The 60,952-nt window shown below is 43.9% G+C and overlaps 3 protein-coding genes across 7 annotated transcripts in view; all 3 read left to right on the top strand.

The window, feature by feature from the left end:
* Positions 1–15,788: 15,788 nt before the first annotated feature.
* LOC112238877 (E3 ubiquitin-protein ligase TRIM39) lies at positions 15,789–30,822 on the top strand. Of its 2 annotated transcripts, XM_024407413.2 has the most exons (6): positions 15,789–16,404; positions 23,571–23,666; positions 27,833–27,991; positions 28,132–28,154; positions 28,714–28,832; positions 29,026–30,820. In XM_024407413.2, exons 1-6 carry the CDS (start codon positions 16,018–16,020, stop codon positions 29,568–29,570), a joined length of 1,329 nt encoding a protein of 442 aa, XP_024263181.1. In that variant the 5' UTR covers positions 15,789–16,017; the 3' UTR covers positions 29,571–30,820. The 2 variants fall into 2 exon arrangements, with proteins under 2 accessions (XP_024263181.1, XP_024263182.1); XM_024407414.2 differs by lacking the exon at positions 23,571–23,666 and having other exon boundaries at positions 29,026–30,822.
* A 1,920-nt stretch (positions 30,823–32,742) lies between these two features.
* On the top strand, positions 32,743–51,032 carry LOC112238875 (activin receptor type-2B-like). Its single transcript, XM_042329169.1, has 11 exons — positions 32,743–33,173; positions 40,605–40,812; positions 42,417–42,532; positions 42,765–42,916; positions 43,725–43,868; positions 44,311–44,454; positions 44,626–44,774; positions 44,871–44,985; positions 45,151–45,289; positions 46,497–46,627; positions 47,151–51,032. The coding sequence occupies exons 1-11, from the start codon at positions 33,122–33,124 to the stop codon at positions 47,379–47,381; spliced, it is 1,581 nt and encodes a 526-aa protein (XP_042185103.1). The 5' UTR covers positions 32,743–33,121; the 3' UTR covers positions 47,382–51,032.
* Positions 51,033–60,244: 9,212 nt separating this feature from the next.
* The window catches only part of LOC112219908 (rho GTPase-activating protein 29-like), an 88,721-nt gene continuing 88,013 nt past the window's right edge, over positions 60,245–60,952 (top strand). For 2 of the 4 annotated variants that reach the window (XM_042329165.1, XM_042329166.1), the window contains exon 1: positions 60,245–60,952. This exon is cut by the window's right edge and continues 335 nt beyond it. The gene's annotated coding sequence lies outside the window, so the exon portion shown is untranslated. The other 2 variants (XM_042329163.1, XM_042329164.1) reach the window with 2 other exon arrangements.

Genomic DNA, 60,952 nt, shown 5'->3' with positions numbered 1-60,952 from the left:
CAACATAGAACAAGCAAGACATAGCATACAGACAGAGCAACATAGGACAAGCAAGACATAGCATACAGACAGAGCAACATAGGACAAGCAAGACATAGCATACAGACAGAGCAACATAGACAAGCAAGACATAGCATATAGGACAAGCAAGACATAGCATACAGACAGAGCAACAGACAAGAGCAACATACAGACAGAGCAACAAGACAAGCAAGACGTAGCATACAGACAGAGCAACATAGAACAAGCAAGACATAGCATACAGACAGAGCAACATAGAACAAGCAAGACATAGCATACAGACAGAGCAACATAGGACAAGCAAGACATAGCATACAGACAGAGCAACATAGGACAAGCAAGACATAGCATACAGACAGAGCAACATACAAGACAGCATACAGACAGAGCAATAGGACAAGCAAGACATAGCATACAGACAGAGCAACATAGACAAGCAAGACATAGCATACAGACAGAGCAACATAGGACAAGCAAGACAGACAGATAGCATACAGACAGAGCAACATAGAACAACAATAGAGACAGAGCAACATAGACAAGCAATAGCATACAGACAGAGCAACATAGACAACAAGCAGACAGAGCAACATAGGACAAGCAAGACATAGCATACATAGCAACATAGGACAAGCAAGACATAGCATACAGACAGAGCAACATAGCAAGAACATACAGACAGAGCAACATAGGACAAGCAAGACATAGCATACAGACAGAGCAACATAGAACAAGCAAGACAGAGCAACATAGCATACAGACAGAGCAACATAGAGCACAGAAAGCAACATAGACAAAATACAGACAGAGCAACATAGAACAAGCAAGACATAGCATGCAGACAGAGCAACATAGAACAAAAAGCAACAAGACAAAATTCATAAAAGCAACAAAGTGTTTCCACACCTCACAAGCTACAGACAACATGGAAAGCGGCAACACACAGCGAAGGATTATGTTCACAAATCTGATCCACCTTTAGCCATGTCTTCATGTTCACTCTCTCATATGCAGTTTTGAGGAATGTAAACACTGGTCAGGTACAAGTGTCCTCTATATTTAATTTGTTAGTATTTTTACCCTGTCTGAATCAGCTACAGTGGGTTGAGTCCTGTCTGAATCTGCTACAGTGGGTTGAGCCCTGTCTGAATCTGCTACAGTGGGTTGAGCCCTGTCTGAATCAAACTTTTTTTACTGGTACTGTTTAATGTTGATGTTGTTATTGTTTATCTGTAATACTACTAGCCACCTAGCAATTTTATGAAGTTGGCTTTAGCTAGCCCAGATTTGAGGTCGGGAGGTTGGGCACCTAACTAGCTACCATTTCAGTCTATCAATCAAGTTAGAGTAGCTATCTCAGCTGGCATTCCTGCCAAGGTTGGTAGACTTTCGAAAAGCAAGGAATTACTAAAGGCTTTCTCACAGTGAATTGTGGGCCAGTGTTCCCACAAACATTTGTTAACCCTGGGCTTTAACTTTTCTGGAACAGGAGAAATCATGCAACAACTATTATCGTGGATATATCCAATTAAATATCAATAGCAAAGTTTATGAAAACATAGGCCTTCCAACTGCAGAGCTTGTAGCTTGGCTAAGTGATAAGATATTACTAGGTAGTGTGACTGATGTGAAATGGACGAGAAGCAATACTGTTACATTGATGCCGTGACCCGGACCACTGGTTGCTGCGGAAAAGGAGGAGGTCAAAAGGGGGGTGAGTGTAACCGATGTGAAATGGCTAGTTAGTTAGCGGTGGTGCGCACTAATAGCGTTTTAATCGGGTGACGTCACTCCCTCTGAGACCTTGAAGTAGTGGTTCCCTTTGCTCTGCAAGGGCTGCAGCTTTTGTGGAGCGATGGGTAACGATGCTTAGAGGGTGGCTGTTGTTGATGTGTGCAGAGGGTCCCTGGTTTGAGCCCAGGTAGGGGCGAGGAGAGGGATGGAAGCTATACTTTTACAGTAGCGTGCATAGCAACTATTATTGTTAGGCATAGTAACCAATGTTTTTGTACAGATGATGTATTCAGGTTTTTGTCTTCAGATGGAGTTCCCTCAAACTTCCCTCAAACTTCCCTCAAACTTCTCTCAAACTTCCCTCAAACTTCCCTCAACTGTGCGAACGTGGCAAAAGTATTATTGATGTAAACCTCTGAAATAGTTGTAATGCCCTTTCTCTTCCCGAATAGAATACAGTATATACAGTATATACACCCTGATCTGTTTCCCCTGTCTTTGTGCTTCTCTCCACCCCCCCTTCCAGGTGTCGCTCATCTTCTCCATCATCCCCTGTGTATTTATACCTGTGTTCTCTGTTTTTCTATTGCCAGTTTGTCAAGTCAAGCACCGGGTTTTTTCTCAGCTCCTGCTCCCCCCCAGTTTCTCTTTTCTCACCCCCAGTCTCTCTTTTCTCCCCCTCCTGGTTTTGACCCTTGCCTGTCCTGACTGCAAGCCTGCCTGCCTGACCACTCTGCCTGCCCCTGACCCTGAGACTGCCTACCGATCTGTACCTTTGCCCGCAGCTGGATTTTTGACCTTTGCTGACCCTGAGCCTGCCTGCCGTCCGGTACCGTTGTCTCACCTCTGGTTTATTGACCCATGCCTGTCTTGACCTGTCTATTCCCTGCCCCTGTTGGAACATTAAAACTATTGTTATTTTGACGTGGTCTGCATCTGGGTCTTACCTTCCCATCTGATAGAGATGGGTAAAGCAGTATGTAAACACTATTAAAGTGACCAGTGTTCCATTATTAAAGTGGCCAGTGTTCCATTATTAAAGTGGCCAGTGTTCCATTATTAAAGTGACCAGTGTTCCATTATTAAAGTGACCAGTGTTCCATTATTAAAGTGACCAGTGTTCCATTATTAAAGTGACCAGTGTTCCATTATTAAAGTGACCAGTGTTCCATTATTAAAGTGACCAGTGTTCCATTATTAAAGTGACCAGTGTTCCATTATTAAAGTGACCAGTGTTCCATTATTAAAGTGACCAGTGTTCCATTATTAAAGTGACCAGTGTTCCATTATTAAAGTGACCAGTGTTCCATTATTAAAGTGACCAGTGTTCCATTATTAAAGTGACCAGTGTTCCATTATTAAAGTGACCAGTGATTCCCTGTCTATGTATATGGGGCAGCGTTGCGTAACCGGGTTGCGTAACTGGGTGGAGGCCGGCTAGTGAGGGATGTTTAACAGTCTAATGGCCTTGAGATAGAATCTGTTTTTCTGTCTAACCTCTGGGTGAGCAGATCACATAACAAGCGTCACAATTAAAGGGAAGATTCACTCATTTTGAATGTTATCATTGTTTTTGTGCATCTCTGAGGGATTGTTCTGTTGATTCCCTGGGTTTTCATGTTTCGTGTTTTCATGTGTATCTGTGTTATTGGCGTTCAAGCAGAAATCCGTCCGGTAGAAGGTTGCAAGTTCAAATCCCCAAACTGACAAGGTACAAATCTGTCGTTCTGTCCCTGAACAGGCAGTTAACCCACTGTTTCTAGGCCGTCATTGAAAATAAGAATTTGTTCTTAACTGACTTGCCTGGTTAAATAAAAGGTAAAATAAAAATAATAAATTAAATTATGTAGTATTGTGATAAAGTCACTCCCACTACACTGGAAGTTTACGACTTCTAAAAACGTCATTCAGCGCATTCGGAAAGTATTCAGACCCCTTAACTTTTTCCACATTTTGTTACGTTACAGCCTTATTCTAAAATTGATTAAATCATTGTTTTCCCTTCTCAATCTACACACAATACCCCCATAATGACAAAGCAAAAACAGGTTTTTAGACATTTTTTGCAAATGTATAATTTAAAAAAAATCAAATACCTTATTGACATAAGTATTCAGACCAGTTGCTATGAGACTCGAAATTGAGCTCAGGTGCATCCTGTTTCCATTGATCATCCTTGAGACGGTTCTACAACTTGATTGGAGTCCACCTGGGGTAAATTCAATTGATTGGACATGATTTGGAAAGGGACACACCTGTCTATATAAGGTCCCACAGTTGACAGTGCATGTCAGAGCAAAAACCAAGCCATGAGGTTGAAGGAATTGTCCGTAGAGCTGAGACAGGATTGTGTCGAGGCACAGATCTGGAGAAGGCTACCAAAAAATGTCTGCAGCATTGAATGTCCTGGAGAAGGCTACCAAAAAATGTCTGCAGCATTGAATGTCCCCAAGAACACAATGGCCTCCATTCTTATATGGAAGAAGTTTGGAACCACCAAGACTCTTCCTAGAGCTGGCTGCCTGGCCAAATTGAGCAATCGGGGGAGAAGGGCCTTGGTCAGGGAGGTGACCAAGAACTCGATGGTCACTCTAACAGAGCTCTAGAGTTCCTCTCGGGAGATGGGAGAACCTTCCAGAAGGACAACCATCTCTGCAGCACTCCACCATCAGGCCTTTATGGAAGAGTGGCCAGACGGAAGCCACTCCTCAGTAAAAGGCAAATGACAGCCTGCTTGTGGTTTGCCAAAAGGCAAATGTTTTTTCAGCGGCAGGGACTGGTAGACTAGTCAGGATCGAGGCAAAGATGAACGGAGCATATTTGTAAACTGGGGCCAAGGTTTACCTTCCAACAGGACAACGACCCTAAGCAAGCCTAGACAAAGCAGGAGTGGCTTCGGGACACGTCTATGAATGTCCTTGAGTGGCCCAGCCTGAGCCCGGACTTGAACCCGATCGAATATCTCTGGAGAGACCTGAAAATAGCGTCTTGTTTAGTAGACAGGGATTGCAGAGAAAAGTTCCGACATGGAAATGTCGTCTTTTACTTTTTTCACCGGTGGGTCTGAGGTAAAGAGGTTGCAAGGATTTCATCCTGGTCAGCTTTTGTTCTTTCGCTCGCTTGAGTTCGTGGCTTCTTGTGTATCCATGCTGCTCTGGTTTTCGTTGTGACTAGCTAGCATGTCTGCTGTCTTCTGTGAGACTTGGATATTTCGTCTACTCTTGTCTTTCTGTCGTGTTCCTCCCATTCAACTTGACAAAAACTAACTCTAAACTTATCCCATGTCCATAAAACAATATTTGACTGTTAACCACCTAACCCTCAATGTTGTTTTGAAGAGCGAGAAAACACTCCCTCTCACAGCGACGCCATCTTGGCTCCCTCTCACAGCGACGCCATCTTGGCTCCCTCTCACAGCGACGCCATCTTGGCTCCCTCTCACAGCGACGCCATCTTGGCTCCCTCTCACAGCGACGCCATCTTGGCTCCCTCTCACTTGATTTCCCTGAATTTACAAGCTAGTAAAAAAATCAAAAGGTACTTGAGGATATTGGAAAATAAACAACACACTTCTTAAAGATACTACTCTCATTGAAAACATCAAATCATTAACTAAAGATATTTTTGCAAGAAAAGACGTGGGTCATGGAAGTAAGATGGGAATGTTTCATATATAAAGTCAGAGTGGTAGCCATTAAACGCGCCAAAGAGCTGATGCAATTAAAGAACCTTAGAGAAAAGGGAGATGATGAGCAAGCTTGGCAGTTTTCTAAAGAAAGATAATCTATCTGAAGAAGAGGAGTCTGTGTTCAAGTCTTTACAACTAGAATCTGAACAGCTTTACACAGATCTGGCAAAGGGCGCCTTTGTAAGGTCAAGAGCAAAATGGATTGAAGGGGGAGGGGGGAGTGATGCCATCTGTTGGTAAATGTTCATTACTGCAACTCATGTGTTTTACAGGTGTGCATGGGATACCCGGATGTAATTGCAATATACTGAATAAGACTGGGTTACTCGCCTCTGTCTCGTCATTTAACATTCAAAAAGATGTCTTCACTCGAATGAGCCATTTAATCCTATTTTTTTTGCCATATTCCTAGCTCGAGAAATGTGTCATTTAACAAGAGGGTCTAGCAACATTTTCCTATCTGTCTGCCTCTTTAGTCCAGGGTGAAATGCCCGGTGCCGTTGCCAGAGACATAGAAAGCAGAAAGGAATCCCAATGAACGAATTAACGTATAACAAGACTGTCGACCAATCCGGTTCACATTGTCATGCAGCGTCACGCGGTTGCTAAGCTAATCGTCACGCAATCCCTTCTAAAAAAAAAGTAAAGTGTTTTATGTCGAGAAACGTGCCTATTTTCCTCGAAATTACCCAATGCCACAATTCCAAAGCTACATGACACTACAGATAGTAAGTAAATTATCTCACATCTTGGAAAAGATTTGTAATGTTTGTACTAATTCGTTTTTTTTTTGTTGAGCTAGCGCCCAATAGAATCCCATTCAACCCTTGAAGGCGAAACGCTCCTTTTCCCAGAATCACCCAGAATGAACGACGGGGCCCATTGACATAACATGTTTAATCTTTAACATCTCAAAACTATATATGCCTTTGCGAATGTTAAACTCCACCCTGTGGCCTATCGATCTGCAGGTATAACAGTGAGATTGTACAGTATTACTGAGATAACAACTATCTAATGTCTCTGTCCTGTGCCTCGTTATAGTGGCGGTATTACTGAGATAACACCTATCTAATGTTTCTGTCCTGTGCCCTGTTATAGGTACAGTATTACAGAGATAACAACTATCTAATGTCTCTGTCCTGTGCCTCGTTATAGTGGCAGTATTACTGAGATAACACCTAATGTCTCTGTCCTGTGCCTCGTTATAGGTACAGTATTACTGAGATAACACCTAATGTCTCTGTCCTGTGCCTCGTTATAGGTACAGTATTACCGAGATAACAACTATCTAATGTCTCTGTCATGTGCCCCGTTATAGGTACAGTATTACAGAGATAACAACTATCTAATGTCTCTGTCCTGTGCCCCGTTATAGGTACAGTATTACTGAGATAACACCTAATGTCTCTGTCCTGTGCCTCGTTATAGGTACAGTATTACAGAGATAACAACTATCTAATGTCTCTGTCCTGTGCCCCGTTATAGGTACAGTATTACTGAGATAACACCTAATGTCTCTGTCCTGTGCCTCGTTATAGGTACAGTATTACTGAGATAACACCTAATGTCTCTGTCCTGTGCCTCGTTATAGGTACAGTATTACCGAGATAACAACTATCTAATGTCTCTGTCCTGTGCCCCGTTATAGGTACAGTATTACAGAGATAACAACTATCTAATGTCTCTGTCCTGTGCCCCGTTATAGGTACAGTATTACAGAGATAACAACTATCTAATGTCTCTGTCCTGTGCCTCGTTATAGGTACAGTATTACCGAGATAACAACTATCTAATGTCTCTGTCCTGTGCCTCGTTATAGTGGCAGTATTACCGAGATAACACCTACAGGTAACTGCCAAAGTAAAGAAAACACCAACATAAAGTGTCTTAACAGGACGTTGGACAACCAGGAGCTGACAGAACAACTTCAATGCACCTTGTCATAGATTCTACAGGGGTCTGGAACTCTATTGGAGGGATGCGACACCATTCTATAGATTCTACAGGGGTCTGGAACTCTATTGGAGGGATGCGACACCATTCTATAGATTCTACAGGTGTCTGGAACTCTATTGGAGGGATTGACACCATTCTATAGATTCTACAGGGGTCTGGAACTCTATTGGAGGGATTGCGACACCATTCTATAGATTCTACAGGTGTCTGGAACTCTATTGGAGGGATTGCGACACCATTCTATAGATTCTACAGGTGTCTGGAACTCTATTGGAGGGATTGCGACACCATTCTATAGATTCTACAGGTGTCTGGAACTCTATTGGAGGGATGCGACACCATTCTATAGATTCTACAGGTGTCTGGAACTCTATTGGAGGATGCGACACCATTCTATAGATTCTACAGGGGTCTGGAACTCTATTGGATGCGACACCATTCTATAGGGTGTCTGGAACTCTATTGGAGGGATGCAACACCATTCTATAGATTCTACAGGGGTCTGGAACTCTATTGGAGGGATGCGACACCATTCTATAGATTCTACAGGTGTCTGGAACTCTATTGGAGGGATTGCGACACCATTCTATAGATTCTACAGGGGTCTGGAACTCTATTGGAGGGATTGCGACACCATTCTATAGATTCTACAGGGGTCTGGAACTCTATTGGAGGGATTGCGACACATTCATTCTATAGACACCATTCTACAGGGGTCTGGAACTCTATTGGAGGGATTGCGACACCATTCTATAGATTCTACAGGGTCTGGAACTCTATTGGAGGGATTGCGACACCATTCTATAGATTCTACAGGGGTCTGGAACTCTATTGGAGGGATTGCGACACCATTCTATAGATTCTACAGGGGTCTGGTCTGGAGGGGAACTCTGGAATTGGAGGGATTGCGACACCATTCTATAGATTCTACAGGGGTCTGGAACTCTATTGGAGGGATTGCGACACCATTCTATAGATTCTACAGGGTCTGGAACTCTATTGGAGGGATTGCGACACCATTCTATAGATTCTACAGGGGTCTGGAACTCTATTGGAGGGATTGCGACACCATTCTATAGATTCTACAGGGGTCTGGAACTCTATTGGAGGGATTGCGACACCATTCTATAGATTCTACAGGGGTCTGGAACTCTATTGGAGGGATTGCGACACCATTCTATAGATTCTACAGGGTCTGGAACTCTATTGGAGGGATTGCGACACCATTCTATAGATTCTACAGGGGTCTGGAACTCTATTGGAGGGATGCGACACCATTCTATAGATTCTACAGGGGTCTGGAACTCTATTGGAGGGATGCGACACCATTCTATAGATTCTACAGGGGTCTGGAACTCTATTGGAGGGATGCGACACCATTCTATAGATTCTACAGGTGTCTGGAACTCTATTGGAGGGATTGCGACACCATTCTATAGATTCTACAGGGGTCTGGAACTCTATTGGAGGATGCGACACCATTCTATAGATTCTACAGGTGTCTGGAACTCTATTGGAGGGATGCGACACCATTCTATAGATTCTACAGGTGTCTGGAACTCTATTGGAGGGATTGCGACACCATTCTATAGATTCTACAGGTGTCTGGAACTCCATTGGAGGAATGCGACACCATTCTATAGATTCTACAGGTGTCTGGAACTCTATTGGAGGGATGCGACACCATTCTTCCACGAGAAATTCCATAATTTGGTGTTTTTTTATGGTGGTTTTACCCTGTGTCTGTAACGGCATTCTTCCTCCTCTTCTGAGGAGGAGTAGCGAGAAGGATCGGAGGACCAATGCGCAGCGTGGTAAGTGTCCATAACGTTTATTTTAAGATATAAACTGAACACTATGAAATACAAAACAATAAACGTGACCATGAACGAAAACCGAAACAGTGTGGCAACAAACACTCACACGGAAACAAACACCCACCACTCAAAAGTGAAACCCAGGCTACCTAAGTATGATTCTCAATCAGAGACAACTAACGACACCTGCCTCTGATTGAGAACCACACTAGGCTGAACTCAAAACCCCAACATAGAAAAACACACATAGACTGCCCACCCCAACTCACGCCCTGACCAAACTAAATAATGACAAAACAAAGGAAATAAAGGTCAGAACGTGACAGTGTCTATATGTTTACTCAGACCACGCACGCACACACACACACACACACACGCACACTCACACACACACACCTGCTCTGTAAGACTTGACACCATGCATGACAACATCTTACTACATCCTGAAGACACAGCAACTACTGAAGAGCAATATAATATCAACGCTGAGATTTAAGTACCTCTGATTAGATAACAAGTCACTGTCTGCTCTCTTTACAGAGAAGTGGCAGTGATTTCATTACAAAATGGTTTCTGGTTCATCTTTCCAAGAGGAGGATTTCTTCTGTCCCTGTGTGCCGTGACATCTTCAAGGATCCTGTCATCCTGCCGTTTTGCCACAGGGGTTTCCTGTAAACCTGTCTGTGGGAATACTGGAAACAAAGGGGATATCGGGAACAGAAGAAGTGTTTCCAAAAATGTCAATATTAAGATGTCAGAGAGCTTCATAAACAGATATGGGAAGATCTGAGGTGCTAAGTACTCTGTACAGTGACAAACACAAGCTCTAACAAAACCTATTAATTATACATGTGTAAATTAAATAGATTAATAATCAGATTATTTTTGTTTCAACAAGACAAACTCAAGCTCTTCTGTCTGGTGGATAAACAGCCCACCTGTTGGGTGTGTCGAGATTAAAGAAACATAAAAAATCATGACTGCAAACCACTATTTATATATTTATACTGAAAGAAAAGTGATAGGGAAAACAATATGTTGGAACTCCAGGGGCTGATATGAAGACCACACAAAACAAAATACATAACTACAGAGATAAATAAGGTTAAAACTGATAACAAAACCTACTAATTATACATGTATAAATGAATAGATCAACAATCAGGATTAAAATATACATACAATACACACATATGTTGTGGCAGACAAGGGGGTTGGGGTCAAAACGTTGACACAGATCAGACACGGACAGAGTAGCTCAGTTTCAAAGGTGTTTATTCAAATAATAGTCCAATAGAAAAGAATTAGGTCTCCCCCCAAGAGACCCTCTCCAGGAGACCGTCTACTGGGCTCTGGGTCTTACTGTATCCCCCAAGAGACCCTCTCCAGGATACCGTCTACTGGGCTCTGGGTCTTACTGTATCCCCCAAGAGACCCTCTCCAGGATACCGTCTACTGGGCTCTGGGTCTTACTGTATCCCCCAAGAGACCCTCTCCAGGATACCGTCTACTGGGCTCTGGGTCTTACTGTATCCCCCAAGAGACCCTCTCCAGGATACCGTCTTCTGGGCTCCGGGTCTTACTCTATCCCCCAAGAGACCCTCTCCAGGATCCCGTCTACTGGGCTCCGGATCTTACTGTAATCCCCCAGGAGAGCCTCTCCAGGATCCCGTCTACTGGGCTCCGCGTCTTACTGTATCCCCCAGGAGACCCTCTCCAGGATCCCGTCTTCTGGGCTCCGGATCCTACTCTATCCCCCAAGAGACCCTCTCCAGGATCCCTTCTTCTGGGCTCCGGGTCTTACTGTATCCCCCAGGAGACCCTTTCCGGGATACCGTCTTCTGGGCTCCGGGTCTTACTATATCCCCCAGGAGACCCTCTCCGGGATCCCGTCTTCTGGGCTCCGGGTCTTACTATATCCCCCAGGAGACCCTCTCCGGGATCCCGTCTTCTGGGCTCCGGGTCTTACTGTATCCCCCAGGAGACCCTCTCCGGGATCCCATCTTCTGGGCTCCGGGTCTTACTGTATCCCCCAGGACACCCTCTCTGGGATCGGGTCTTGCTGTATCCTGTGAGGATCAAACACTGAACTTCCTCTGGTACCATCCCCAACTATACAGGAGTCCTTTCCTCCCCCAGTCTCTCCCCAGTGTGCTGCCCTTCTGGCAGCTCTATGGGACTACTACAGCTGGTGAGCAATCAGCCCTTGATTACTCACCAATCCCCAATCAGCCCCAATTAGTCCTGGCCAGAGAGCCCGTCGTGACCTGGCACGTCCAGCAGATGGAGCCATCGCCTCGTGATGTATACTCCTTCTGTCACCAGTCACCAGGCCTCGACGAGTCTCCCCCTGGTGGCTGACCTGCTGTACGCCACAATGTGATTTGTTTAAATGTGTGTGTGCATGCGTGCGAGTGAGAGTTAGGCTATATGGAGGAGATTACTGAGTAGTTTGGTTCATCAGGCTGAGGAGATTTCCGAGTAGTTTGGTTCATCAGTCTGACCCCCAGTCTTCATGGAGGAGGTTACTGAGTAATTTGATTCATCAGACTGACCCCCAGTCTTGATGGAGGAGATTACTGAGTAGTTTGGTTCATCAGGCTGACCTCCAGTCTTCATGGAGGAGATTACTGAGTAGTTTGGTTCATCATGCTGACCCCCAGTCTTCTCTTGAAGTTATTGAGGGATGATGATGTTTTGGCAATGTGAAGATATAGATGTCTAGAGTACTATACCTCTGTGTCTGAACTCTTTATGACAGAATGTTAAAATGAGGTGAAATTAAAGTTTTCACTTCGCTCCAGAATTGAAATGATATCAATGATTACCTCAATTGATCAATACTTAAACAGTAATTTAAGAAGCAGAATTATGACCTCTTTGGCCACCATGTAGACTAGAGGTCCTTTCTGGAATATTGTCAGGAATACTATCCACTTTAACAAATGTACATACATGAATTTGAAGTACATTTTACGTGACATGGCGCAGTGGTTAAGGGCGCTGTACTGCAGCGCTAGCTGTGCCATCAGAGACTCTGGGTTCGCGCCCAGGCTCTGTCGTAACCGTCCGCGACCGGGAGGTCCGTGGGGCGACGCACAATTGGCCTAGCGTCGTCTGGGTTAGAGAGGGGTTGGCCGGTAGGGATGTCAAATCAAATCAAATCAAATTTTATTTGTCACACACACATGGTTAGCAGATGTTAATGCGAGTGTAGCGAAATGCTTGTGCTTCTAGTTCCGACAATGCAGTAATAACCAACAAGTAATCTAACTAACAATTCCAAAACTACTGTCTTATACACAGTGTAAGGGGATAAAGAATATGTACATAAGGATATATGAATGAGTGATGGTACAGAGCAGCATAGGCAAGATACAGTAGATGGTATCGAGTACAGTATATACATATGAGATGAGTATGTAAACAAAGTGGCATAGTTAAAGTGGCTAGTGATACATGTATTACATAAGGATGCAGTCGATGATATAGAGTACAGTATATACGTATGCATATGAGATGAATAATGTAGGGTAAGTAACATTATATAGGGTAGCATTGTTTAAAGTGGCTAGTGATATATTTACATCATTTCCCATCAATTCCCATTATTAAAGTGGCTGGAGTTGAGTCAGTGTCAGTGTCAGTGTGTTGGCAGCAGCCACTCAATGTTAGTGGTGGCTGTTTAACAGTCTGATGGCCTTGAGATAGAAACTGTTTTTCAGTCTCTCGGTCCCAGCTTTGATGCACCTGTACTGACCTCGCCTTCTGGATGATAGCGGGGTGAACAGGCAGTGGCTCGGGTGGTTGATGTCCTTGATGATCTTTATGGCCTTCCTGTAACATCGGGTGGTGTAGGTGTCCTGGAGGGCAGGTAGTTTGCCCCCGGTGATGCGTTGTGCAGACCTCACTACCCTCTGGAGAGCCTTACGGTTGAGGGCGGAGCAGTTGCCGTATCAGGCGGTGATACAGCCCACCAGGATGCTCTCGATTGTGCATCTTTAGAAGTTTGTGAGTGCTTTTGGTGACAAGCCGAATTTCTTCAGCCTCCTGAGGTTGAAGAGGCGCTGCTGCGCCTTCTTCACGATGCTGTCTGTGTGAGTGGACCAATTCAGTTTGTCTGTGATGTGTATGCCGAGGAACTTAAAACTTGCTACCCTCTCCACTACTGTTCCATCGATGTGGATAGGGGGTGTTCCCTCTGCTGTTTCCTGAAGTCCTTGTCTCATCGCGCACGAGCGACTCCTGTGGCGGCCCGGGTGCTGTGCGCGCTAACCAAGGTTGCCAGGTGCACGGTGTTTCCTCCGACACATTGGTGCGGCTGGCTTCCGGGTTGGATGCGCGCTGTGTTAAGAAGCAGTGCGGCTTGGTTGGGTTTTGTATTGGAGGACGCATGACGTTCAACCTTCGTCTCTCCCGAGCCCGTACGGGAGTTGTAGTGATGAGACAAGATAGTAGCTACTAAAAACAATTGGATACCACGAAAATGGGGAGAAAAAGGGGTCAAATAACGATTTCCTCGTTAGTCCCCCTATACATTTAATTGGTTAATTGTGTTCACCTGTATTGTAATTAACCTCCTGTTCGTTCTGTTTGAGAGAGAGAGAGAGAGAGAGAGAGAGAGAGAGATCCCACAGACCCACAAAGAATTCGAAAACAAATCCGTTTTTGATAAACTCCCATATCTACTGTGCCATCACAGCAGGGAGATTTGTGACCTGTTGCCACAAGAAAAAGGCAACCAGTGAAGAACAAACACCATTGTAAATACAACCCATATTTATGTTCATTTATTTTCCCTTTCTGTACTATTTGCACATCATTACAACACTGTATATATACATGATATGACATTGTGTGTGTAATGTTTACTGTTAATTTTGTATTGTTTATTTAACTTGTATTGTATATTATCTACTTCACTTGCTTTGGCAATGTTAGCATATGTTTCTCAAGCCAATGAAGCCCTTAAAATGTATTGAATTGAATTGAGAAAGAGAGAAAGAGAAAGAGAGAGAGAGAGAGAGAGATTGTAACTCATTGCTGTCATTCATCTTTGTCAAAGTGATTTCATTCACTATATTAGAAATTGTACTGACAGAGATCGAAGTTTTACTTAGAGTTGCATACTGTATATACCTGTCATAGCAGGCAGGGACACCGTAGGGGATGTGTCCCAAATGCCACCCTATTCCCTATACAGTGGCTTGCGAAAATATTCACCCCCTTTGGCATTTTTCCTATTTTGTTGCCTTACAACCTGGAATTAAAATAGATTTTTGAGGGTTTGTATCATTTGATTTACACAACATGCCTACCACTTTGAAGATGCAAAATATGTTTTATTGTGAAACAAACAAGAGATAAGACAAAAAACAGTAAACTTGAGAGTGCATAAGTATTCACCCCCCCAAAAGTCAATACTTTGTAGAACCATCTTTTATAGAAATTACAGCTGCAAGTCTCTTGGGGTATGTCTCTATAAGGTTGACACATCTAGCCACTGAGATTTTTGCCCATTCTTCAAGGCAAAACTGCTCCAGCTCCTTCATGTTGGATGGGTTCCGCTGGTGTACAGCTATCTTTAAGTCATACCACAGATTCTCAATTGGATTGAGTCTGGGCTTTGACTAAGACATTTAAATGTTTCCCCTTAAACCACTCGAGTGTTGCTTTAGCAGTATGCTTAGGGTCATTGTCCTGCTGGAAGGTGAACCTCCATCACAGTCTCAAATCTCTGGAAGGCTGAAACAGGTTTCCCTCAAGAATTTCCCTGTATTTAGCGCCATCCATCATTCCTTAAATTCTGACCAGTTTCCCAGTCCCTGCCGATGAAAACCATCCCCACAGCATGATGCTGCCACCATCATGCTTCACTGTGGGGATGATATTCTCGGGGTGATGAGAGGTTTTGGGTTTACGCCAGACATGGCGTTTTCCTTGATGGACAAAAAGCTAAATTTAGTCTCATCTGACCAGAGTACCTTCTTTCATATGTTTGGGGAGTCTCCCACATGCCTTTTGGCGAACACCAAACGTGTTTGCTTATTTTTTTATTGAAGCATGGCTTTTTTTCTGGCTACTCTTCCGTAAAGCCCAGCTCTGTGGAGTGTATGGCTTAAAGTGGTCCTATGGACAGATACTCCAATCTCCGCTGTGGAGCTTTGCAGCTCCTTCAGGGTTAACTTTGGTCTCTTTGTTGCCTCTCTATTTGAATGCCCTCCTTGCCTGGTCCGTGAGTTTTGGTCGGTGCCATATTCTTTCCATTTTTTTAAATAATGGAGTTAATGGTGCTCCGTGGGACGTTCAAAGTTTCTGATATTTTTTTATAACCCAACTCTGATCTGTACTTCTCCACAACTTTGTCCCTGACCTGTTTGGAGAGCTAATTTGTCTTCATGCTGTCGCTTGGTGGTGTTCCAGACCCTGGGGCCTTTCAGAACAGGTGTATATATACTATATATACTCATGATGTAAGAGATCACAAGACACTTAGATTCCACACAGGTTACACACACACACACACACACACACACACACACACTCCTGAGCCCCACCCCTATGCCACCTGTACAGCAGAGAGTCAAAAGTTCAGAAGGGTAAAGTCCCAGCTACGGTAGCATAGAAGTCACTATAAAGGACTCTAACTCACTACAACTAACTTACTACAACTTCAAGACTCACAGCATCTACTGAAGAGCAAGACAATATCATCAACACTAAGATTTAAACAACACTGAAGTCAATGTCTGCTTCCTTCAGAGGCTATTAGAAGGAAGTGACTGATTTCATTACAAAATGGCTTCTGGTTCATCTTTCCGAGAGGAGGATCTCTCTTGTCCTGTGTGCCGTGACATCTTCAAGGATCCCGTTCTAGTGCCGTGTGGCCACAGTTTCTGTGAAACCTGTCTGCTGGAAACTTGGAAACAAAGGGAATGTCCGGTCTGCAGGAGAAAATGTTCCAAAGACTGGTATCCTCCTAACCTTTCTCTAGAGAGCCTGTGTGAGACCTTCTCACAGTCACATACAGGTAGTCAGAAATCAACAAGCAAGATAAGCTCTGCACTCTGCGGTCTGCATGGAGAGACACTGGAGCTGGAGGACAAACAGCCTGTCTGTTTGGTGTGGCAGGATACAAGACAACGTAACCACAAACCGCTAGCTGAGGCTGTACAGGACCATAAGGTATCCATATGTTCTTGTGAATTTTCAGCTGTCTAAAATGGTGTGTGTGTGTGAATGCCTAAAAAAAAATAGCTTATTCCTGTAATGATTGTGATTTGATTATTGACAATAAAGCGTAAAGCTAGAACAAAGAGACTCTGTCCATAGTAACACTAGAACACAGAGACTCTGTCCATAGTAACACTAGAACACAGAGACTCTGTCCATAGTAACACTAGAACACAGAGAATCTGTCCATAGTAACACTAGAACACAGAGACTCTGTCCATAGTAACACTAGAACACAGAGACTCTGTCCATAGTAACACTAGAACACAGAGAATCTGTCCATAGTAACACTAGAACACAGAGACTCTGTCCATAGTAACACTAGAACACAGAGAATCTGTCCATATTAACACTAGAACACAGATGCTCTGTCCATAGTAACACTAGAACAGACGCTCTGTCCATAGTAACACTAGAACACAGAGACTCTGTCCATAGTAACACTAGAACACAGAGACTCTGTCCATAGTAACACTAGAACACAGAGGCTCTGTCCATAGTAACACTAGAACACAGAGACTCTGTCCATTGTAACACTAGAACACAGAGACTCTGTCCATTGTAACACTAGAACACAGAGACTCTGTCCATTGTAACACTAGAACACAGAGACTCTGTCCATAGTAACACTAGAACACAGAGGCTCTGTCCATAGTAACACTAGAACACAGAGACTCTGTCCATAGTAACACTAGAACACAGAGACTGTCCATAGTAACACTAGAACACAGAGACTGTCCATAGTAACACTAGAACAGAGGCTCTGTCTATAGTAACACTAGAACACAGAGACTCTGTCCATAGTAACACTAGAACACAGATGCTCTGTCCATAGTAACACTAGAACACAGAGGCTCTGTCCATAGTAACACTAGAACACAGAAACTCTGTCCATTGTAACACTAGAACACAGAGACTCTGTCCATAGTAACACTAGAACACAGAGACTCTGTCATAGTAACACTAGAACACAGATGCTCTGTCCATAGTAACACTATAACACAGAGACTGTCCATAGTAACACTAGAACACAGAGACTCTGTCCATAGTAACACTAGAACACAGAGACTCTGTCCATAGTAACACTAGAACACAGAGACTCTGTCTATAGTAACACTAGAACACAGATGCTCTGTCCATAGTAACACTAGAACACAGAGACTGTCCATAGTAACACTAGAACACAGAGGCTCTGTCCATAGTAACACTAGAACACAGAGGCTCTGTCCATAGTAACACTAGAACACAGAGACTGTCCATAGTAACACTAGAACACAGATGCTCTGTCCATAGTAACACTAGAACACAGAGGCTCTGTCCATAGTAACACTAGAACACCGAAACTCTGTCCATTGTAACACTAGAACACAGAGACTCTGTCCATAGTAACACTAGAACACAGAGAATCTGTCCATATTAACACTAGAACACAGATGCTCTGTCCATAGTAACACTAGAACAGACGCTCTGTCCATAGTAACACTAGAACACAGAGACTCTGTCCATAGTAACACTAGAACACAGAGGCTCTGTCCATAGTAACACTAGAACACAGAGACTCTGTCCATAGTAACACTAGAACACAGATGCTCTGTCCATGAGTAACACTATAACACAGATGCTCTGTCCATAGTAACACTAGAACACAGAGGCTCTGTCCATAGTAACACTAGAACACAGAGACTCTGTCCATAGTAACACTAGAACACAGAGACTGTCCATAGTAACACTAGAACACAGAGACTGTCCATAGTAACACTAGAACACAGATGCTCTGTCCATAGTAACACTATAACACAGAGACTGTCCATAGTAACACTAGAACACAGAGACTGTCCATAGTAACACTAGAACACAGATGCTCTGTCCATAGTAACACTAGAACACAGAGGCTCTGTCCATAGTAACACTAGAACACCGAAACTCTGTCCATTGTAACACTAGAACACAGAGACTCTGTCCATAGTAAGGAGGCTGTAGAACACAGAGACTCTGTCCATAGTAACACTAGTAACACAGAGACTCTGTCCATAGTAACACTAGAACACAGAGGCTCTGTCCACAGTAACACTAGAACACAGATGCTCTGTCCATAGTAACACTAGAACACAGATGCTCTGTCCATAGTAACACTAGAACACAGAGGCTCTGTCCATAGTAACACTAGAACACAGAGGCTCTGTCCATAGTAACACTAGAACACAGAGACTGTCCATAGTAACACTAGAACACAGAGACTGTCCATAGTAACACTAGAACAGAGGCTCTGTCTATAGTAACACAGAACACAGAGACTCTGTCCATAGTAACACTAGAACACAGAGACTGTCCATAGTAACACTAGAACACAGATGCTCTGTCCATAGTAACACTATAACACAGAGACTGTCCATAGTAACACTAGAACACAGATGCTCTGTCCATAGTAACACTAGAACACAGAGACTCTGTCCATAGTAACACTAGAACACAGAGACTGTCCATAGTAACACTAGAACACAGATGCTCTGTCCATAGTAACACTAGAACACAGAGGCTCTGTCCATAGTAACACTAGAACACCGAAACTCTGTCCAGAGGAACACTAGAACACAGAGACTCTGTCCATAGTAACACTAGAACACAGAGAATCTGTCCATATTAACACTAGAACACAGATGCTCTGTCCATAGTAACACTAGAACAGACGCTCTGTCCATAGTAACACTAGAACACAGAGACTCTGTGTAGTCCATAGAACACAGAGACACTGTCCATAGTAACACTAGAACACAGAGCTCTGTCCATAGTAACACTAGAACACAGAACTCTGTCCATAGTAACACTAGAACACAGAGACGTCCTCCATAGTAACACTAGTAACACAGATTCAGTCCATAGTAACACTATAACACAGATGCTCTGTCCATAGTAAGACTAGAACACAGAGGCTCTGTCCATAGTAACACTAGAACACAGAGACTCTGTCCATAGTAACACTAGAACACAGAGACTGTCCATAGTAACACTAGAACACAGAGACTGTCCATAGTAACACTAGAACAGAGGCTCTGTCTATAGTAACACTAGTTCACAGAGACTCTGTCCATAGTAACACTAGAACACAGAGACTGTCCATAGTAACACTAGAACACAGATGCTCTGTCCATAGTAACACTAGAACACAGAGGCTCTGTCCATAGTAACACTAGAACACCAAAACTCTGTCCATTGTAACACTAGAACACAGAGACTCTGTCCATAGTAACACTAGAACACAGAGACTCTGTCTATAGTAACACTAGAACACAGAGACTCAGTCTAGTAGTAACACTAGAACACAGAGACTCTGTCCATAGTAACACTAGAACACAGATGCTCTGTCCATAGTAACACTATAACACAGATTCTGTCCATAGTAACACTAGAACACAGAGGCTCTGTCCATAGTAACACTAGGAACACAGAGACTCTGTCCTAACACTAGAACACAGAGACTGTCCATAGTAACACTAGAACACAGAGACTGTCCATAGTAACACTAGAACAGAGGCTCTGTCTATAGTAACACTAGAACACAGAGGACTCTGTCCATAGTAACACTAGAACACAGAGACTGTCCATAGTAACACTAGAACACAGATGCTCTGTCCATAGTAACACTATAACACAGAGACTGTCCATAGTAACACTAGAACACAGATGCTCTGTCCATAGTAACACTAGAACACAGAGGCTCTGTCTATAGTAACACTAGAACACAGAGACTCTGTCCATAGTAACACTAGAACACAGATGCTCTGTCCATAGTAACACTATAACACAGAGACTGTCCATAGTAACACTAGAACACAGAGACTGTCCATAGTAACACTAGAACACAGATGCTCTGTCCATAGTAACACTAGAACACAGAGGCTCTGTCCATAGTAACACTAGAACACCAAACTCTGTCCATTGTAACACTAGAACACAGAGACTCTGTCCATAGTAACACTAGAACACAGAGACTCTGTCTATAGTCTCCACTAGAACACAGAGACTCTGTCCATAGTAACACTAGAACACAGATGCTCTGTCCATAGTAACACTATAACACAGATGCTCTGTCCATAGTAACACTAGAACACAGAGGCTCTGTCCATAGTAACACTAGAACACAGAGGCTCTGTCCATAGTAACACTAGAACACAGAGACTGTCCATAGTAACACTAGAACACAGAGACTGTCCATAGTAACCTAGAACAGAGGCTCTGTCTATAGTAACACTAGAACACAGAGACTCTGTCCATAGTAACACTAGAACACAGAGACTGTCCATAGTAACACTAGAACACAGATGCTCTGTCCATAGTAACACTATAACACAGAGACTGTCCATAGTAACACTAGAACACAGATTCTGTCCATGAGTAACACTAGAACACAGAGGCTCTGTCCATAGTAACACTAGAACACAGAGACTCTGTCCATAGTAACACTAGAACACAGATTCTGTCCATAGTAACACTAGAACACAGAGACTGTCCATAGTAACACTAGAACACAGAGACTGTCCATAGTAACACTAGAACAGAGGCTCTGTCTATAGTAACACTAGAACACAGACTCTGTCCATAGTAACACTAGAACACAGATGCTCTGTCCATAGTAACACTAGAACACAGAGACTGTCCATAGTAACACTAGAACACAGAGACTGTCCATAGTAACACTAGAACAGAGGCTCTGTAACACTAGAACACAGAGATAGTAACACTAGAACACAGACTCTGTCCATAGTAACACTAGAACACAGAGACTGTCCATAGTAACACTAGAACACAGAGACTCTGTCCATAGTAACACTAGAACACAGAGACTCTGTCCATAGTAACACTAGAACACAGAGACTGTCCATAGTAACACTAGAACACAGATGCTCTGTCCATAGTAACACTAGAACACAGAGGCTCTGTCCGTAGTAACATAGAACACCGAAACTCTGTCCATTGTAACACTAGAACACAGAGACTCTGTCCATAGTAACACTAGAACACAGAGAATCTGTCCATATTAACACTAGAACACAGATTCTGTCCATAGTAACACTAGAACAGACGCTCTGTCCATAGTAACACTAGAACACAGAGACTCTGTCCATAGTAACACTAGAACACAGAGACTCTGTCCATAGTAACACTAGAACACAGAGGCTCTGTCCATAGTAACACTAGAACACAGAGACTCTGTCCATAGTAACACTAGACACAGATGCTCTGTCCATAGTAACACTAGAACACAGATGCTCTGTCCATAGTAACACTAGAACACAGAGGCTCTGTCCATAGTAACACTAGAACACAGAGACTCTGTCCATAGTAACACTAGAACACAGAGACTGTCCATAGTAACACTAGAACACAGAGACTGTCCATAGTAACACTAGAACACAGAGGCTCTGTCCATAGTAACACTAGAACACCGAAACTCTGTCCATTGTAACACTAGAACACAGAGACTCTGTCCATAGTAACACTAGAACACAGAGACTCTGTCTATAGTAACACTAGAACACAGAGACTCTGTCCATAGTAACACTAGAACACAGATGCTCTGTCCATAGTAACACTATAACACAGATGCTCTGTCCATAGTAACACTAGAACACAGAGACTCTGTCCATAGTAACACTAGAACACAGAGACTGTCCATAGTAACACTAGAACACAGAGACTGTCCATAGTAACACTAGAACACAGAGACTGTCCATAGTAACACTAGAACAGAGGCTCTGTCTATAGTAACACTAGAACACAGAGACTCTGTCCATAGTAACACTAGAACACAGAGACTGTCCATAGTAACACTAGAACACAGATGCTCTGTCCATAGTAACACTATAACACAGAGACTGTCCATAGTAACACTAGAACACAGATGCTCTGTCCATAGTAACACTAGAACACAGAGGCTCTGTCTATAGTAACACTAGAACACAGAGACTCTGTCCATAGTAACACTAGAACACAGATGCTCTGTCCATAGTAACACTATAACACAGAGACTGTCCATAGTAACACTAGAACACAGAGACTGTCCATAGTAACACTAGAACACAGAGACTCTGTCCATTGTAACACTAGAACACAGAGACTCTGTCCATTGTAACACTAGAACACAGAGACTCTGTCCATTGTAACACTAGAACACAGAGACTCTGTCCATAGTAACACTAGAACACAGAGACTCTGTCTATAGTAACACTAGAACACAGAGACTCTGTCCATAGTAACACTAGAACACAGATGCTCTGTCCATAGTAACACTATAACACAGATGCTCTGTCCATAGTAACACTAGAACACAGAGACTCTGTCCATAGTAACACTAGAACACAGAGACTGTCCATAGTAACACTAGAACACAGAGACTGTCCATAGTAACACTAGAACACAGAGACTGTCCATAGTAACACTAGAACAGAGGCTCTGTCTATAGTAACACTAGAACACAGAGACTCTGTCCATAGTAACACTAGAACACAGAGACTGTCCATAGTAACACTAGAACACAGATGCTCTGTCCATAGTAACACTATAACACAGAGACTGTCCATAGTAACACTAGAACACAGATGCTCTGTCCATAGTAACACTAGAACACAGAGGCTCTGTCCATAGTAACACTAGTACACAGAGACTCTGTCCATAGTAACACTAGAACACAGAGACTCTGTCCATAGTAACTAGAACACAGAGACTAGAAGAACACAGAGACTGTCCTGTAGAACATAGCTCTGTCCATAGTAACACTAGAACACAGAGACTCTGTCCATAGTAACACTAGAACACAGAGACTCTGTCCTGTCCATAGTAACACTAGAACACAGAGACTCTGTCCATAGTAACACTAGAACACAGAGACTCCTGTCCATAGTAACACTAGAACACAGAGACTCTAGTCTAGAACACAGAGAGTAACACTAGAACACAGATGCTCTGTCCATAGTAACACTAGAACACAGATGCTCTGTCCATAGTAACACTAGAACACAGAGGCTCTGTCCATAGTAACACTAGTACACAGAGACTCTGTCCATAGTAACACTAGAACACAGAGACTCTGTCCATAGTAAAGTGTCAATGTTTCATTGTAGGAGGAGCTCCAGACTGCCCTGAAGCCCTTACAGGCGAAACTGGAAGTCTGTAATAAAGTTAAACTAAGCTGTGATCAAACAGCTTGGTATATTAAGGTAAGAATGTGTTGTATTGTTCAGAGGGGTTTCATGCTTACATTCCACTCCTTATGCAAACATTACAATCTGGACTTTGTTTGGCGTGTCAAGGAATGGAACGATAGCAGATAGAGACTGGTACCCAAGATTCCTTATAGAACCAGAAAGGGTTCTATTGCTTGCTTCCTGTGTGGAACTCCTCGACATTATATATTAGAACCCTTTTATATGGTTCTTTGATCAGAACCCTAGAGCAGGGGTATTCAACTCTTACCCCTACGAGGTCCAAAGCCTGCTGGTTTTCTCTTCTACCTGATAATTAATTGCACACACCTGTTGTCCCAGATCTTAACCAGTCGCTGATTAGATGGGAGATTTTTTTTTAAATGCAGTTGAACTGGCTTCGAGGTCCAGAGTTGAGTTTGAAGTCCCTGGAGGTTCTTCTTCACTGAACCAAAATGGGTCCACATAAAACACTGCCATTTATGAATTATCGCTACTACTAATAAATAATCACTGAACCAGAGGGGACGAAACAAGGAGCAAAAACATGAGTTAATCTGCACCAATCAGCATGAGTTAATCTGCACCAATCAGCATGAGTTAATCTGCACCAATCAGCATGAGTTTTTAAGTAAAGTTCTGCAGGCTAAACAGCAATTAACAAAATCAAGATCCCACAAACTAGGATGGAAAACAGGCTGCCTAAGTCTGATTCTGTCATGAGAATTTAGTTCTCAGTGTTCATAAACCCAATTGAATTGATTACTCAGCCTGATACCCAGAATTTGTAGGAAACTGCTTGTAAGAATCAGACGGAGGCCCAGCTACAATTGTCAGGAATGTTTATTTAGAGAGCTCTGGTCATAATACCATGTACATTGGTTTATATACCGCTCATTTAGTCATAAATGTCCCTCCTCCTCTCAGATACAATGGCAATATAGTTCACAAGCCTTCTCACATTGTCTGCCACCTGTTAAACAATCTACTACGAGCCCAAGGTCTCTCCCCTCCCTGGGTGGGGGCAGAATGTCCTGTAAGGAACACAGTATTCCAGCCGGTCTGACGATAGCTCCATTCGTTTCTAACAAGGAACAGAAAGTCTTTGATCTAATTCTTGACTAAAACTACACACATTAGTGTTAAGGGAATTTTTATCAATGATGACTATGACCGTGCTTCTACACCTGCATTGCTTGCTGTTTGGGGTTTTAGGCTGGGTTTCTGTACAGCACTTTGAGATATCAGCTGATGTACGAAGGGCTATATAAATAAATTTGATTTGATTTTGATTTGATTTGACTAATTATGTATTCTGCACACACTGCTATGCTTTATCTTGGCCAGGTCGCAGTTGCAAATGATAACTTGTTCTCAACTAGCCTACCTGGTTAAATAAAGGTGAAATAAAACAATTTAAAAAATTTTAAAAATACACTTCAATCAGGACTGACTAATCAGAATACTATTATGTTACTGTATATGTACTAATCAGAATACTATAATGTTGCTGTATATGTATGAGTTTTCTTTCTTGATCCCGGCGCTGAATATAATGTGTGTCAAATAATCAAGAATGAGAACAATGACGGTCTGTTCCTTGGTACAAATGAATGAACTATCTCCAGATGGCAGGGACGGACTGTCTAGAATGCTTATCTACACTGGCTGACCTTGGCTCTAGGCGAGGAGGGAAGGCTTGAGAACTATAGAGCCTTTCTATCAGTGTCAAGAAGAGACGGAACATTTAGAAAACTAATGACGTCATTTTCAGTTTATAACCTGTGGTAAAATGTGTAAGGAGCAGTACTCTCGTGAATAAAGGCTGATATTTGACTTTAAGACCGGGGCTCTGTCCATCTCTATAAAATAAGGGTCATACAAATTCTTATGAATTGACAGAGTGTTTAATTTTAATTAGGAATTAAAACAGAGGAATTAAATTCCTGCAACAATTAGATTTAGTGTTATGATTCTAATAAGATTCATACAATCATACAGTGACAGGGTAGTATTCTGTTAGTTATAGTTCTACGTTAAATGTAAACATCATTCAGTCATTATTCCTAAAAAAAATCCCATAACAGATTCCCAATCAGAGACAACGATAGACAGCTGATTGGGAACCATACCCGGCCAACAAAGAAATAGAAAACTAGAATGCCCACCCAAATCACACCCTGACCTCACCAAATAGAGAAATAAAAAGGCTCTCTAAGGTCAGGGCGTGACACAACATGTATGAGTTAATCTGCATCAATATGCATGACTTAATCTGCACCAATAAACATGAGCTAATCTGCACCAATCAGCATGAGTTAATCTGCATCAATAAACATTGAGTTAATCTGCATCAATCAGCATGACTTAATCTGCACCAATCAGCATGAGTTAATCTGCACCAATCAGCATGAGTTAATCTGCACCAATCAGCATGAGTTAATCTGCACCAATCAGCATGAGTTAATCTGCACCAATCAGCATGAGTTAATCTGCACCAATAAACATGAGTTAATCTGCACCAATCAGCATGAGTTAATCTGCACCAATCAGCATGAGTTAATCTGCACCAATCAGCATGAGTTAATCTGCACCAATAGACATGAGTTAATCTGCACCAATCAGCAGACAACATGAGTTAATCTGCACCAATAACATGAGTTAATCTGCACCAATCAGCATGAGTTAATCTGCACCAATAAACATGAGTTAATCTGCACCAATCAGCATGAGTTAATCTGCACCAATAAACATGAGTTAATCTGCACCAATAGACATGAGTTAATCTGCACCAATAAACATGAGTTAATCTGCACCAATAGACATGAGTTAATCTGCACCAATAAACATGAGTTAATCTGCACCAATAAACATGAGTTAATCTGCACCAATAAACATGAGTTAATCTGCACCAATAGACATGAGTTAATCTGCACCAATAAACATGAGTTAATCTGCACCAATAAACATGAGTTATTGACATGCAGTTGTTGTCATCAGCAGCTGAAAGAGATCCCCCTTATAACTCCGGGTTTACTGCCAGACTGAGCAAAACATAGACAGTGTGTTAAAAAAGTAACGTAATCATTAACTAGAGTATCGAATCACAAAGACTGATATACATCATTTATTACAGGCAAAATATTTTATACTGTACCTCAATCAGCAACAGTCTTCTGATGGCTTCATGAGACATAGTCCCCTCCATTGACTCCACACTGAATACTGAAATAAAAGTTAAATCCTTAAGAGTCTATTAAGTGTAAAACTAACAATGACTCGACAATCCACGCCTTCTGGGAATGTTATGACGTCATAACGTTATGGGCGGAGTTTTGAGTCCGTCTGGCTGCATTATCCAAGACACATGCCATATGAGGGTGCAGTGAGATACCGGATGGGTTGGACGATACTTTTCACATCAATCATCTTGAAAAAGGCGTATACTTAAAAACTAGAAATCGACCAATCCTCCATCGTTAACACAATGAAAAGCTCAAATACTTTATTATGTAAATGTTGAATGTGTTTGGGGGGCGACGGAGAGAAACAAAATGGTGCAGTTTGAGGTCATGTGGCAGAGAGGGATGTGGGCGCTGGGGATGAGGGATGTGGGCGCTGGGGATGAGGGGTGTGAGCGCTGGAGATGAGGGGTGTGGGCGCTGGAGATGAGGGGTGTGAGCCGGTGGAGATGAAGGGTGGAGATGAGCAGGTGGAGATGAGGGGGTGTGAGCAGGTGGAGATGAGGGGTGTGAGCTCTGGAGATGAGGGGTGTGAGCAGGTGGAGATGAGGGATGTGGGCGCTGGGGATGAGGGGTGTGGGTGCTGGAGATGAGGGGTGTGGGCGCTGGAGATGTGGGGGTGTGAGCAGGTGGAGATGAGGGGTGTGGGCGCTGGGAATGAGGGGTGTGGGCGCTGAGATGAGGGGTGCAGGTGGTTCTGTGAGCAGGTGGTTCTGGGAAGGGGTGTGAGCAGGTGGTTCTGGGAAGGGGTGTGAGCAGGTGGTTCTGGGAAGGGGTGATGTTGTTGATGTTTTGTCCGGTAAAACAAATAATAAAGAAATATTTTACGCATTTTTTCTAATAGTTCAGGCTTGTGCAATATTACAATATAATATGGAAATACAAGGAGAAACTACAGTGACGGAGGCTATCATCATCTAGTCCTCTCACTGTCTCCAGAACCAGGCCCAGAACACAGAGAGGCAGATTAAGGAAGAATTTCAGAAGCTTCACCGGTTTCTACGAGAGGAGGAGGAGGCCAGTATAGCGACACTGAGGGAGGAAGAGGAGCAGAAGAGTCAGACGATGAAGGAGAAGATTGAAGAGATGAACAGACAGGTATCATCACTTTCAGAAACAATCAGAGCCATAGAGGAGGAGATCTCATTGCCGCTGGCGATTATCACTGCCGATTATTGTGACTGATTTGATTTTATATTTTATATTCATTATTAATTTCCTATTTTGTCCCCCTGCAGAACTACAAGGCCACAGTGAAAAGGTAAGTGATCTGCCTCCTGTCTCTCTTGACTCTGTGGTTCTGAACCCAACCCCCACAGCAGCACTGACTTGACTCTGTGGTTCTGACTTGACTCTGTGGTTCTGAACCCAACCCCCACAGCAGCAACTTGACTCTGTGGTTCCCCACAGCAGCACTGACTTGACTCTGTGGTTCTGAACCCAACCCCCACAGCAGCACTGAACTCTGTGGTTCCCCCACAGCAGCACTGACTTGACTCTGTGGTTCTGAACCCAACCCCCACAGCAGCACTGACTTGACTCTGTGGTTCTGAACCCAACCCCCCACAGCAGCACTGACTTGACTCTGTGGTTCTGAACTCCAACCCAACCCCCCACAGCAGCACTGACTTGACTCTGTGGTTCTGAATCCAACCCCCACAGCAGCACTGACTTGACTCTGTGGTTCTGAACCCAACCCCCACAGCAGCACTGACTTGACTCTGTGGTTCTGAACCCAACCCCCACAGCAGCACTGACTTGACTCTGTGGTTCTGAACCCAACCCCCACAGCAGCACTGACTCCTTAATGTTTATCTCAGAGCCCATTTCACACTGCCGGATCCACAGCTGGTCTCAGGTGCGCTGATAGATGTGGCCAAACACCTGGGCAACCTACAGTTCAGAGTCTGGGAGAAGATGCAGGGGATTGTGAAATACAGTAAGTATAATTTTATTTACCTACAATTTCCTTAATTTATGATATTTTTTAAACAGTAAAACACTAATGCATTCAAACAAACAGGACGAAAGCAGGTATTATGATATTCTGTCAAAAATATATTATTGTAAAACACCTTCTTGTATGTAACAGTGTTCAAAAACATTAACCATCTCTAGTTCTGTCTGTTCAGGTCCTGTGATTCTGGACCCAAACACCGCTTACCGATATTTCGTCCTGTCTGAGGATCTGACCAGTCTAAGATTCTGTGCGAGTCAGCAGCTTCCTGACAACCCAGAGAGGTTTGATTACAATGCATTGGTCATGGGCTCCGAGGGCTTTAACTCAGGGACACACAGCTGGGACGTTGAGGTTGGGGACAGCACAGTCTGGTCCGTGGGTGTCGTACAAGAGTCTGCCCAGAGGAAGGGAAACATGAAGCCTGAAAGGTGGATTGTGTATTATAGTGGAGGTAAATACAGAGCATGCCCCACATCAGGGCCAGGTGTTCCTATCACAATGAGACCAAAACCCCAGAGGATCAGAGTGCTGCTGGACAGGGACCGAGGACAGCTGTCATTCTCTGACCCTGATAATAACACACACCTGCACACATTCACACACACCTTTACTGAGCAAGTCTTTCCAGCCATGGGTCACGTCTCTAAAGTTCACCGTCTGAGGATCGTACCAGGGAAGATCTCTATAAAGATGGTTGACTCTCAAAACCGTCTGTAGAGTCCGAACGGTTTGGCTTACAGACTATTATGACGCCTCTATGGAAAGATGAGCCTCTCACGAACATATACATGTCGGTTGTTTTCCTCACAAGTTTTTGTTTTAATTATGGAAGTACAATGCCTTCGGAGGTATTCAGACCCCTTGACTTCTTCTATATTTTGTTACGTTACAGCCTTACTATAAAGTCAATTTAATAAATAAAAATTCTCAATTCTCTAGGGAACAAACTTCCTTAGGAATGTTTTGGGAAACTATCTGTTATTCAATGTGTTTCTATGGGCTAATAGCAGTAAGGACTATCTGTTATTAGCAGTAAGGACTATCTATTGTTCCACGTAGTGAATCTGTTATTCAATGTGTTTTAATTGGCTAATAGCATTAAAGGCCAAGTTCAATTTTTCATCAAATATATATTTTTTTAAATGTTTTCTTTTGATACTTCAAGGAGTCTTAAAATTCTAAATGAAATAGCTAAAGGATCCTTAGAATGAACTTAAAACACCGACCAGTGACGTTTCAACTAACCCTAACTTATCTACGTAGGGTTAAGGTTAGAGCTAGTGTTATAGGGTTAGTTGAAATGTTACTGAATGTTACTGATAGTCTGTAAATAGTCTTCATCTACAAGATGGCCCTATGTAAATTAAAGAGTTGACCCCTATTTGGGTTGAACCAATGCATTTTCATGTAGTAGCGTTTTTTGGTAATAAACAGTCATACATTCTATTTTCTGTGTCAAAACGTTTATATATTTTACTTTTGTAAAACTTTTATGTATTTTACTTTTATAAAACTTTTATATTCCACCAAACACACACACAAGATGTGGTTTGTTCAGCATGTTGGCATTGCAGCTATTGAAGTTCCACCCATCATGTGAAACTTCATGATCTGAACGAGAATAAAAACACAAACAACACTTCAACGACTAATGATCAGGGTTTCATCCACATTTTATTTTTAATATCTTATCTAGTTATTCTGAAATGTCACTGAAGTCAAAGTAACAGTCATACTTTTATTCTCTTCCTGGAGCCCGAGAGACAAATAAACAAACACACACACACAATAACTAATATCTTCCGATATGTGATCAAGCGTGAAGCTTTCTAGGTTGACAAATGGTATAATGGCATCATGTGGGGCCGAAGCTTGAGCTGGTTTAAAAATAAATAAATGAAAATCAGTTCTGATTGATTCTGACCAGACGGTCTCTATATTATGATTTTCTCTACATCTCTAGCCATGTTTGTTGTGGTTTCTCGTCACTCTCTTATCTCTTGCTTGTTATGAAAAAAAAGGTATTGTCTTGTCTTGTGATTATATTTGTTCCAACCTTTGACCAGCTCTACCAGCGTAAGTTTACATAAAAAAAAGTATCTTCAGTTGCCATGACGATATATGAGAGAACATCTGTCTGTAACACAGTTTCACCGATCCAGCTATATTGAGTTACACACCAGGGTCAATACGGTGTGTGTGTGTGTGTGTGTAAGACAGGGTCAACATAGAGTAATGAGGATAATGCTTTGTCTCAGGTTACACTCGTCCATTGTTTTAGAAGAAGCCAGTATGACCCTGGTTTCAGACATGTTATTAGCACCTTTTAATTAGAGGCGTCGTGGAGCTAATCATGTTGAGGCGCCACCGAGGGCCAAAGTCAAATATTTGTGATTTAACTCTGTGTAAAAGAAAATCAAGCAACAATTGTTTTAGTTTTTTTCCACTAAAGGAAACTAGGCAAAAAAAAATCTGTTTTATTCTTCCTATATCTCATTGAGGGGGCACGTGCTGCTCAGTTCAAATCAAATCAAATCAAATCAAATGTATTTATATAGCCCTTCGTACATCAGCTGATATCTCAAAGTGCTGTACAGAAACCCAGCCTAAAACCCCAAACAGCAAGCAATGCAGGTGTAGAAGCACGGTGGCTAGGAAAAACTCCCTAGAAAGGCCAAAATCTAGGAAGAAACCTAGAGAGGAACCAGGCTATGTGGGGTGGCCAGTCCTCTTCTGGCTGTGCCAGGTGGAGATTATAACAGAACATGGCCAAGATGTTCAAATGTTCATAAATGTTCAAATGTTCATAAATGACCAGCATGGTGGAGCAGCAGCATGGAATAATCAATAAGTCCTGGGGCAGAACAGTTGAAACTGGAGATTTTAACAGAACATGGCCAAGATGTTCAAATGTTCATAAATGACCCAGGTGCAGAACTGGGGACAGCCAGGTGGACTGGGGACAGAGTCATCATGTCAGGTAGTCCTGGGGCATGGTCCTAGGGCTCAGGTCCTCCGAGAGAGAGAAAGAAAGAGAGGAGAGAATTAGAGAACGCACACTTAGATTCACACAGGACACCGAATAGGACAGGAGAAGTACTCCAGATATAACAAACTGACCCTAGCCCCCGACACATAAACTACTGCAGCATAAATACTGGAGGCTGAGACAGGAGGGGTCAGGAGACACTGTGGCCCCATCCGAGGACACCCCCGGACAGGGCCAAACAGGAAGGATATAACCCCACCCACTTTGCCAAAGCACAGCCCCCACACCGCTCAGTTTCAAGGACCCAACAGCCCAGCTGAACTATAATGAATTCAGAATAATAGTGATGTAGCCTAATAATCTATGTCAATTGCAATAACACTTTAATGCAAATATTCAGGAATTGCCATGTACACTTTCCTTTGTGGCAAAGCAATTCCCCTAAAAAGGGATATACTTGTATTATATTCTATTTATTTCTAATGTTTGTGAGAGAAAACAAATGACTGAATATTTCAAATTAATTCTGGATAAAACTTTTTTTTTTTTAAGTTCAAGACTGTTAGCAGTTGTTGTGATATTATTTTATATTTCTAATGATGATCCATCAAAGTGTCCCGGTAAGGTCACCCCGCTCCTCGAGCTTCGCATCTCCCTGAATCTCTCCTCTTTGTGTTTATACAACCGGGTTTCCCTGCTCGCAACCATTCCCGCTAGGCACTAGTTACCACAGTCACAACGTCCTAAAGGCTATGTAGTCCTAATTTAAGGTTAGGGTTAGGCATAAGGTTAGTCGTGTGGTTAAGGTTAGGTTTAAATTCAGATGTTAGGAAGATAAATGGTAGAAATGGGCGGGGTTTAGCCGTCATTATGACTTTGTGGCTGTGGTAACTAGTGACGACCCCCATCAGGAGCCATTTTGTACCCAGATCAATAACATACATGTAAACTCCGATCTCTCGGCGCAGCGGTGGACTCTGCTAGTCTAGTAGAGCGCAAACCTGGATTATCTATTAGCTAGACTACATTTCAAACGGAATCAGGACCAAACTCCGGAAATGATGAATTTACTAGTGCACACGGGTTACTAAACAGTGTCTTTCTCTGACCGTCCCGCTAAGGTGTTGTGCCGCCACCGACACGCTGTGTTTAGATGGATCGGAGAAGCCAGTAGTTATTGTGATTTCGGACTGATGTCGGGACGATATCCGGTTTAAATGTTCGCGACGGGAAAACAAGGAGAACGTCTTCCCTGTCTTTCTATCAATACGAGAACATCATGGCTTTTTCCTGGCTGACTTGTTCGCTTCTCCTGGGAACTTTGTGTGCAGGTAAGAAACGACGCGTCTATTGTACACATTGATGAAACGGCAACAGTTGCAAAAAAAACAACATTTGGCATAACTGGTAGCTTCGTTTTTAATTTTAATTGAACCTTTATTTAACTAGCCAATTTTCCATCCCCCTTTAATTGTGTTATTGTCGGGGCACGTGTTGTCAAGGTATATTTCCCTTCACGTGGATATGTGTCTTGCTGTTTTATTTGCAGTGAAATGATTCAATCGATTTCTGTCATTAGATGTGGTCTTCCAACATCATGCTTTCCGTAGATTGAGGCTGTTTTTTAAATTTATGCTGTAGCCTACTCTGATGGAATGCTGCTGTTGTGTGTAGGCCTAGGTGTGTGTGTGTGTCTGTGTGTGTGTGTGTGTGTGTGTGTGCGCGTGCGTGCGTGGAAACGGGATAATTGTGTCGTCATGTGTTTTGTTCTCCTGTGCAGATTCACAACATAAAACAATGTCTGGATCCTCTACACCAGTGGTTCCCAAACTGTTTATAGTCCCGTACCCCTTCAAACATTCACCCTCCAGCGGTACCCCCTCTAGCACAAGGGTCAGCGCACTCTACAATGTTTGTTTTTTCCATCACTGCCTGTCACACACACTATACGATACATTTATTGAACATAAGAGTGAGTGTTAGTTTTTGTCACAACCCTGCTCGTGGGAAGTGACAAAGAGCTCTTACAGGACCAGGGCGCACATAATAATATAATAATAATCAATAATTTTGCTCTTTATTTAACCATCTTACATATCAAACCTTATTTGTTCACTGGAAATTGTGAATAACTCACCATAGGTTAATGAGAAGGGTGTGCTTGAAAGGATGCACATAACTCTGCAATATTGGGTTGTATTGGAGAGAGTCTCAGGCTTAAATCATTGTCCACACACAGTCTGTGCCTGTATTTAGTTTTCATGCTAGTGAGGGTTGAGAATCCACTCTCTCACATAGGTATGTGGTTGCAAGATTGGGTGCCCGAGCTGACAAGGTGAAAATCTGTGGTTCTGCCCCTGAACAAGGCAGTTAACCCACTGTTCCCAGGCCGTCATTGAAAATAAGAATGTGTTCTTAACTGACTTGCCTAATTAAATGAAGGCCTAAAAAAATATATTTAAAAAATCGGCGCCCAAAAATACCGATTTCCGATTGTTATGAAAACATGAAATCGGCCCTAATTAATCGGCCATTCCGATTAATCGGTCAGCCTCTACTGCCTATGCCGCTCGGCCATCGCTCATTCATATACTTACATGTACATATTCTCATTCACCCCTTTAGATTTGTGTGTATTAGGTTGTTGTGGGGGAATTGTTAGACATTACTGCATTGTCGGAACAGGAAGCACAGCATTTCGCTACACTTGCATTATCTGCTAACCACGTGTATGACCAATAACATTCGATTTGAGTGCTACGGGGTGGTAATCATTTAGGCAGGTTACCTTCGCTTCCTTGGGCACAGGGATTATGCTGGTCTGCTTGAAACATGTAGGTATTAGGCACATGCTTTGAGTACACGTCCTGGTAATCCATCTGGCCTCGCGGCTTTGTGAATGTTGAGCTGTTTAAAGGTTTTGTTCACATCAGCTTCCGAGAGCATTATCACACAGTCCTCCAGAACAGCTGGTGCTCTCGTGGATGCTTCAGTGTCGCTTGCTTCAGTGTCGCTTGCCTCAAAGCGAACCTAAAAGGCATTTAGCTCGTCTGGTAGGCTTGCGTCACTGGGCAGCTCGCGTCTGGGTTTCACTTTGTAGTCTTTCAAGCCCTGCCACATCCGACGAGTGTCAGAAGCCGGTGTAGTAGGACTCAATCTTAATCCCGTGTTGACGCTTTGCTTGTTTGATGGTTCGTCTCAGGGCATACCAGGATTTCTTATAGGTGTCCGGATGAGTGTCCCACTCCTTGAAAGTGGCAGTTCTAGCCTTTAGCTCGGTGCGGATGTTGCCTGTAATCCATGGCTTCTGGTTGGGATATGTACGTACAGTCACTGTGGGGACAACGTCATTGATTCACTTATTGATGAAGCCGATGACTGAGGTGGTGTATTCCTCAATGCCTATGGATGAATCCCGGAACATATTCCAGTCTGTGCTAGCAAAACAGTCCTGTAGCGTAGCATCCGCATCATCTGACCACTTCCGTATTGAGCGAGTCACTGGTACTTCCTGCTTTAGTTTTTGCTTGTAAGCAGGAATCAGGAGGATAGAATTATGGTCATATTTGCCAAATTTAGGGAAGGGGAGAGCATTGTATGCATCTCTGTGTGGAGTAAAGGTGGCCTAGGATTGTTTTCCCCCTGGGTGCACATGTGACATGCTGGTAAAAATGTGGTAAAACTGATTTAAGTTTATTTTGAGAGCGGTCTTAGTGCCAGCTTCGCTTTGTGGTGGTAAATAGACGGCTACAAATAATATAGATGAAAACTCTCTTGGTAGATAGTGTGGTCTAATGCTTATCATAAGGTACTCTACCTCAGGCGAGCAATACCTTGAGACTTCTTAAATATTAGACATCGCGCACAAGCTGTTGTTGACAAAAAAGACACACACCCCCACCCCTAGTCTTACCACAAGCTAGCTTCTCTGTTCTGCTGTTGCATTGAAAATCCCTCCAGCTCTATATTATCCGAGTCTTCGTTCAACCACGACTCAGTGAAACATAAGATGTTACAGTTCTTAATGTCCGGTTGGTAGGATAATCGTAATTATAGGTCATCAATTTTCCATTGATTGCATGTTAGCAAGTAGAACGGAAGGCAGTGGGAGTTTACTCACTCACCTACGGATTCTCAAAAGGCAGCCCGATCTGCTTCCTCTTTTCCTCCTTCCTCCTTTCCTCCTGGTACTAGGCTAGCTCAGCTCTGTGTAGTAGCCTGGTACTAGGCTAGCTCAGCTCTGTGTAGTAGGCTGGTATTAGGCTAGCTCAGCTCTGTGTAGTAGCCTGGTACTAGGCTAGCTCAGCCTGGTATTAGGCTAGCTCAGCTCTGTGTAGTAGGCTAGCTCAGCTCTGTGTAGTAGCCTGGTATTAGGCTAGCTTACCTCTGTGTAGTTGGCTAGCTCAGCTCTGTGTAGTAGCCTGGTACTAGGCTAGCTCAGCTCTGTAGTAGGCTGGTATTAGGCTAGCTCAGCTCTGTGTAGTAGCCTGGTATTAGGCTAGCTCAGGCTAGCTCAGCTCTGTGTAGTTGGCTAGCTCAGCTCTGTGTAGTAGCCTGGTACTAGGCTAGCTCAGCCTGGTATTAGGCTAGCTTACCTCTGTGTAGTTGGCTAGCTCAGCTCTGTGTAGTAGGCTGGTATTAGGCTAGCTCAGCTCTGTGTAGTAGGCTGGTATTAGGCTAGCTCAGCTCTGTGTAGTAGCCTGGTATTAGGCTAGCTTACCTCTGTGTCGTAGCCTGGTATTAGGCTAGCTCAGCTCTGTGTAGTAGGCTGGTATTAGGCTAGCTCAGCTCTGTGTAGTAGCCTGGTATTAGGCTAGCTTACCTCTGTGTCGTAGCCTGGTATTAGGCTAGCTTACCTCTGTGTAGTTGGCTAGCTCAGCTCTGTGTAGTAGGCTGGTATTAGGCTAGCTCAGCTCTGTGTAGTAGCCTGGTATTAGGCTAGCTTACCTCTGTGTAGTTGGCTACTGGGTAGATTAGGCCTAATGACGAGATGCTCATGTCTCCGCCCTAACAATGGGAGTCATCCCAAAGCAGGCAACAGTTTAGGTCCAAAATAAGGCCATAGAAACGCATTGGGCTTATTTTGGACATATTTTGAAACCTCTCACTGTACCTCTTCCTCTCATATAGAGGGATACCACCGTAGGGGTTTGGGCGGCCAGGCTCCTATAGACAAGGATTTAAAGAGACAGGCTTTATTTTTTTTCCAGTGAACAAAGACTCAGAAACATCTACATGCTACGTTCAAACCATATTATGATGTCATCACTTCTGATATTTTTCCTATCCACACAAAAACATATTTGTTGGAACAGTTTTGTTGATTTTTTTATTTTTTACGTCACAATGAGCTCACCGTTTTTTGATTCAATAAGTGAATAAACCCACCAGAATGAAAGACCTAAACTTCAAACTGACATTAAAAACAGTTTTCAGGCTGTATTGCAGGTCGAAACACTAGCGTTCTCCTCCATTGTGATAAATAAGTCCTAGTCAACATGACAACTTTTACTGTCTCAGTAGCCTATTCTAACACTAAACACCACTGCGCTCAATGATGGGGGGGGGGCTGTTTTGATTATTCTGCTCATAGAACCTGCTCTACACCCTATTTCTTCCCAGATGTGCTATAGTCATCTAGTTAAAGGGTTCATCTGCGATTGTTAACCAAAATAGTGGTGGGATGGTCCGCTTTGTTTGTTTGAAATGCAAATTGACCCTTTTTTTTTAATGCAACAAATAAAAATGGTCAGGGTTGCTGCTGTCTATGGAAATAACACACACACAGACACAGTCTGTGTTCCAAATGGCACCCTATTCCCCAGTGTACTACTTCTGACCAGGGCCCTATGGCACCCTATCCCCCAGTGCACTACTTTTGACCAGGGCCCTATGGCACCCTATTCCCTAATATACTACTTTTGACCAGGGCCCCATGGCACCCTATTACCCAGTGCACTACTTCTGACCAGGGCCCTATGGCACCCTATTCCCCAGTGCACTGCTTTTGACCAGGGCCCTATGGCACCCTATTCCCCAGTGCACTACTTTTGACCAGGGCCCTATGGCACCCTATTCCCCAGTGCACTACTTTTGACCAGGGCTCTATTGCACCCTATTCCCCAGTGCACTACTTTTGACCAGGGCCCTATGGCACCCTATTCCCCAGTGCACTACTTTTGACCAGGGCCCTATGGCACTCTATTCCCCAGTGCACTACTTTTGTCCAGGGCCCTATGGCACCCTATTCCCTAATGTACTACTTCTGACCAGGGCCCTATGGCACCCTATTCCCTAATGTACTACTTCTGACCAGGGCCCTATGGCACCCTATTCCCTAGTGTACTACTTTAGACCAGGACCCCATGGCACCCTATTCCCTAGTGTACTACTTTTGACCAGGGCCCAATAGGGATTAGGGTGCCATTTGGGATGCAATTATTATGTTTGTGAGGTCTTCACCCGGCATATCAAGGTGGTATAATGACATCATTACAGAGTTTTATCAGGTTCGTGTTCAGAAGGCATCAAACAGAAGGTTAACTGAGTAACTATCAGTAGGCTACTTGTCCAATAGGACATGCTTATTTTGTTTTACCGGGTTCTCAGGTGAGAACACTAGCTAGGTGTGGGCTGTTTTGGCGAGAGCAGCATAGAGAAACTGTATGTTCACACTACATATACAGGTAACTGCCAAAATAATGGAAACTCCTTGAGTAAATGAGATACAAAGTGTATTGAAAGCAGGTGGTTCCTGAGATGATCATAAAACCTTTTTATAATTAAAAAAAAAAAAAGTCTTGTCTCATCGTTGCAACTCCCGTACGGACACGGGAGAGGTGAAGGTCGAGAGCCACGTGTCCTCCGATACACAACCCAACCAAGCCGCACTGCTTCTTGACACAACGCCCACTTAAACCCAGAAGCACCAATGTGTCTGAGGAAACACAGTACACCTGGTGACCGTACGCTGCGCCCGGCCCACCACAGGAGTCGCTAGTGCGCGGTGGTTCAAGGACATCCCTGCCGGCCAAACCCTCCCCTAACCCAGACGACGCTGGGCAAATTGTGCGCCACCCCTCGGGTCTCCCGGTCGCGACCAGCTGTGACAGAGCCTGGACTCGAACCCAGAATCTCTAGTGGCAGTTAGCGCTGAAGTGCAGTGCCTTAGACCACTGCGCCACTCGGGAGGCCTTCTGAGTTAATTAAAGGGAAGATTATAGGTTGCTGTTTAAACATGTTGATTTGTTTCATCCTTCCAACTAAAAATCCCAATACGACATATAACTTTATATTTTGTATTTTGGGAAATTTACATTTTATCCAAATTTGACCGAAGTTATGACGGATAAGCGTTGTGACGTCGAGCAGAACACTCAGCCGGAGCAGAACACTCAGCCGGAGCAGAACACTCAGCCGGAGCAGAACACTCAGCCGGAGTGAAGCCACTGTCCACAAGACTCTAAAGAACCACATCATACCGAGTCCTCAGATTAGATTCAACTTTGTCATTGAACAAGTACAAGTACAACGAAATGCAGTTAGCATCTTACCAGAAGTGCAAATCAAAGAGTAAAAAATGTTTTACAAGTGAAACAATTAAAAATACAATGTATATTATTAAGTGGGATGTATAAATGTGAAATGAAGGCAAATTATCAGACCATATCCCATGGTTTCTTGATTCTCTATCACCTATAGAGCGCAGGCTTTTAGCATAGCCTCTTTTCCATCCCTGCTGGCTTACCTCTAAAAGCTAACCGCTAGCAGGCTTTTAGCATAGCCCCTTTTCCACCCGTGCTGGCTTACCTCTACTAGCTAACCGCTAGCAGGCTTTTAGCATAGCCTATTATCCACCCGTGCTGGCTTACCTCTACTAGCTAACCGCTAGCAGGCTTTTAGCATAGCCTATTATCCTCTCCTGCTGGCTTACCTCTACTAGCTAACTACTAGCAGGCTTGAAACACATCACTTATTAGGAGTTCAGAACATCAGAATTTCTTGTACTGTTACCGATGAACTTTTACCATCATAGTAGACATTGAATGTCAAACCAAGCTATAGCTAGCTACATGCTAACCTGAGTGCTACTAGCTAGTAGCAGTAAATTCAGGTATAATGGCTAATGTTATATTGGCCACTGAAGATCAGGCAGTTCAGCAAAAATAGACTGACCTTGAAATAAACAATGACATTATTCCGATATGGCATTTGACCATTCATTTCTGCAAAACGTGCAGTATTCTGTTGATGGAATTGTAGCTAGCTTGCATGCTAGCTCATGCCATCCCCAAACTCCACGCCTTGGGGGTTTGTGGTATATGGCCAATATACCACGGCAAAGGACTGTGTCCAGGCACTCCGTGCTGCATCGTGCGTAAGAACAGCCCTTAGCCGTGGTATATTGTCCATATACCACACCCCCTCTGGCCTTATTGCTTAAACATACACCTCCACCTTTCTTTTTCCCGGAGAGCTCTTTCTTCCTTTCCGCGTGATGGACGGAGAACCCCACTGGCTAAATGGACGGGGGCTGTGTCTCGCTGGAAGGAGATCCTCGCCTTGAGCTCATCTACTATATTGTCCAGGGACCGAATGTTAGCAAATAATATACTCAGAAGCGGTGGATGGCATGCATGCCTCTTGAGTCTGGCTAATTTTTCATCGGAGACTTGGAGCAGGGATGAATGGAATTGCCTCTAACCATGATCCTCCTCTGTCCTCTCTCTCCTGCCTCCTCCTCTGTCCTGTCTCTCCACTAGGCTGGGGCCATGGCGATGTGGAGACCAGAGATTGTGTGTACTACAATGATAACTGGCGTACAGAGCGTACCAACCAGAGTGGTGTGGAGAGGTGTGAGGGGGAGAAGGATAAACGACTACACTGCTACTCCTCCTGGCTCAACATCTCAGGAACCATCAAACTGGTGAAGAAAGGCTGCTGGCTGGACGACTTCAACTGCTATGACAGGTACCAGGCACTACTTACCAACTGCTATGACAGGTACCAGGCACTACTTATCAACTGCTATGACAGGTACCAGACACTACATACCACCTGCTATGACAGGTACCAGGCACTACTTACCAACTGCTATGCCAGGTACCAGGCACTACTTACCAACTGCTATGACAGGTACCAGGCACTACTTACCAACTGCTATGACAGGTACCAGGCACTACTTACCAACTGCTATGACAGGTACCAGGCACTACTTACCAACTGCTATGACAGGTACCAGGCACTACTTACCAACTGCTATGACAGGTACCAGGCACTACTTACCAACTGTTATGCCAGGTACCAGGCACTACTTACCAACTGTTATGCCAGGTACCAGGCACTACTTACCAACTGCTATGCCAGGTACCAGGCACTACTTACCAACTGTTATGCCAGGTACCAGGCACTACTTACCAACTGCTATGCCAGGTACCAGGCACCACTTACCAACTGCTAGGTACCAGGCACTACTTACCAACTGCTAGTTACCAGGCACTACTTACCAACTGCTATGCCAGGTACCAGGCACTACTTACCAACTGCTATGCCAGGTACCAGGCACTACTTACCAACTGCTAGGTACCAGACACGATTTACCAACTGCTATACCAGGTACCAGACACGATTTACCAACTGCTATGCCAGGTACCAGACACGATTTACCAACTGCTAGGTACCAGGCACTACTTACCAACTGCTAGTTACCAGGCACTACTTACCAACTGCTAGGTACAAGGCACTACTTGCCAGGTACCAGACACGACTTACCAACTGCTATGCTAGGTACCAGGCACTACTTACCAACTGCTATGCTAGGTACCAGGCACTACTTACCAACTGCTATGCTAGGTACCAGGCACTACTTACCAACTGCTAGGTACCAGGCACTACTTACCAACTGCCAGGCACTACTTACCAACTGCTATGCCAGGTACCAGACACGACTTACCAACTGCTATGCCAGGTACCAGGCACTACTTACCAACTGTTATGCCAGGTACCAGGCACTACTTACCAACTGTTATGCCAGGTACCAGGCACTACTTACCAACTGCTATGCTAGGTACCAGACACAACTTACCAACTGCTAGGTACCAGACACTACTTACCAACTGTTATGCCAGGTACCAGGCACTACTTACTAACTGCTATGCCAGGTACCAGACACGACTTACCAACTGCCAGGTACCATACACGACTTACCAACTGCTAGGTACCAGGCACTACTTACCAACTGCTAGGTACCAGGCACTACTTACCAACTGTTATGCCAGGTACCAGGCACTACTTACCAACTGCTATGCCAGGTACCAGACACTTTTTGACTTAAGTGTGTGTTATGATAGGACACACAGGATAGGATGTACTGGTCCTTATTCCACTTGTGTAATTACAAAAAAAATGCCTCAAGGCAATACTATGGCAATACAAATCAATCACAGATCAACTATGTAGCACCATGATGTCACAATGGCCTTACTCAAATCATCCTAGCACTGCTACAGAAAAATGTGAGGAATGTTTGGGACTAATAGATCTTGTAAATAGTGTGTGTGTGTGTGTCTCGTCAGGCAGACGTGTGTGTCCATGGAAGAGAACCCCCAGGTGTTCTTCTGCTGCTGTGAGGGGAACTACTGCAATGAGAGGTTCACACACCTGCCTGACCTCGTTGCCGCCGGCAACAGAGGTGAGTGGACATGAACTTTGAACCCCGTTCTTTAAAAAAAAAAAAACTTTAATAAAATGTTTTATTTATTTAGAGTCGGAACACAAATCATACAGACTGGTTATCAGGCATCACAATATACCACAAGTAAAATAAATGAAGATATCGTTAAAGATTGATTGTGTTCTCTTCCACAGTGAAAATGTGTATGACTGATTGATTTTCATCTTCTGTGATCTGTTCTCCTTCCTAGTGAAAATCCGCCCCCCTCCCAGAGTGCCATCTCTGTTGAATAGCCTGGTGTTCAGTCTGCTATCTCTGTGTGTTCTGTCTCTGACCCTGCTACTTGCCCTGTGGATGTATCGGCAGCGCAAACCACCCTACGGACATGTTGACCTCCTCGAGGTGAGATCACACCACTTAACGAGTGCTGATCTAGGATCAGGTACCCCCTGTGGCCATATCATCTGATCTAGGATCAGCCCCCCTGTGGCAATATCATCTGATCTAGGATCAGGCCCCCCTGTGGCAATATCATCTGATCTAGGATCAGCCCCCCTGTGGCAATATCATCTGATCTAGGATCAGGTATGCCCCCCCCTGTGGCAATATCATCTGATCTAGGATCAGGTATGCCCCCTGTGGCAATATCATCTGATCTAGGATCAGGCCCCCCCTGTGGCCATATCATCTGATTTAGGATCAGGTCCCCCTGTGGCCATATCATCTGGTTTAGGATCAGGTCCCCCTGTGGTCATATCATCTGATCTAGGATCAGCCCCCCTGTGGCCATATCATCTGATCTAGGATCAGGTCCCCCCATGTGATCTGATCATAGGTCCCCCATGACCATATCATCTGATCTAGGTTCAGGTCCCCCCATGTGACCATATCATCTGATCTAGGATCAGGTCCCCCCCCTGTGGCCATATCATCTGATCTAGCATCAGGTCCCCCCTGTGGCCATATAGTCTGATAGAAACAACGGCTGTGTTTACACAGGCAGCCCAATTCTGATATTTTGCCTAATTATTGGCAAAAGATCTGATTGGTCAAAAGACAAATTATCAGCAAAAGATCAGAGTTGGACTGCCTATGTAAACACAGCTCAACACATACAGGAGATCAAGGAAATAATCAGAGAATTGATGGAGTGTGATATGGACTTGTTCTTCAGGTTGTAGCGTTTTCTCCCCTCTCCTCTGTCTGTCAGGACCCTCGGCAAACCCCCCCCTCTCCCATGGTGGGGCTGAAGCCTCTGCAGTTACTGGAGGTGAAGGCAAGGGGGCGCTTCGGCTGTGTGTGGAAGGCTCAGCTGATGAGTGAATACGTGGCTGTGAAGGTCTTCCCTGTTCGGGTAAGACATACAGGGCTTTAGTCTATGGCATGGGCCTCAAATTAATTCTCCCCCCTCCCGGGGTTACGGTTAGGGGGGCAACATTCAGTTTTTAATGAGGTCCGGAGGGTTATATTTCCTTGGTTAATTTTTGATGACTTGGTGGTTCTTAACTGGACAGTGAAGACCCACTGTATGAATGTGCTGTAGGTCCGTTGTCGTGACTACATGGTTTCCATTTTGTTTGTCGTCGTTTGAAAGGACATTGAGATCTCTAGCTTAATCGACATCCATGTCTTCGGCGCCCGGGGAAACAGTGGGCAGAACTATAGATTATTTTACCTTGTCAGATCAGGGATTCGATCCAGCGACCTTTCGGTTACTCACCCAACGCTCTAACCACGAGGCTACCCTGCCGACCCTGTAAGTTTCTATTATAACGTATGATTGTATGGGTGTGCAGGACAAGCAGTCGTGGCAGAACGAGAGGGATATCTTCCTGACTCCTGGTATGAGACATGAGAACCTGCTTCGCTACATCGCTGCGGAGAAACAAGGCAGCGACATGGAGACGGAACTCTGGCTCATCGTGGAATTCCATGAGCGGGTGAGGAAAAACAGCCAATCGATCAATTCATTTATCAATAAATTAATCTATTCATTTATAGAAGGGCATGTTGTGTTTTATATTGTGGTCTATTCCAGTTTATCTAAGCCATAGTCAAAAATCTCTTTTTAAACCAAGTCTGTGTGCATCTGCGTTCGTGTGTGTGTACAGGGTTCGTTGACTGACCATCTGAAAGACCGTACAGTGACCTGGTCTGAAATGTGTCATATTGCTGAGACGATGTCCCGTGGTCTGGCCTACCTCCATGAAGACACAGCCATCAACAAGGGAGAAGGTCCCAAACCCACCATCGCACACAGGTGACATCATGTGTTTTCAAAGTCAATAACTTACCTGCTTAGATAAACATAATAATATATCAAGCCTACGGGTTATATATAAACTATGTTTCCCAGGGACTTCAAGAGTAAGAACGTGATGTTGAGACGTGATCTGACAGCCGTCATCGGAGACTTCGGTTTGGCCGTCCGGTTTGAGCCGGGGAAACCTCCAGGAGACACCCACGGACAGGTAGTTTAACACACACACACACACACACAGGTCTTACAATTACTTACTTACCTTCACTCTCTCCCTCTCTCTCTCTCTCTCTCTCTCTCTCTCTCGTTCTACTTTATCTCTCTCTCGTTCTACTTTATCTCTCTCTCTCTCTGTCGTTCACTCTCCGTCCTCCAGGTGGGTACGTGGCGTTACATGGCCCCTGAGGTTCTAGAAGGGGCTATAAACTTCCAGAGAGACTCCTTCCTGAGGATCGATATGTATGCTATGGGGCTGGTTCTGTGGGAACTGGTGTCACGATGCATCGCCACAGACGGTGAGAGTTCCTGCTCAGGATCCCCCCGTTACAAACACGTTTCTTTAACTGCTAGACCACACCCCCTCCGGTTCTGTTTGATGCCTAGACCACACCCCCTCCGGTTCTGTTTGATGCCTAGACTACACCCCCTCCGGTTCTGTTTGATGCCTAGACCACACCCCCTCCGGCTCTGTTTGATGCCTAGACCACACACCCTCCGGTTCTGTTTGATGCCTAGACCACACACCCTCCGGTTCTGTTTGATGCCTAGACCACACCCCTCCGGTTCTGTTTGATGCCTAGACCACACACCCTCCGGTTCTGTTTGATGCCTAGACCACACCCCCTCCGGCTCTGTTTGATGCCTAGACCACACCCCCTCCGGCTCTGTTTGATGCCTAGACCACACCCCCTCCGGCTCTGTTTGATGCCTAGACCACACCCCCTCCGGCTCTGTTTGATGCCTAGACCACACCCCCTCCGGCTCTGTTTGATGCCTGGACCACACCCCCTCCGGTTCCGTTTGATGCCTGGACCACACCCCCTCCGGCTCCGTTTGATGCCTGACCACACCCCTCCAGCTCTGTTTGATGCCTAGACCACACCCCCTCCGGCTCTGTTTGATGCCTAGACCACACCCCCTCCGGCTCTGTTTGATGCCTAGACCACACCCCCTCCGGTTCTGTTTGATGCCTAGACCACACCCCCTCCGGCTCTGTTTGATGCCTAGACCACACCCCCTCCGGCTCTGTTTGATGCCTAGACCACACCCCCTCCGGCTCTGTTTGATGCCTAGACCACACCCCCTCCGGCTCTGTTTGATGCCTAGACCACACACCCTCCGGCTCTGTTTGATGCCTAGACCACACCCCCTCCGTCTCCGTTTGATGCCTAGACCACACCCCCTCCGGTTCCGTTTGATGCCTAGACCACACCCCCTCCGGTTCCGTTTGATGCCTAGACCACACCCCTCCGGTTCCGTTTGATGCCTAGACCACACCCCTCCGGTTCCATTTGATGCCTAGACCACACCCCCTCCGGCTCTGTTTGGTGTCTAATATATATTTTCATATAGGCCAAATGTATATCTTGTTTTAGTTTCTGTATAAACAATGCATTTACTAATAATAAACAATGCATATACTAAAAACAGTGTGTTTACTAAAAACAAACAGCCTATCAGTAAGTTGTAAAGCCTTCAATATAATGTTTTCTTGTCTCTCAGGTACCGTAGGGGAGTTCATGCTGCCGTTTGAGGAGGAGATTGGCCAACACATGTCTCTACAGGAACTGCAGGATGCGGTCGTTCACAAGAAGATGAGACCGGTCTTCAAGGACACCTGGCTCAAACACCCGGTCAGTAACACTGGGATGGTACGCTGGGATGGTACGCTGGGATGGTACGCTGGGATGGTACGCTGGGATGGTACGCTGGGATGGTACGCTGGGGTGGTACGCTGGGATGGTACGCTGGGATGGTACGCTGGGATGGTACGCTGGGATGGTACGCTGGGATGGTACGCTGGGGTGGTACGCTGGGGTGGTACGCTGGGATGGTACACTGGGATGGTACACTAGAGTAACAGTAGAGCGGTGGTTCCCAACTCCAGTCCTCCAGTCCCCCCTACCAGCACTAATGTCTGTTGTCGTTCCTCCATAAACTCACCTGATTCAACTCATTAAGAGCTTGATGATTGGTTGACCAGTTGAATCAGGTGTGTTTGTCCGGGGCCACGACAAACAATGTGTTCTGTTGGGGGTACTGGAGGACTGGAGGACTATATTTAACTCTTTGGGGACTTAAAAAAAACTCTTTGTTTGTTTTATATTGTATTTCCTGTAACCTCTTGGTTTCTTGCTGTGTGTGTCGGCGCCACAGGGTCTGTCTCAGTTGTGTGAGACTATAGAGGAGTGTTGGGACCATGACGCAGAGGCTCGTCTCTCCGCCGGCTGTGTCGAGGAACGCATCTCCCAGATCGCCAGGACAACCGTCAGCACTACCTCAGACTGCCCAGTTGCCGTAGTAATGTCGGTAACCGCCGCCGACGACCTACCCCCCCCAAAGAGTCCGGCACCTGAGTTCTGTGTTACTGTGACGTCAGAGCAGTGACGTCAGAGCAGTGACGTCATCACGGAACGATGCTCCTGACTTTTCTAGCCTAAACTTTTAAACAACTTGAATACAGCTGCTATTTTTATAGACTTGATCAAGTCTTCTCTTCTATCCGTCTTCTGTAGTTTTCACTGAGAAAATCACACGACAGAAATAAGCTATATGCTGGACAAATACCTCTCTTAAGACATTAACTTGTATTAATCTTCTATTCAGTCAATACCTCGTGTTGTGTTTAGTGGGTTTGATTATTACCTCATTCTGTCGTCTGGTCAAGATGGCGGCCAGCCAAAGAAAGCTAACCGTATTCCAAACCTCTGACGTGACGATGCACAACACACAGTCTGACCGACCGACCATATATATACACACACACACAGCCCAGACGATAGACATACACACTGTAGATCCGCAGGACTGATGTCCGATGAACCACGAGACTGTTCCAACGTATTTATCTTCCTCGGGATGAAACGTGGCTCTTTACTCAGCGTTCTGTCGTCCATCTTTTTTTGGCTTAGGAACACCTTTTTGAAATAACGACACTGACACCTGAACCAACCCTCCATATAGCCTCATCCATCAGTGCTATCCTGGATCCTTGGGACGTCCCTACTCTAAACCCAGGGCCTGACAGTAGAGCAGTGTTAACTAGGGAGAGGAGGGGGGGGCAAGAGGCCCGGACGCTACGCAGGAGTAGCATTGGACAAACTGACTTGGAAAGGATTAGGACACAATTAGACTTGTGGTTTTGGATTGGAACTACGACATCTCAGGATTCCAGCCTATTGGAACATTTTTCTACACATGCAGAGAAGCCAAACTATCAGGAAACATCTTTTATCTGACATTACTCAATGAAATCTGAAATTGAAATGTTATACATTCTGGATGCAACTTTTTTTTGTGCGAATGTGTGTGTGTGTGTGTGTGTGTGTGTGTGTGTGTGTGTGTAATAGACTGAGAGGAGTATTTTTGTATTTTTTGTCTGAACTGCTGTTGAAGCTGTGAATAAGTATTTGAAGGGCCATGCTTGACTTGGTTACAAGTTTATTTTTCTTTCTCTGTCTGCTCAGTAGACCAGTTTCACAAAGCTATGATTTCCAGTCTTTTATTTTGGAAACAAATTGTCTGACTTGTGAGACTAAGTTTCAGTTACCTCGGCAACCTGTATGTCGTTCAGTTACCTCGGCAACCTGTATGTCGTTCAGTTACCTCGGCAACCTGTATGTCGTGCAAGAAAAACCAAACACAGTGGCTGTCTTTATTTCAACTGCATACCAGACTAGCCTGGTTCCAGATCTGTTTGTGCTGCCTTGCCAACTGCCTTGCCAACTCCTATGGTCAATAACAACACAAACACATCTGGAACCAGGCTAATATGACCAGACTGTAACAAACTAGTGAACATCCACACAATGCTGCTGATACTCACTACCAGGTTTGGGATCCGGCGGCGGACTCGCAATCTGGCATTTCGGGCAAATTCCATATGGGCTGGTACATTTTTAGCCCAGTGGGCCTGTCTAACTTGTTATAACTATCTGGCTAATAATAGAATGGGCTGGTGTGGTTTAATTAATCCCGCCATATTGAGCCTGCCCACACTACCGCTGGCTTTCTGTCCCAACCCCCACCTGCTACCGCAAGAACTGGTCCCCGAACCCAACCGCAAGAACTGGTCCCCGAACCCAAACGCAGTCTTGCAATGGGACTTTAGGAGCATGTGACGAAGCAGCTCACCAGCCATGGTCCCGAAGTCATTTTGCACCCTGTATGCAATAGCAAAATGCACGAAAATAATGTAAGAGCTAAGTTAAATTACCAGACATTCTCACGTGGCCCATTTTTATATTAGTCTACTGGGATATACCAGCCAATAGACCTAGATGTAGTTTGAAGAGAGCAGTGTGGGAGAGACCTGGCACTTTCTCTCATTTTATAAGCGTCCCCTAGGACCTGCGGGTCCCGACAGAGATCATTGCAGCGTGTTCGGCATTTTTCATGCTGCGGTTGGGTGCTGCCCTTTTATCTTTAAGGGGGGGGAAAATGATTCGGTTTTGAGACTTCAAGCAACAACAAAAAAATTGCATTTTGTGGGGGCCTCAAGGAAAATAATGGGCTGTTGTGGGGGCCTCAAGGGAAATAATGGGCTGTTGTGGGGGCCTCAATGGAAAATAATGGGCTGTTGTGGGGGCCTCAAGGGAAATAATGGGCTGTTGTGGGGGCCTCAATGGAAAATAATGGGCTGTTGTGGGGGCCTCAATGGAAAATAATGGGCTGTTGTGGGGGCCTCAATGGAAAATAATGGGCTGTTGTGGGGGCCTCAAGGGAAATAATGGGCTGTTGTGGGGGCCTCAATGGAAAATAATGGGCTGTTGTGGGGGCCTCAATGGAAAATAATGGGCTGTTGTGGGGGCCTCAATGGAAAATAATGGGCTGTTGTGGGGGCCTCAAGGGAAATAATGGGCTGTTGTGGGGGCCTCAATGGAAAATAATGGGCTGTTGTGGGGGCCTCAATGGAAAATAATGGGCTGTTGTGGGGGCCTCAATGGAAAATAATGGTTCAGTGTTTGAAACCCCAGGGCTGATTTCTGGTCCCAGTCCGCCCATGTTGGGATGAATTCCATATAAATTCCTATCAGCTCAGATTTGGAATTTCCAATGGCAAATTTTCCTATTTGAAAAGAAATGGAATTTCAGTGTACTTCCTGAAATTGAATTGACCCCTACCGCGCTCACTACTCCAGGGTCCTCAACGATCGATAATGTTGATGTCGCCATGTATTCTCTGTTCTGTGAATGGAACTGTAAGTGATGCTCATTGTAATAATGTTGTTTTTTAATGTTCGTTCTCAACTGTTTACCCTCTGACAGCACATATACCTCAGGTTTTTATACAGATTAATATCTCTTGTTATATCGTGTTTTAGTCGTTATATTTACTGCGAGTTTTACTTTTATTTTTGTGTACCGTGGAGATTTCAAATTCTATTCGACTGACTAGTTGCGTACAGGACGTGTTTTATGTTGTTCAACCCAAATTAGAGGCTGGACCTTGGTATGTAAATACTGGTTGTCATGTACACAGTTGCAGAACACTGATTTTACAACGTATTCGGTTGGGGAAATAATGTTTTTTTTTTTTTTCATTTTACTTGATTGAAAAGGGGAATTTGAAGAGTGTCTCTGTGGTTTTTATAATTTACTTTCGAAATATCATGGTTCTCCCCTAAATAATATAAGAGGGACTCTGCGCCACCTTGTGGGCCGGCTGCGCCACCTTGCGGCGCCGGCTGAGCCGAGCCACCTTGCGGCGTCGGCTGAGCCGAGCCACCTTGCGGCGTCGGCTGAGCCGAGCCACCTTGCGGGGCCGGCTGGGCCGAGCCACCTTGCGGGGCCGGCTGGGCCGAGCCACCTTGCTGGGCCGAGCCACCTTGCGGGGCCGGCTGGGCCGAGCCACCTTGCGGGGCCGGCTGGGCCGAGCCACCTTGCGGGGCCGGCTGGGCCGAGCCACCTTGCGGGGCCGGCTGGGCTGAGCCACTATGCAATTTTATACAGTACCAGTCAAAAGTTTGGACACCTACTCAAAGGGTTTTTCTTTATTTTTACTATTTTCTACATTGTAGAATAATAGAATACATCAAAACTGTGTGTGTGTGTGGAGTCGTATAGTAATCAAAAATATGTTAAACAAATGAAAATATGTTTTTAAGATTCTTCAAAGTAGCCACCTTTGCTTTGATGACAGCTTTGCATTCTTGCAACTGACTTCATGAGGTAGTCACCTGAAATGCTTTTCCAACAGTCTTGAAGGAGTTCCCACATATGCTGAGCATTTGTTGGTTGCTTTTCCTTCACTCTGCAGTCCAACTCATCCTAAACCATCTCAATTGGGTTGAGGTCAGGTGATCTGGGTCATTGTCCTGTTAAAAACAAATGATAGTCCCACTAAGCCAAACCAGATGGGACGTTGTATCGCTGCAGAATGCTGTGGTAGCCATGCTGGTTAAGTGTGCCTTTCATTCAAATAAATCACAGTGTCACCAGCAAAGCACCTCCACACCATCACACCATAACACCTCCTCCATGCTTCACGGTGGGAACTAGACATGTGGAGATCATCCGTTCACCTACTCTGCATCTCACAAAGACATGGCGGTTGGAACCAAAAATAAAAAATATGGACCCATCAGACCAAAGGACAGATTTCCACTGGTCTAATGTCCATTGCTCGTGTTTCTTGGCCCAAGCAAGTCTCTTCTTCTTATTGGTGTCCTTTAGTAGTGGTTTCTTTGCAGCAATTCAACCATGACGGTCTGATTCACGCAGTCTCCTCTGAACAGTTGATGTTGAGATGTCTGTTACTTGAACTCTGAAGCATTTATTTGAGCTGCAATTTCTGAGGCTGAACTTAACCTCAGTAGTAAAGGTAACTCTGGGTCTTCCTTTCCTGTGGCGGTCCTCATGAGAGACAGTTTCATCATAGTGCTTGATGGTTTTTGCGACTGCACTTGAAGTTCAAAGTTCTTAATTTTCCAGATTGACTGACCTTCATGTCTTAAAGTCAAGATGGACTGTCGTTTCTCTTTGCTAATTTGAGCTGTTCTTGCCATAACATGGACTTAGCCCTATTTGGTAAAATACCATCTTCTGTATACCACCACTACCATGTCACAACACAACTGATTGGCTCAAACACATTAAGTGGGAAAGAAATTCCATAAATGAACGTTTAACAATGCACACCTGTTAATTGAAATGCATTCCAGGTGACTAACACATGAAGCTGGTTGAGAGAATACCAAGAGTGTGCAAAGCTGTTATCAAGGAAAAGGTTGTCTTGAAGAATCTCGTAAAATATTTTGATTTGTTTAACACTTTTGGTTACATGATTTCATAGTGAAGACATCAAAACTATTCTACAATATAGAAAATAGTAAAAATAAAGAAAAACCCTGGAATGAGTAAGTGTCCAAGCTTTTGACAGGTAGTTTGTGTATGTATGTGAGAAACTTTATTTGTTATCATTTATGGCAATGTTTTGCTCTAGATTGCAGGAAATGGCAGTTACAGGTGTTAAAAAATACAACTATCCCGGAGTCCAAAACCCTGGTGGAGAACCCTGAAATAAGGTTTTGTGTTATTGATTTTTATAATATATACGATTGGTAGGTCGTAATATGGAAGGTAATATGTTGCTAGATTGTGTAATGAACACGATGGGAGACAGAGCTGGTTTAAAGAGCAGGGCGCAGGTGTTTATTGGAGGAGGCAGGTAGCTGGGTCCAGGGGCAGGCAGAAGGTCATACACAGGAGGAGGCAGGTAGCTGGGTTCAGGGGCAGGCAGAAGGTCATACACAGGAGGAGGCAGGTAGCTGGGTCCAGGGGCAGGTAGCTGGGTCCAGGGGCAGGTGGCTGGGTCCAGGGGCAGGTGGCTGGGTCCAGGGGCAGGTGGCTGGGTCCAGGGGCAGGCAGAAGGTCATACACAGGAGGAGGCAGGTAGCTGGGTTCAGGGGCAGGCAGAAGGTCATACACAGGAGGAGGCAGGTAGCTGGGTCCAGGGGCAGGCAGAAGTTCATACACAGGAGGAGGTAGGTAGCTGGGTCCAGGGGCAGGCAGAAGGTCATACACAGGAGGAGGCAGGTAGCTGGGTCCAGGGGCAGGCAGAAGGTCATACACAGGAGGAGGCAGGTAGCTGGGTCCAGGGGCAGGCAGAAGGTCATACACAGGAGGAGGCAGGTAGCTGGGTCCAGGGGCAGGCAGAAGGTCATACACAGGAGGAGGCAGGTAGCTGGGTCCAGGGGCAGGCAGAAGGTCATACACAGGAGGAGGCAGGTAGCTGGGTCCAGGGGCAGGCAGAAGGTCATACACAGGAGGAGGCAGGTAGCTGGGTCCAGGGGCAGGCAGAAGGTCATACACAGGAGGTCCAAAAGGGCAACAGTGCAGGCAGGGAAAAGGCTGGTAACGTAGTCCGGGAGACCAGGCAATAGGTAGATAACAGGCTGAAGTACAGGTAGATAATAGGCAAAAACTATCATTCACGGGAAAAACAGCTCTCCGAAAGAAGTGTCACAAAACAAACAATACCTCACAGTGAAAGAACTGAACTAAATAGTGTGTGATAATGACATACAGGTGTGTGAACAGGTGATCAGAATTCAGGTGATTGGGATCTGGAGAGTGAGCTGTGTTCAGGGGATCTATGTGTTTGAGTGTGAGAGCTGGAAGCAGACGTTACAGATTGGCCCTATCTAGAAGAGACCCCTACCCCCTGCTCTTGAGTCTAGACCCTTGTGTGGATCTTGGAGAATTGTATGTGTGTATAAGTAATATGTTAATAACATCACTTTTCCCTCTGACAGGATAGGTGGAAGTTACACCCTATTCCTATCCAATCACCTCTGATCTAAGGTTTAGACTTGAGTAGGGGCTAGGGTTGTTTCTGGACGGGGCTAGATTGTTTTGTGATGTCATTGATATTTTCTACCTGCCAGTATCAACATTATCATGCTCTAGTAATGTTTCAATACCAGTCTTGGTGGTTATGGCTCAGCCAGGTTGAACTGTAGTGGTAGTTAGGGCTCAGCCAGGTTGAACTGTAGTGGTAGTTAGGGCTCAGCCAGGTTTTTTTCATATTTTGAAAGATGGGGGGGTAAATTACCTCCATTTAATTTACACTTCTTTGTTTTGTTCATTTCTATGATGATGTGATTGGGATCACACAGGTCATTGGGGTTATTCCAAAGAGCTAGATCATAAAGTTAGCCAGCAGCTAACTCTTAATAAACAGTCACAGATATCTCTTGATTTTTCTGTTTTAATTTAGAAACAGAAACTTGACTTGTTTTTTATTTTTTATTTTATTTTAGTTAATTATACTGTGCTAATTTCAAGTGTAATAATTCTGGGAAATGGGATGTTATTTCAGAATATTTAGAACAGTTAACATGATTAATGTATATATATCCTGCTTTCTGGATGAAAAAACCATGAGGCCCTGCGTCGTCTGTGGTGCGTATGGATGATGAACGTCATGTTGACTACAGTGAGTCAGAACATTTAGAAAGAACTAGATAAGAATGCATCCATCTTTTTTTGTATATTGAAAAAAAAAAATACTGACTATTAACCAACTGTGTGTTTTATTCTCAGACCAATTAAGTCCTGTGTGTGGATGCAGTACACACAAATACATGTGTAGCCCCATGATCAAAAACACACAACAGAACCAGTGCACACTGAAGTGTTTTTGTGTGTTAGTGTAGACTAGGGCTGGGACCCCTTCAGCTGTAGATCTGGGTTATAAACACGCTTGACGTTTTCAAGGTAATATCTGATTGAGCCAATATATGCAGTGTTCACAGTGAATGTGAGATTGGATTGAATACCTGGCCCACATTAAAAAGACAAAAACAAAGCTAATATTGATTACACTTCAAGGAAAATAAGGTTATTGCAATGCATAGGCTAAAGAATAAGAATTATGTGGAACAAAATAATCAATATCTTCCAGTTTACTGTACAGTTAACCAAGTTGTAAGATGTCGCCGTCGACTAACCCACAGACTGAAATATTCTCTCTCACTCGCACACACACACACTGATGATGCCCAGTAGGGGGCAGAGTCTACTCCATCTTTAAAGAGACCTTCCCTGGTACGATCGTGGTGATCATTGACAGCTGCTACTTAGATCAGTGAAATGTAGGCTAAATTGAGAACGGACTGGAAAGCAGAAATCTCAACTAGCAAGCAAGTCGCAGCGAAGAAGAATTGAGTGTGTGCGAATTCATGCAAAGGGGGGTCCTCATTGTGGGGGAGATTCTGGCTGGGGGGGGTTCGGCACAACACTGGCTCCAGGCAAAAGCAACATAATATTTTTTAGCATCTCAGTCTGGGTCTCAACTTCCTGTTGACAGTTAGAATAGTAGAATATAAAAGGTGCAATGTGTTTTGTGAGTCACTGACAGTCACTCACTTAGCTATGTCGGCTAACAATTTTTAGATTAGTACATTTTGTAAATTATCTAAACTGCATTTTCCATACTTGACGCCCATTTATGCGTTCAAAAATATTGAACGCAGCGTAGTGCGACACCCCCTACGTAGCTGTTTGAATGTTAAATGACGAGACAGAGGCATTGATGCGAGTAACCAGTCTTGTTCAGTACATCACAATTACATCCGGGTATCTCAGGCACACCGGTAAACCACATGAGTTGCAGTAATGAACATTTACCAACAGATGGCATCACTGTGCCATCTTACACCCATAACAGTAGCGTTGCCAAATTGCCAATCCATTGACAACGGATGACTTCAGTCAGTTAGCGCAAGGAGTTAGCCTGGTGTTGTATTTTTCTATTTATTGACAATAAATTCCGTTTTGGACTAAAACTGTTTCTGACTTCAAGAAACCTTTTTATGTACACGAGGTCACGGTCAAATTCGTCACGGCGCGCGTGCACTTCCGTAGGGAACACACGTGTTGCGGCCACTTGAATGCATCCTGTCTCTGACACTAGATGGCAGGATTTAAAAAAACGACTGACCAGTTTAATTACTTTTGGCAATGTAGTTATTAAGGATTTCCCCCCCCCCTCCCCCTCCCCTAAAATGACATACCCAAATCTACCTGCCTGTAACTCAGGACCTGAGAATATGCATATTCTTGATTCCATTTGAAAGGAAACACTTTGTAGTTCATGGAAATGTGAAAGGAATGTAGTAGAATATAAGACAATAGATCTGGTCAAATATAATACAAAATAACGTTTTTTTTTCTTTGTATGTTGTTGTACCATCATCTTTGAAATGCAAGAGAAAGGCCATACTGTATTATTCCAGGCCAGGTGCAATTTAGATTTTGGCCACAAGATGGCAGCAGTTTACGTGCAATGTTTTATTGTGTCAAGACTGCCCAAATGTGCCTAATTTGTTTATTAATCCTCCTGTTGTGTTCGTTTCATGTTAATTAATTCTGTGTTCCCAGTCCAAAATGACCGCCCCATTAAAGCGGATTATAAATCCATAATAATACACATTTTATCACCTAATGTTGCGTTAGATCGTTTTATCAACTTAAGTTTTTGTGAACATTACACATTTTTAACTTCTATTTGCTATTTATGGCCTGTAGGCCTCATTGACCTGAGCTCATACAACTCGTTTTTGAGTAAAAAAAAAGCATAAGGTATGGATTATTTAGACTATAACAAATACTCAAATGAAACATATTGCTATTTATCACAGACTACTTCACTGTCTGTTTCCTGGCCTCTCTCCTCCTCACCAGTGTAAAAAAAAAGCACAAAAGTGCAAATCAATCCCAGAACAACAGCAAAGGGCCTTGAGGACTCTGGAGGAAACGTACACTAAGTTGACTGTGCCTCTAAACAGCTTGGAAAATTCCAGAAAATTCTGTCATGGGCTTTAGAAGTTTCTGATGGGCTAATTGACAATTTGAGTCAATTGGAGGTGTACCTGTGGATGTATTTCAAGGCCTACCTTCAAACTCAGTGTCTCTTTGCTTGACATCATGGGAAAATCTAAATAAATCAGCGAAGACCTCAGAAAAGAATTGTAGACCTCCAAAAATTGAGTTTAAATGTTTTTGGCTTAGGCGTATGTAAACTTCAGACTTCAACTGTACCAGAGCTGCAAGAAAAGTTATATATATTATTGAAACAATTTTGCAATTGTTTTGTGAGAATGCCAACAGGTGTTGTTCCCCTGGGGGAAAGATTCTATTGGGGAAAGATTCCCATGAAAGTTGCCATGGAAGCCAAGAAGGGGAGTGAAGTGTGTGTGTGTATATGCTCAAACACATATGCATGTGGGAGTTTGGGAGTAGAAGTGTGTCCATTTGATGAATTGGCATGTGCCTGAACTCAATTTTATACACTAATTGTAGTCTCACCCATTCATTTCTAATGACCGGTCATATTTGACCGGGAACACCACAGGTTTATAAAAGTTAGATAAAACACCCAAAATGTAATGAAAATCATCTACATGTATTTTGTGTGTTCAGATGCCCTGTGTGGACAAAGTCATGGAACCTTATGACAATCAAATTAAATTAACTACATTTTTCAGAGAGAAAACTTGTAAATCAATCCAATTCGACCAGGAGGGTTAATAACTTTTCATGTTCTAAATTGTGCACTCTCTTCAAACAATAGCATGGTATTATTTCACTGTAATAGCTACTGTAAATTGGACAATTAGATGAACAAGAATTTAAGCTTTCTGCCAATGTCAGATACGTCTATATCCTGGGAAATTTTCTTGTTACTGACAACTTCATGCTAATTGCATTAGCCTACGTTAGCTCAACCGTCCCGTGGAAGGGACACCGATCCCGAATAAGTTTAACAAGTGTAGGCTATACACACTTAGTTTGAATATTATAAGCCTAAATTGTGCATTTTACAGAAATGGGACATTAATTAACAGTAATGTAGTAGTATTTGTGTGGGTAATATCAATCAAATTTCAATAACATTTATTTATAAAGCCTTTCTTACATCAGCTGATGTCACAAAGTGCTGTACAGAAACCCAGCAGCCTAAAACCCCAAACAGCAAGTTACACTGAACAAAAATACAAACGCAACATGTAAATCAAATATGCCAGAAATCTTCCATATGTACAAAAAAAGTTTATTTCTCTCAAATTTTGTGCACAAATTTGTTTACATCCTCTGTTGGTCAGCATTTCTCCTTTGCGAAGATAATCAATAAACCTGACAGGTGTGGCATATTAAGAAGCTGATTAACCAGCATGATCATTACACAGCTGCACCTTGTGCTGGGGGTAATAAAAGGCCATTCTAAAATGTGCAATTTTGCCACAACAACACAATGTCACAGATGCCTCAAGTTTTGAGGGAGAGTGTAATTGGCATGCTGACTGCAGGAATGTCCATCAGAGCTGTTGCAAGAAAATCGAACGTTAATTTATCTACCATGAGCCACCTCCAACGTCGTTTTAGAGAATTTGGCAGTACATCTAACCGGCCTCAGAACCGCAGACCACATGTAACCACGCCAACCCAGGTCCTCCACATCCGGCATCTTCACATGCAGGATGGTCTGAGACCAGCCAATCAGACACCTGATTAAAATGTGGGTTTACACCACCTTCAAATTTCTGCACAAACTGTCAGTAACCATCGCGGGGAAGCTCATCATGCCCGTCGTCCCCACCAGAGTATTGACATGACTGCAGATCCGCGTCATAACCGACTTCAATGGGAAAATGCTCACCTTCGATGGCCACTGACACACTGGAGAAGTGTGCTCTTCACAGATTAATCCCGGTTTCAACTGTACCGGGCAGATGGCAGAAAGCGTGTACGGCGTTTTGTAGGCGAGTGGTTCGCTGTTGTCAACGTTGTGAACCGAGTGCCCCATGGTGGTGGCGTTATGGTATGGGTAGGCATAATCTACGGACAACAAACACAATTGCATTTTGTCGATGGCAATTTCAATTCACGGAGATACTGTGACGAGATCCTGAGGCTTTTGCCCGAGATTTGTCGTGCCATTCATCCGCCGCCATCACCTCATGTTTCAGGATGATAATGCACGTCTCCATGTCGCAATTCCTGGAAGCTGAAAATGTCCCAGTTCTTCCGTGGCCTGCATACTCAGACATGTCACCCATTGAGCATGTTTGGGATGCTCTGGATCGACGTGTATGACAGCGTGTTCCAGTTCCCGCCAATATCCAGCAACTTCACACAGCCATTGAAAAGGAGTGGGACAACAATCCACAGGCCACAATCAACAGTCTGATCATCTCTATGTGAAGGAGATGTGTCACGCTGCATGAGACAAATGGTCACACCAGATACTGACTGGTTTTCTGATCCACGCCCCTACCTTTTTATTAAGAAGGTATCTGTGACCAACAGATGCATATCTGTATTCCCAGTCATGTGAAATCCATAGATTAGGACCTAATTAATTTATTTAAATGGACTTATTTCCTTATATGAACTGTAACTCAGAACAATCTTTTAAATTGTTGCATGTTGTGTTTATTTTTAGTTCAGTCTAAATGTGTTATTACAGTGTTACTTCATCTATAAGTCTTTGCTAGGTAAATCCCCGCCTTATCTCAGCTCACCGGTCACCATAGCAACACCCACCCGTAGCACGAGCTCCAGCAGGTATATATCTCCCTCTCAAACTTTAAACATCAGCTGTCTGAGCAGTTTACCGAACACTGTACCTGTACACAGCCCATCTGTAAATAGCACACCCAACTACCTCATCCCCATATTGTTATTTATCCTCTTGCTCTTTTGCACCCCAGTATCTCTACTTACACATCATCATCTGCACATCTAATCACTCCAGTGTTAATGCTAAATTGTAATTATTTAGTCTCTATGGCCTATTTATTGTCTACTTCCCTACTCTTCTACATTTGCCCACACTGTACATATATTTTTCTATTTTTCTTTTCTACTGTATTATTGACTGTATGTTTGTTTATTCCATGTGTAACTCTGTGTTGTTGTTTGTGTCACACTGCTTTGCTTTATCTTGGCAGCAATTGTAAATGAGAACTTGTTCTCAACTAGCCTACCTGGTTAAATAAATAAAACATATATAAAAAATAAAAAAAATAAACACATTAATGTTAAAATGTACTAAACCATCATCAGGCAACATTACTACATTCTACATCAATCTATTATTTACAGTTAATTTATGGCAACACGTGAATTCGTCGTGGTTCACGGACGCGGTGTAAAATAGAACAATTTCCTAGACGACAGTAGAAGTGTAGATGAACTATTGTAGGAAGTGTGTGAGGGACAGCCAGGAACAAGGAGGTTCCAGCATCACATGACTGGAGGCTGGAACAGGCAAAGTTGTGAACGCTAAGTGACTCAAACTCAACACGAAGAAGAAGCTATTCTCCTTTTGAAACATGTGGGTTTTTTTTTTCATGTGTTTTTTCAGATTGTATAAATAACTTTTAATTTTTTTTATTGAGAATGCCACTGGAGTACACAAGTCAGGTGAGTTTATTATGTTTCTGATAGAGAGAAGAAATGCTACTGCTTAGCCCTCGACTCAAACTAACGTTATTTGGGATGCCAGCACGGCGGAGTTACAGACTCCCTGCTCTATCGGTGCTGACTAGGCGGATATTTTTCCGGTGTAACGTTAGAGCTGGAAATAGACGGTCCCGGTTGATTGTATAGTAGGTGAGGTGGCTAAAAATATAATAACAGCACATTTACATTTGTAGCTAACAGTTGTAAGAACATTGTAAAAAATGTTTATCAACTCTTACACTGTAATTTAACTAGATAGCTTAACTTAACTATTTAACTTCATGCTACTAATACTTGCTAAATTGTCTTCATGTATTTAACACACATAACAAACATGAGATATGATAGAAATAAGTTAAATAACATTGCCAGAAAAGTAGCAAGTCAAACAAACAAAACGAAACAACATCTAGTGTTATAGAGCCAACCTGGGATTTAGGATCAGTCAGGACCACCCACATGGGGGCTAACACCATCCCAGTGGCCTG

The sequence above is a fragment of the Oncorhynchus tshawytscha genome, linkage group LG10 (genome assembly GCF_018296145.1).
Source record: "Oncorhynchus tshawytscha isolate Ot180627B linkage group LG10, Otsh_v2.0, whole genome shotgun sequence".
Lineage (NCBI taxonomy): Eukaryota > Metazoa > Chordata > Actinopteri > Salmoniformes > Salmonidae > Oncorhynchus > Oncorhynchus tshawytscha.
Note: the sequence above shows the minus strand (reverse complement) of the source record. Positions and strands in the feature narration are given on the sequence as shown.

Bases quoted from the DNA above. Each gene is read 5' to 3' on its own strand.
- LOC112238877 (XM_024407413.2), top strand. From the start codon at position 16,018: ATGGCTTCTGGTTCATCTTTCCGAGAGGAGGATCTCTCTTGTCCTGTG. The intron at 16,405-23,570 runs GTATCCATATGT...GTTTCATTGTAG, and splicing joins AGGCTGTACAGGACCATAAG to GAGGAGCTCCAGACTGCCCT. The intron at 28,155-28,713 runs GTAAGTGATCTG...TGTTTATCTCAG, and splicing joins TACAAGGCCACAGTGAAAAG to AGCCCATTTCACACTGCCGG.
- LOC112238875 (XM_042329169.1), top strand. From the start codon at position 33,122: ATGGCTTTTTCCTGGCTGACTTGTTCGCTTCTCCTGGGAACTTTGTGT. The intron at 42,533-42,764 runs GTGAGTGGACAT...TCTCCTTCCTAG, and splicing joins CGTTGCCGCCGGCAACAGAG to TGAAAATCCGCCCCCCTCCC. The intron at 44,986-45,150 runs GTAGTTTAACAC...TCCGTCCTCCAG, and splicing joins CAGGAGACACCCACGGACAG to GTGGGTACGTGGCGTTACAT.